Raw genomic sequence first — 72,089 nt, forward strand, 5'->3', positions numbered from 1 at the left:
ATCTAAATCTACCCATGCTATGATGTATCTGGTGAGTATACATTGTCTATTTGAGCACTTGACACATCTCAAGAGGAGGACTTTAACCAGAAACAATACAAAACACCCTTAAGACACCATGTTATCTAAATCCACCCATACAATGATTTATCTTGTCAGTATACATTGTCTATTTGACCACTTGACCCATCTCAACAGGAGGACCTTAACCAGAAACAATACAAACACCCTTAAGACACCCTGTAATCTTAATCTATCCATGCTACGATGTATCTGGTCAGTATCCATTGTCCATTTCACCACTCAACCCATCTCAAGGGGTGGACTTTCACCAGAAACAAGAGAAGCCACCCTTAAGACACCCTGTAATCTAAATCCACCCATACCATGATGTATCTGGTCAGTAAACATGGTCAATTTCACAACTTGACCCATCTCAAGAGGAGGACTTTAACCAGAAAATAGAGAAACCACCCTGAAGACATCCTGTTATCCAAATCTACCCATGCCATGATCTAACTGGTCAGTATACATAGTCTTTTAGACCATTTAACCCATCTCAAGAACAGTACCTTAACAAGAAATGACACAAAACACCCTGAAGACACCATGTAATCTAAATCTATCCATGCTATGATGTATCTGGTCAGTATACATTGTCTATTTGAGCACTTGACCCATCTCAAGGGGTGGACTTTAACCAGAAACAAGAGAAGCCACCCTGAAGACACCCTGTAATCTAAATCCACCCATACAATGATTTATCTTGTCAGTATGCACAGTCTATTTGACCACTTGACCCATCTCAAGAGGAGGACTTTAACCAGAAGCAACCAAAGACACCATGTAATCTAAATCTACCCATGTCCAGATGTATCTGGTCAGTATACATTGTCCATTTCACCACTTGACCCATCTCAAGAGGAGGACTTTAACCAGAAAATAGAGAAACCACCCTGAAGACATCCTGTAATCTAAATCTACCCATGCCATGATCTAACTGGTCAGTATACATAGTCTTTTTGACCATTTGACCCATCTCAAGAACAGTACCTTAAACAGAAATAACACAAAACACCCCGAAGACACCATGTAATCTAAATCTATCCATGCTATGATGTATCTGATCAGTATACATTGTCTATTTGACCACTTGACCCATCTCAAGGGGTGGACCTTAACCAGAAACAAGAGAAGCCACCCTGAAGACACCCTGTAATCTAAATCCTCCCATACAATGATTTATCTTGTCAGTATGCACAGTCTATTTGACCACTTGACCCATCTCAAGAGGAGGACCTTAACCAGAAACAATACAAAACACCCTTAAGAAACCCTGTAATCTTAATCTACCCATGCTATGATGTGTCTGGTCAGTTTACATTGTCCATTTCACCACTTGACCCATCTCAAGAGGAGGACCTTAACCAGAAAATAGAGAAACCACCCTTAAGACACCCTGTAATCTAAATCTACCCATGCTATGATGTATCTGATCAGTATACATAGTTTATTTCACCACTTCACTCATTTCAAGAGGAGGACTTTAACCAGAAACAATAGAAACCACATTGAAGACACCATGTAATCTAAATCTAATCAAGACATGATGTATCTGGTCAGCATACATGGTCCATTTCACCACTTGACCCATCTCAAGAGGAGGACTTTAACCAGAAACAAGAGAAACCACCCTTAAGACACCATGTAATCTAAACCTACCCATGCCATGATGTAACTGGTCAGTATACATGGTCTATTTGACCACTTGACCCATCTCAAGAAGAGTACCTTAACCAGAAATAACACAAAACACCCTGAAGACACCATGTAATCTAAATCCACCCATGCTATGATGTATCTGGTCAGTATACATTGTCTATTTCACTTGACCCATCTCAAGGGGTGGACTTTCACCAGAAACAATACAAAACACCCTTAAGACACCCTGTAATCTAAATCTACCCATGCTATGATGTATCTGGTCAGTAATCATTGTCCATTTCACTTGACCCATCTCAAGGGGTGGACTTTAACTAGAAACAATACAAAACACCCTGAAGACACCATGTAATCTAAATCTACCCATGCAATGATGTATCTGGTCAGCATACATGGTTTATTTGACCACTTGACTCATCTCAAGGGGTGGACTTTAACCAGAAACAAGAGAAACCACCCTGAAGACACCCTGCAATCTAAATCTACCCATGCTATGATGTATCTGGTCAGCACACATGGTCTATTTGACCACTTGACCCATCTCAAGGGGTGGACTTTAACCAGAAACAAGAGAAACCACCCTGAAGACACCATGTAATCTAAATCTACCAATGCTATGATGTATCTGGTCAGCATACAGGGTCTATTTGACCACTTGACTCATCTCAAGGGGTGGACTTTAACCAGAAACAAGAGAAACCACCCTGAAGACACCCTGCAATCTAAATCTACCCATGCTATGATGTATCTGGTCAGCATGCATGGTCTATTTGACCATTTGACCCATCTCAAAAGGAGGTCTTTCACCAGAAACAATACAATCCACCCTTAAGACACCCTGTGATCTAAATCTACCCATGCAATGATGTATCTGGTCAGCACACATGGTCTATTTGACCACTTGACCCATCTCAAGGGGTGGACTTTAACCAGAAACAAGAGAAACCACCCTGAAGACACCATGTAATCTAAATCTACCAATGCTATGATGTATCTGGTCAGTATACAGGGTCTATTTGACCACTTGACCCATCTCAAGGGGTGGACTTTAACCAGAAACAAGAGAAACCACCCTGAAGACACCATGTAATCTAAATCTACCAATGCTATGATGTATCTGGTCAGCATACAGGGTCTATTTGACCACTTGACACATCTCAAGGGGTGGACTTTAACCAGAAACAATAGATTCCACCCTGAAAACACCCTGAAGACACCCTGCAATCTAAATATAAGAAGGCTATAATGTATCAGGTCAGCATACATGGTCTATTTGACCACTTGACCCATCTCAAGGGATGGACTTTAACCAGAAACAATACAAAACAACCTTAAGACACCCTGTAATCTAAATCTACCTGTAACGGTTCAGAGGGTGGGTATTATTAGTTTTAATTATTTAACTAATCAAGAACAATTTCACAATTAAGAAATACACAATAACATTTATTACATTACAAGAATATAATTATTCTTTTCAGTATTTCATTCTGTTAAGAAAAAGAAAACATGAAATATAAAATACTTGAATGTCAACTCACATCTCTCGGATGGAATCAGCAATCTCTCTCTCGCCTGAGATTTTTTACAACTCATCAAAACTGTCAACAAAGCGACGTCATACCGGAAGTAGTCTCTCACACGAGGATACGGTCGGTGGAACGTGGGGAAATTGCACTCCACCAGTGACAGAAGTTATTTTACTTCGTGTCACGGCTATGTAGTAATATACAATGCATTTAGATGGACAAGATGCAATTTTGTAGCCATACAAGGCAGATTTAAGCCATTATGCTACAAGAAGTAGGTTCGTGGAACAGACTCACGAATATAGGTGACGTCACACGAACTATCACGTTGCCAAATCAAAACAGGTGATTTACAACGTGTTCACATTTTGTTTTTGCACATTTAACAAACAGTCAGTAAGATCAGTGGTGATATACGTTAATTCATGTAGCAATAACGTAGATCCTTATGGCTGGATGCTGTATGGCATACAACATGTACAATATGATTCATCTCACTGTATACTGACCGAAATATACAAGAGGCTTGTACATTACAATTTTCCCCGTTTTAAAATGTAACTCGACTGCGAGTTAAAGAACAATCTAATAATAGTGGATATATGTCTAATACAATTGATATTCCACAACAATATATTATCCCGAAATATTGTTCTAATACCTTTCCTATTGGACATAGTGAAACATAAATGTTAGCATATACCTGTTACATACCAGTATACTTACTTATTCACTTACATTTTCATAAGAACATCCATGAACAAGAAAGAAATGAGTAAAGCTCACATACCCCCCGTTATCCCCGCTGGTCAACAAAAAATAGTAAATAGTTTGTTAATTAATGAAATATTACATATTTCTAACTGATTTTAACTTCAATGTTTTAAAAACTAAGATTGAGTTCCAGGGCCAATTGACAGGGCCTCCCTGCCAGAATTGATGAAGATGTCCAAAGCTGGTCGTGATAGCGGGATGTCAGCTGCAGTAGGCCATGAGGGCGTTGCTTTGGCCAGACATCGTTGCAGATGCTCGACTTCCTGCCTGAGCATCTGAATATCCAGTTGGGCCCTGTCATGGGCCACCTCCGTGGACTGGTCCACCATCTGGTCGGATCTCGGCTCTGTGGCCGGAACCGCCTCTCCAGTGCTGAACTTATGCTCAGCTTTGGGTATATAGTCTCCAGGTTTGCAGGTACCTGGGTAACCTGTGGTCGTATCTTCTTCCCAGTTGCTTTCTTCGTTGCGCTCTTCTTTGCTCAGCTTTGGGTATATGATATCCAGGTTTCACGGTTGCAGGTACCTGGGTAACCTGTGATCGTATCTTCTTCCCAGTTACGTTCTTCGTTGCGCTCTTCTTTGCTCAGCTTTGGGTATATGATATCCAGGTTTCACGGTTGCAGGTATCTGGGTAACCTGTGATCGTATCTTCTTCCCAGTTACGTTCTTCGTTGCGCTCTTCTTTGCTCAGCTTTGGGTATATGATATCCAGGTTTCACGGTTGCAGGTATCTGGGTAACCTGTGGTCGTATCTTCTTCCCAGTTACGTTCTTCGTTGCGCTCTTCTTTGCTCAGCTTTGGGTATATGATATCCAGGTTTCACGGTTGCAGGTATCTGGGTAACCTGTGATCGTATCTTCTTCCCAGTTACGTTCTTCGTTGCGCTCTTCTTTGCTCAGCTTTGGGTATATGATATCCAGGTTTCACAGTTGCAGGTACCTGGGTAACCTGTGATCGTATCTTCTTCCCAGTTGCTTTCTTCGTTGCGCTCTTCTTTGCTCAGCTTTGGGTATATAGTCTCCAGGTTTCACGGTTGCAGGTATCTGGGTAACCTGTGATTGTATCTTCTTCCCAGTTGCTTTCTTCGTTGCGCTCTTCTTTGCTGAGTTAGTTGGAAAGACAAGACTGCCTGGGTCAACAAAGCGTCGATTCACCATCACCTTAGTCTTTGCTCTTCTGCAGACCTGCATGGAAGTGGCCGGATTCCATTTACGTCCGGCGTGCACCACACCATAGTGACGGGTCAGGTCAGCGAACCTGTTATAAACTGATCGGCACTCCCTTATGGGGCAGAAGAATGTAGTCAGGTGCTGAGTATGGCGCATCATCCAGTGCCTGTCAAAAGCCTGTACATTTACAAAGATCTCCTTGTCAGGGCATGCCGGGCACTCCATTCCGTTATTCCATTATGAATGTTTACATTTCGATATAATTGGCATAGGTGTAAATCAGAGATCTCCATTTCCTATGTTATTACAACAATAACATGTCATATAAGTCTCGTTAATACTAACAATTAATCCAACATCTACCATTAGGTAAAATAAGACATTATGTCTCATGCGTTCTAAATGGTCATTCTCGGGAATATCTACCGGAAAGCATCCAACACGCCCAAATTTTAAATCCAGATAGCATCCAGGATAAATAATCAATAAGAACCAATTAACAGAACATACAATATCTCATCAATGTTTACACCTTGACATAGGCTATTGTAACTGCATTTGAATTGTTTTATTTGGTTGTTTTTTTATTTTTACACGACTTAATTCTCATCTCTGAATGTTTCAGGATGGCTGACTGGGAGGTATTCACTCAATCTTTATACTCAGGAGTCCACCATGTTGGTGGGTCATTACCCTCCTACGGTAACAACCGGTCAACATGAACAACCCTGGAGGATCTATTTGGACCATTTTGAATACGATATGTGATGTCATCAATCTGCTTAGTGACAACCCAACCTTTACACCCCTTCGAAATGAATTTGTAGCTCAGTTTTGAGCCTTTGTGGGGGTTAAACAACCATACTGGCTGTCCGACCTTAAGTCGTGATTCCTTGCTTCCCAGGTCATATCGTTTCTTACGCCTGAGAATGTCTGAGATTTCTCCGAGCAGACTCAAAAGCATGTTCAAAATGTTGTTTGACCTCGTCGACATGGTCATCTCTCGTCACAGGATTCTCGTTAGGATTTCCTGTGACCAGGTGGTAAGGCATTCGCACTTGCCTACCGAGCACCAACCTGTTTGGTGTATAACCTATCGACTCATGCTTTGATCTTCGATAAGCAGCCATTACGAAGGGGAGATGTTTGTCCCAGGACCTTGGTCTCCCTTCAGTATAAATGCTAAGCATGGCTGCTAATGTTTGGTTAAACCGCTCGACCTGGCCATTGGCCTGTGGTCGGAGAGAAGTTGTCCTAGTTTTAACAACTCCTAGCATTTTACATAGTTCCTGGAACAGGTTAGCCTCATACTGTCTACCTTCATCACTATGTATAAGAGCTGGGGTACCATAGCGACAGACCCACTCCTAGACAATATTCTTTGCCACTGTTTTTGCCTCGATATTTGAAATCACATAGGCTTCAGTCCACTTAGTGAACGAATCAGTGACAACAAGTATGTATTTGTTGCCACTGGCGGTATGGTCCAATGGGCCCATGATGTCGGTGGTGAGTCTCTCCATGGGTGAACGAATCAGTGACAACAAGTATGTACTTGTTGCCACAGGAGGGACGGTCCAGTGGGCCCATGATGTCGGTGGTGAGTCTCTCCATGGGTGAACGAATCAGTGACAACAAGTATGTACTTGTTGCCACAGGAGATACGGTCCAGTGGGCCCATGATGTCGGTGGTGAGTCTCTCCATGGGTGAACGAATCAGTGACAACAAGTATGTACTTGTTGCCACAGGAGGGACGGTCCAGTGGGCCCATGATGTCGGTGGTGAGTCTCTCCATGGGTGAACGAATCAGTGACAACAAGTATGTACTTGTTGCCACTGGAGATACGGTCCAGTGGGCCCATGATGTCGGTGGTGAGTCTCTCCATGGGTGAGCCTGTTGTATACTCTTTCATGGGTGCTTTCTGTTTTCTAGGACTCTTCCTGGCAACACACCTGTCACAACTGATGCAGTGCCGACGCACATCAGTTTTCATACCAATCCAGAAGTAAGACTGTTCCAAGCTTGGCAAAAGCCATGGAAACCCCAAGATGGCCTCCCAAAGGTGAGTCATGACACGCTTTGAGGATAATTCGCCGCTTGATGGATGGTACAACTATCTGCCAATGCCAATCCTTTCCATCCTGACTCTCCCATCTTCTGTGGAAGACAGCGAGCCATCTGGTTGACAGGCCTCTTAATTCTTTTTGCCCAGACCACTGCAGAGTTGTCAGTTCTGATGGTGACAGGCCTACCAAAGACATATGGATGCCAATGGCGACATGCAGTTACTACTGCCATTAATCCTCGACGGGTGACACAGTAATTCTTTTCTGCCGGCGTGAGACTTTTGCTGTAGTAGCCAAGAACGACTTCTCTGCCAACTTGATTTTGTGACAGGACTGCACCTATACCTTCACCAGATGCATCTGTGTCAACAGTGATCTCGCCTTTACGCCTTGGAAATCCAAGAACTGGTGCTGAGGTAAGTGCTTCCTTCAGGCTGATGAAAGCTTGATCAGTCTCCTCAGTCCAAAGAAAATCAACCAATGGACTGGTAAGTTTGGTCAGTGGCCTGGCAATTTTAGAGAAATCTTTTATGAATTTTCGGTACTAGTTTCGGTACTAGTAATATCTCCTTTTGAGACTTTGGGGTAGGCCAACATGTTGCTGCCTCTATTTTCTCTGGCTTGGTGTGAACACCATCAGCCGAAATAACATGGCCTAAGTAATCGACTCTCTCTTTAAAAAGGTGACATTTTTTAGGCTTTAATTTCAGGCCAGCTGAGGTCAGACGGTCGACAACTGATTGAAGCCGGAACATTGTTTCTTTGAAAGTTGTTCCGAAGACAATGATGTCATCCAGGAAACATAGACACTCATTGCACTGGAGACCTCTAAGCACCATTTCCACAAGTCTCTCGAACACACTTGGGGCGTTACATAATCCGAAGGGCATGACATTCCACTCAAACAGTCCGTAACGCGTGACTAAGGCTGTTTTCTCTCGATCACGAGGATCCATTTCTACCTGCCAGTATCCTGCTTGCAAATCCATTGTGCAGAACATTTTGACACCACCCAGACTGTCAATACAGTCTGCAATGTGAGGTAGGGGGTAGGAATCTTTCTGAGAAACCTCATTTATGAGCCTAAAATCACAACAATATCTCCAACGTCCGTCCTTGCATTGCACAAGGCCTGTCGGGGAAGCCCAAGGACTATTCAAGGGACTGATTTCACCTTGCTCATTCCAGCCACTTCTTTCTCCTCCGCCTCTTGCTTCGCCAGCGTCTGACGACGTGGAGCCTGTTTAATAGGTCTCGCATCACCAGTATTGATGCGGTGTTTAACAAGGTTAGTTCCACCAAGATCATCATCATCTTTTGCGAATGTATCTCTGTATGAGTACAGGAGATCTCTCAGCTCATCCTGCTGCTCAGAGATGAGGTTTGTTTTACTGCGATCAAATAAATCTGTTAAATGATCAGGCACCTTCGAGTTTTTAACACTAACTCGTGATACTTTCTTTATTTGCCCATCTGGTACTACATTGACACACTGACACTGACCAATAATTCTTCCCTTGGCTAAAGTGTATTTGGTATCAGGAACATTGAGAACCTTAACTGTAGCTGCCTGATTACTATTTGTGACGACTGAATTGCCCATGATTATACCATGTGTGAATAAAATCTCCCTGCAGGGTTCTATCAGGATCGAGGACCGTTCCCTATGAAGTTGAGGCAAGCTCACTTGGATAAAAGATACAGACTGGGGCGGCAAAGAGACATCATCTGCAACGATGACAGTGGTTTCAGCCCTCACAGTTGATAACCACCTGCCCATCAACCGGATCCTTGACCCAGGGATGTCGATCAGACCCTCCAGTCTAACCTGTATATCTATACCCAGAATGCCATCACAGTCATGGGAATTATCAACCTCTGCAACCAGGAATTCCTCCACAGTGGGGTTCATGTCATCACTTATGTTAACAGGTGCTTTGAATATTCCATGTGCTTGGAATAAGCTCCCATTAACAGCCTCCAGAACCATGTCAATGGAGTTGACAGCTACTGAAGATGGCAAGCGCTTGCTTGCTCCTGGGGAAAGGAAGGTCACCTGACTACCTGTGTCAACAAGCAAAGTGAAGTAAATGTTGCCAACCTTGACATTCACTAATTGGCCCTTATCTAACTTTAAAACAAGCCTGGAAATTTGGGTCAGATGGATTAAGGGAGGAGTCAGGGGTTATCTCCCCTTGACCAGAAACCAGACAAATCTCTCCTCCATCTGACCACTTTGCTTTATTAGCTCTCACTTCCTTAGGATTTGTGGTTTCTATTTGAGAACTCTCCACCGAAGCCCGACCTTAGTCCAGGTCGGTTTTGTACCGTTTCCCTGGCAACTATTTCGAAGCCCAATGACCATTCTCACTGCATGTGAAACAGGCAGTGTTTCCTCTCCTAGAAGCACTAGGGGATCGCGAATAACTACGCCCATTGGAATACCCTATTTTGAGAGGATTGAGGTCGCCCCTCATTCTTCTGAAATGTGTTGCTCTTATTGTTCTCTACTGACTTGATAGATGAATTATTTTCCATTTTATCATTTTTTTGTCACAAAAATTTTATCTTATTAAATCTTATCAATTTGGAATATTTGTGAAATATTATTCTTACTTTATTTATATATGAGATCCACAACGGATCCAATCGCTGCCATCATAAAACTGTAACATCCAGTATTCTAAATCTACCCATGCTATGATGTATCTGATCAGTATACATAGTCTATTTTAACCAGAAACAATACAAAACACCCTTAAGACACCCTGTAATCTAAATCTGCCCATGCTATGATGTATCTGGTCAGTATACATAGTTTATTTCACCACTTGACCCATCTCAAGGGGTGGACCTTAAAGGGGCACTGATCTAAAGCAATTCCCCGGGACTGGTGGTTGCTTTTGTTATTGTTTTTTCCCCCGTGAGTACCCAACGCAAGTGAGCATGACAAGAGACTGGGCTACCGTCTGCAAGGACAACTGAATAAACTTGGAGCCAACAATTGTTTTACTCATTTTTCAACACTGATTGGTGAAAGTGAAAGCATTTTCGGATTTCGGATTGCGTCGATAATACGATTACTACTCCCTTGTTGTCATCCACGATTTCTCGTATACCTCACACTTGTGTGTATTTGTCGTCAATCACAGTGGATATGTCAAAAGTGAGTGTTTACAGGTCTAGGTTTACTAAAACAAAGGGTATACACTCATATCATGGCGTGAAGTGCTGATGTAAAAACAACGTACTTTGTTCAAAGGGTTGGTTAACCGATAATACGTTGATTGATTGCTCATTGTTATCTAACTCAATGGACTTTTTTAGGAACTGTGGACTTTATGAAAATAGTTGTCACGTGGGCTTTCTCAGCCGACCTTTGAGACATGACACCTATGTGAAACACCTGAAACAATCTAAGTGATCAGTTGAGAAACAAACACCGGTCCTACTAAATAACGCCCGGGGGTGTCCGGAAATGTCCGGGAGCGTCCGGGAAATGCCAGGGAGCATCTGGGAGAATGATACTAAATAATACAGTGTATTCTATATAATTGTGTTCTTGTATTAATTATACAAAATAACATATAGCTGGAAAAAATGACATACATTCCGGATGTCTGATGAAACCTCCCGGACGTTCCCACCAGGTGCTCCCCGACGTTGCCCGGACGCTATAGTACCGAACGTTTTACACTCAGTCAACCATCTGGGGCCACGAATGAACTTTTGAAAACGTCCTTGTTTCAGTATTAGTGATGGAATAGTATACAGAATATGACATTTTGTGTTTACACTGTACTACACCAAATTGGTGCCCGTATAATATAATTCATTTATGAAGTAATAACATATAAGAGACAATGGTGAGTAATTTAATCGCCAATTAACTATGTTGTAACTAACTAGGCTTATGTTTGCTTCACATTCAGCGTGTTTATTCCACAATCACTTATACACACCGTCTCCAACAGTTGTTAATACAACTGTAACAAGAGCAAAAGTGAGCGTGGCTCACTAATACCCCCGACCCGCCTAGTGTGTCAGTAGTCACAAATTAAATAGCTAGGATAGGGTTAGGCAGGGTTCCCCCTAGACTCCAATATCTGAGTCACCTTGACTCAGCCTATGAATTTTTGGGAGTCAAAAATATTTTTTGAGAGTCAAATGTTTTATTGTATGATTAATGAAATTTAAAGTGTTCACTGTTAATGTTACACTTAAAAGTTAAGTATCTTTTAAATATTTTATGTTTTTAGTTTAAGTTAACAAGTGCTAATTAATGTTCTCAGCTGATTGTACTGCAGAGAAATAAAGGATATATGAATGAAAAACAAAGTTTGTTGGTTTTATCTTTTCACAATCTTTAATTACTTAACAGCTCATGAAACAATTTACAGTGACACTAATACAGGATGAATAAATAACATCAGTCTCAACTGTGAGACATAATTTTTAATCATGGATGGATATTAAAATACATTTCATGTCAGATTATAATCTAATACCACTAGCTCATTTACATCTTTTATCTAGTTATCTTGTATTATCTATCAACTGTGAAGTTGAACTGAAGACTTGTGAACACTCGTAATATTTTTTGGTTGAATACAGTTTATTAGCAACAACAAACACGCCCAAAGCTTTACATTTCGTATATACCATATTTATTTGTGTATAATACACACTTGTGTATAATACACACCCCTAATTATGGGCTATTAAATCCTGAAAAAAATATCTCTCATGTGTAATACGCACAGACTTTTCTTCAGTCTTATTTCAGGCTGTCATGATCCGTCATCGGAAATAGCATAACCAATCCGAATTGAATTACGCAAGTTAATCCTGTTGTTACACTATCTGGTAATAAAAATGTGTTCTCTGTATATCTGACCTTATGTTTGTCATCTATTTTATCAATTTTATTTAAAATTTCATTCAATAATGTTTACCTAAATTTCGGCAAAAACATGTGTCCCTCCGATACTTACAACTTCTGTTTACCCCGTTCCATAGGTTCTGCTTAACCACATACTGTAACCATGCCAAATCACATTATTCACCGCAACAATGATAATATTTTCTTCTGTTTCATTTTTTACGAGTCTACAATATGCCGAAACATGAAAAGCCTTTGTTTACATCACGTGCTGTCATCGAAGCCACATGGAGTGTGAGAGTTACCTTCACTTTGATGCATAAATATATTTTGAAACAACGATTAATTAAAAACTAGACGTAAATTTTAAGATGTTTGCATATATTGTCTTCAGAAAATGTTTATAAATTAAGTTCAGGTGAGTAGTTGTAATATTTTCATTCCAAAGCTGGTAAACAACAACACAGATATTTTGAAATTGCGTCAGTCATGACGCAGTCATTCATTTCTGGACGTATTTTTCCTTAATTGAGAGTCATATACGCAAGAATTCTGCGTCAGGGGAAACCCTGGTTTGGGGTTGAAAAATTCATAATAAAATGGAAAAATTAATAAAAACAATTTTTTTTCTTTTGACTGCTCCCCTCCATATGACACAGATTATATGTACTAAGTTTGAGATGAATCCACTGAATAGTTTAAGAGAAATTGGGCGGACAAAGTTTTTGAACGGACGTTAGGGTTTAAAAAATTCATAAAAAAATGGAAAATAAATAAAAACATTTTTTTTCTTTTGACTGCACTCCTGCATATGACACAGATTATATGTACTAAGTTTGAGATGAATCCACTGAAAAGTTTAAGAGAAATCGCGCGGACAAAGTTTTCAGATAGACGTTAGGGTTTGAAAAATTCATAAAAAAATGGAAAATTAATAAAAACATTTTTTTTCTCTTGACTGCACCCCTCCATATGACACAGATTATATGTACTAAGTTTGAGATGAATCCACTGAATAGTTTAAGAGAAACCGCACGGACAAAGTCTTCAGATGGACATTAGGGTTTGAAAAATTCATAAAAAAATGGAAAATTAATAAAAACAATTTTTTTCTTTAGACTGCACCCCTCCATATGACACAGATTATATGTACTAAGTTTGAGATGAATCCACTGAATAGTTTAAGAGAAATCGCGCGGACAAAGTTTTTGGACGGACGGATGGACGGACGGAAACTTGGTATAACTATATACCCCCGACATTTTGTCTGGGGTATAAAAACAGCAGGAATTTATTTCAGCTTCACCGGTTATCACATGTAAGGTCACATGTGCTATATATGCAAATGCTTACCGGTACTTCCAGCTCTCTACTCACGGATGTTGATGGTTTTACCGTGTCAAGCTGGTTTGACAATCTGCATCGAGGCGAGGGTCATTTCAACTTTATTTGCAGAAGTTATTAAATTTTATTCAAGGAAAACAGATTCAAATCCTGTTTATGTATGGAAATAGTTATTAGAACAGTTATTTAGGACTAAATGCGAAGTTTTATTGTCAAATGCTGGGCTGGCTATCGGACGCCGGTTGACATTGCCAGTGGAAGCTGAAAGTGAAACAACTGGAAAAAAATGTGAGATCTTCGACTCCGTGTATAAGACAACCCCCCTTCTTAACCCCCTCATTTTAGGTACGAAAAACTCACCTTATACACAGCGATATACGGTAACACGTAGCCAAACCCTCCATCCCCCTTCACCACCATGTAGCCAAACCCTCCCCCACCTCTCACCACCATGTAGCCAAACCCTCCACCCCCCTTCACCACCATGTAGCCAAACCCTCCACCCCCCTTCACCACCATGTAGCCAAACCCTCCTACCCCTCACCACCATGTAGCCATACCCTCCACCCCCCTCAACACCATGTAGCCAAACCCTCCACCCCCCTTCACCACCATGTAGCCATACCCTCCACCCCCCTTCACCACCATGTAGCCAAACCCTCCACCCCCCTTCACCACCATGTAGCCATACAGTCCCTCCCCCCTCAACACCATGTAGCCAAACCCTCCTACCCCCCTCAAAACCATGTAGCCAAACCCTCCTACCCCTCACCACAATGTATGTGTGTGTGTGTCCCCACCCGTCATCACCATGTAGCCAAACCCTCCAACCACCATGTAGCCAAACCCTCCCCCCCCCCCCCCCCCCATCATGTAGCCATACAGTCCCTCCCCTCTCACCACCATGTAGCCATACCCTCCCCCCTCACCACCATGTAGCCATACAGTCCCTCCCCTCTCACCACCATGTAGCCATACCCTCCTACCCCTCACCATAATATGTGTGTGTGTGTGTGTGTGTGTGTGTGTGTGTGTGTGTGCGTGTGCGTGTGCGTGTGCGTGTGAGCAAGCGTATGGTTCATACATTTGAGTTGAGTCTTCAATGACATCATTCCTTCCAAAACTCACAGACAGCCAAAGAACATCCGGGCTATATAAGGAGCAACAGCCACTCTGTATAACGTTGTTGTTGTTTTGTTGTTTAACGCCGCACTTGCAATATTCCTGCTATATGTTAGCGGTATTTAAATAATCGACAATCCAGTGATTGACATCATGAACATCGATCCACGCAATTGGGATCGATGACATGCATCAACCAAGTCAGCGAGCCTGAATACCCGATCCCATTAGTGGTCTTTTACGAAAGCATAGTCGCCTTTTACGGCAAGCATGGGTTGCTGAAGACCTATTCTACCCCGGATCTTCACGGGTCCACTGTGTATAACGAACACTTGACAAATCAAATGGTCATGCATACTTACCTTACCCAGAGGGCTCAAAGCAACTCTCAAGTGCTACAGCAGCAACTGCTCCATATGTGCCTGGTACTCTGTTTTGTGCTGTGGTGATGTAACCAACAGCTGGTCTTAGTGGTGGCTGTCTGGCTCTTGGGTTTCCATTATGTGTGTTTTGCAGTGATATGAAGGACTCTCTCCCAGGACTGGGCTAAAACAAAATAAAATGGCATAGTATATATGCTTACAGAGGTGACTGGTCTTGTACACCCAAGGATACATGATCCCAAGTGACCTCTATAGTAAATAAAGATGTTGCTATCCATAAAATGTGTCTACATTGTCAGTAATGTCTATCAAACAAATCTAATCTTTCAGTTAAGCTATCTGTCACTTTAAAACAACTGGCACAGATTGGACAGCCCATTAAAACAGGGCACTAAATTCCGGGTCATAGCAAAACTTAATGGGGTGGGGAAACTGTGGTCAGAGGCCACTTTTAACCACAGGGTCACTTGTGCCCCTCTAATGTTTTGGGTAAAAGTGATTATGAAACAACCATGTCTTTTTAAAGACTGCTCTTTAAGTGGAAGATTGACCTTGGTCTGATATCTATTTCTGATGATTAGTCAACATTTTAGGGGGTTTTAACGCATGCACATGGGGGTCCCAGGCTGGTGAGATGTGGACCACTTCACTTGATTTTCCAGAAGTCACTGCATTGGCTCAGAAGACTTAAGCCAGCTACAGATGGGATTTCAATGTTAGATAGAAGAAATCAAGTAATGATATTCAAGCTATGTCAGTATTTCTTACTGGAATAGAAATGTTACTTATATATATATATATATACAAAGAAATCTCAATTTTGATTGAGTCAAACAGAAATGTAAAATATATAGAGGATTAACGACTCTGCTCAGTTGTTACCGAAATATCTACACACGAGTGATTAATCTGTCATCATTAGAACGAGTTCTAATGGGGGCAGATTAATCACGAGTGTTTAGATGTTTCGGTAACAACCGAACACAGTGGTTAATTCTTTTTTTCCCATAACAATACGCCATAAAAAGTCGAGCTGGTAGTTGAAGATTTAGAAACGACTCAGGATTCCCTACAGCCTCGATTTTCGAATATGCTCAGTGTGACAACTGCACCATAAACAGGTAAAAAGGATCTAGCGAAGACAACCCACACGAGTTTTCCATGACAGCAGCGTTAGAAATTGGCACTAGTCCTGGAGTCCTTACCAAACTGACCAATAGTAAAGGTATCCCAAGGACTAGTAGAAATTGGCCCATTTTAAGGGTGTTGCTATATGTTATCATTATAAGGACTAGTGGACAAAAACTGTTAGTTTCTAACCCTGGACAGGCAAGCCACTTGTTAGCATTCATGTTATGTTTTTGGTTAACGATTAAAAGTTGATGGGAGTAACGTTTTGAAAATTAGTAATGTGAATTGATATTTGTTAATGGTTTTGGATTACTCGGCCCATAACTTTATTTGCATTCGTCTCGCCGTGATTATCATTCTCAATGCGCAACACTAAATAGGCCCACCTTTTTAGTGTATGTAAATACGTTCTTCGTTTATTTGTCCGCAAGAAACAAATGTTGTAAACCCAATTAAGAGGGAATTAAATATTGTCTTAAATATTGTGAAATATTGTTAACGAAAAACAAGGGTCCAAGGAACTGTCAGCAGGATTGATCAGGCAAGATTCTATAAATACCAACTCAGGCAACTGATCAGCTGATTACTGCTAGGTAAATCTTCTCAAGTCCATCAATGGATTGTAATATTTATGAACGAATTTTCCTCTTTAAAACTAATTTCACAGTGAATAATTTATTATGTAAAATGATGATTATTTCATGTCATCTCTGTTTTTGTTTTTGTTTTGTTCCTGAACATGTTGAGCACATGTGTTTTTATTATATAATAAAAATAATTTTTTTCAGTGGACAATTTTTCTTTTGAACATAATATTTAACATCATGACACCAAAAATGTTACTAAATGAGTCATCTAATTTCCCCATATTGGTGAATGACAAGAAACAATGTGAATTAGACAAGCACAATAAATACATAGGATATATGTAAACAATAAATTATCATTTCAATAGTTCTACATATATCTTCATTTTGATACCCTTGTAATGTTACATTGTTATTTTACAGCAACAGTTACCTCCAAACTTTATTCTTTTCTTATTTTATCAGATTAGAAGTTAAGACTTACTGATAATAGGTAATTTAACACTGACTTGTTCTTCTTTTTATCTTCATGAAAACAAGACTCATAATAAATTTGTATTTTAGTGACCTGTTCATATATTATTTTTTTGTAAAAAGTATTAAAATTAAAATTAGACATTGCTAATGTAAAGAAATTAGGTTTATGGTAAAATGTTATAAGAGGACCTCTTGTTGGTCATTTCTTCATCACCCATAAATTTGAGTTTTTCTTTACTTACCATGTTCTGAAAATTTACACATTACACATTAGAATAATTTAAGGTCTCTGATTAAAAAAGCGACACAGCATTCCACTCTCAGGCAGCCAATTAGATTATTTGAAAAAAAAGAACACTGTAAACCTTGTAATCGGAGAATAATAAATAAGAATACATTTCTTATTTTGTCATATGTCCAGTTTATCATCCCAAGAAATGCTAAATAATTATCATTAAAATTAAGCTAGCTATGCATATTGGGGCTCTTTATCTGCTATGATAATATAACATTGGCATTATTAAAGAAGTAAACTGACTGGTGGGGGCTTCACCAGTAGATATATAGCTATGGGTAGCAATAGTAATAGTAACTAGTTTCGCGCGGCTTGCGCTCATCAGACTGATTGCTGAGGGGCGTGTGCGTCCTTAAATACCTGAATAAACCCAGCGAAGTCGTTTATTCCATGATGTGTAAGCCTGTCATTGGTTGTTTTATGACGGCTAAGTGGTGTGTTATAGTGACACGCTGTTAGTGGATGTTTTTGGTCGCTGGTGTTATTGCCGGGTAAATGAAGGTGGCCTGAGTCGGTCGCCGGTGGCGGTCGTAAGTGGTCGCCAGTTTGAGAAGAAGTGACCGGCCTATTTGGTTGTGAGGGTACTTAGTAGAACACTGATTTGTTCTAAGCGACACAGTTATATATTAGCAAAGCTATTAAGAGGCAAGGATATGAGATTGTGTCCTTGGTGAACATAATGAATGTAAATTGTTCGACATAGTATGTAAATGTATCATACTGGTGATAAGGAAAAACGAAACATTTGAATAAAAGGTGAAAATAAACATGTTTTGTGTTTTATTATTTGACAACGAAGAAGAAGTTGCAAATAATGAGTCCCGAGTTGGGGAAGAAGGACATCGGTGGGGCACACTTGGATAAGCCTCAAACATGTTGTTGAGTGTGCTGGTCACTGGTAGCTGGAACAGACAGTGTCAGTAACATGCTGGTGTTAATAATGTCCGTATGGGTGGCTCAGGGTTGGGGTTCCCTGAATTCTTCAAGAAAGATTATTAAAGGAGTGTTTGTTTTTTCAGTAAATAATACTGGTGAATGGTAAATAATATATCTTTGGTTTAAAGAATATACTTGAATATACTTAATCAAAGATAATTCTACATGTCTTTAATACTCTGTATTGTCTGTTAATTCTGAAAATAATTAACTGTGATATTGAGTTTCTACCTAAAACTAATAATATGAAATTAATTTAAGATTATTTCATCCTATCTAAATTACAAAATATATATTAAGATGCATAAATGTAAATCATTGTTGAAAAAAAAAGAATAATGTTTTTGAAAAAAATACCCAATATGGTTGATTGGTGCCTACCATGTTTATCTTCATAATTTTGTCTGCTCCCTATAAGAAATCAAAGTAGTAAAGTAAAAATATAAATACATATATTACTTTCTGGAATTTATTTAGATTTAGGTATGACTTAATACATTCAAGTTTAAATGGGGTAATGTTGTTTTCTATAATGAGTTTCTTAATTGTCCTGAAATAGTATGTTTAAATAATTGAAGTCTTCATGTTTAAAAAAAAACCAAATAATTATAGCTAGGCCAAAATACATTAACTCTTTCAACACCAGTCAACCAGAAGTGTTTACTGCTGGGACACCGAGTTCCCAGAGACTCTTGTGTGATAGATGAAGCCAACATTTATCAAAGAAAATATCTACTTGTAAAATATATTTGCTACTACATGTTATACACCATTTGAAAGGTCTGATCCTATGGTTTATAAATATGAAAGTTATGTTTTTCACATTATTTAAAATAATGCATTTAGAACTTATTTAAGTTTGTTGTAAATAAAAAATGTAAGCTAACACGTTGTTAACGTCCAGATTAGGGACCAAGGAAGCGAAAACTTGACTATTTTCGGCAAATATAAGATTTAATAAAATCCACTTACCTATTTCTGTTTTATTTTCATTGTTTACGTGATTGAAATTCATTTTAAAAAGAATTATAAACAGTATCTATATCATCACCCATTTCCCGATAACAGCGGCTGTCCGCTCAGTAACATGAAGAAATACCCCCGTTTTCGAGGCTTCGTATGAAAAGCACGTTCGTCGAAGAATGGCATGTGACACATCGCTGGAAAGCTTATTCCTTCATCTACATGCTCGTAACATCGCCTGTTTTTTTTCGTAGTTATAACAAGCGATTTCATTGGATTAAAATTGGTTTCTAATGACGCTTTCTTGCTGAAATCTGCAACAAGTTTCGTGATTGGTCTATTTTGAGCACGTGACCTAAGGCAGCCAATCAAATTACAGCTGTGATACCACGCTCGTGTTTGATAAATTTCACAAGTTGGCGAAAGATTTTTGTTAAATCGTGTTATTCTGAACGTTTTAAGCAGGAAATCACGATATATATTAAAAATATGGAACTTCGTGAATGTATCGTGCTAGGTTACGAGCTGTGACAAAGATTTTTCATGCATATATTTTTGCATTAAACATCGTGTCCGAGCCGAGAATTCGAGGCGACGAAAGCCGAGATGTCATTTGACTTACATTACACGCGATCGCACGAAAAGATGGAAATAATAACTTAGATGTAAGTTTGATTACTTTTAGATATATTTTTGTTGATTTCATTTATTACTTTGTATAATATATTTAAAGATTTGTTTAAAACGTCTTTATTTTGCTCTTTGACATGTTCGATGTGGACCCGTTGTCGAAATGTGTGTCCGAGAATTTTATTTTCAATAACATCGCGGGAAATAGTGAATAATTTTTTAATTTATCGATAAAAAATGATAAATTGAAATGGAATACGTATTTCAGACATTGTGAAATGTGATAGATTTAATAAATGAATGATATCACAGGTAGGTCCATAAAAATATATTCTGTTTTGGCGTGACTACGGCTTGGCCGGATAACCGGCCTGCGGTGTCTGGGGACTCGATGCTTCTTGGCCGGATAACCGGCCTGCGGTGTTGAAAGAGTTAATTATATTGATCTGGATAAACTCCACCTGTTGAAAGGGGAAACAACTGCTGTGGTTGCAAAACATCTTGGTCGTGAGGTGTACAGTCCGTCCGGCAAAGATTGATCGTTTCCTGCATTAACATTGAGTACTGCTTGAGATCCAAATTATTTGAGTGTTTATTTCCTTATAATATGAAATTTAAGTCTCGATTATTTACATATAACTATGAAATATGTTTTTGATCGATCAGAATTATTTGAGTGTTTATTTTCTTAAAATATGAAATTTAAGTCTCTATTATTTACATATAACTATGAAATATGTTTTTGATCATTCGGAATTATTTGAGTGTTTATTTCCTTATAATATGAAATTTAAGTCTCGATTATTTACATATAACTATGAAATATGTTTTTGATCGATCAGAATTATTTGAGTGTTTATTTTCTTAAAATATGAAATTTAAGTCTCTATTATTTACATATAACTATGAAATATGTTTTTGATCATTCGGAATTATTTGAGTGTTTATTTCCTTATAATATGAAATTTAAGTCTCTATTATTTACATATAACTATGAAATATGTTTTTGATCATTCAGAATTATTTGAGTGTTTATTTTCTTAAAATATGAAATTTAAGTCTCTATTATTTACATATAACTATGAAATATGTTTTTGATCGATCAGAATTATTTGAGTGTTTATTTTCTTAAAATATGAAATTTAAGTCTCTATTATTTACATATAACTATGAAATATGTTTTTGATCATTCGGAATTATTTGAGTGTTTATTTTCTTAAAATATGAAATTTAAGTCTCTATTATTTACATATAACTATGAAATATGTTTTTGATCGATCGGCTGTAGATCAACACTTCGTTATAACTTGACATTTATTATGTGGTTGATAGTTTGGTTTTTTTTAAATACCAAAAACAATATGGTTTGTTTCACTATTTCATCAGTATTTTTACATGAATTAATTAACTGTTTCATTAGCTTTGTTATTAGCCTTGAAAACGCCCAGTAAAGAATGTACCGGAGTGGCTCACCTGTCCCGTAATATCGATGCAGTATCTCGCTTGGTTACCGTCTCCCCATTCTGCAACTGAATCTCATACATTGGGAAGCCGAAATTCTCTGATATATTTCCACATATCACACCCCTTCTTCCCCCACAAATTTTCTCTCAGTCACCAACTTTCGGAGATGGAAACATTGTCACTACGGTAATGTTTTGCCAGCTGGGGATTTCCTGTACTAGACGACCTCGGGTATCCCCGATCCGAAAAAAGAGCCGTCAATTATTTTTAGCCAGCCAATCAAAACGCAATGACACAGCTCTCCACTCTCAGCCAGCCAATCAGATTGGGTGAACAAAAATAAACCACTGCGAATAAAGCACTGCTGGTGATGGAAGTGATGATGGTGATGCATACCAGAGTAGATACACTAAACCAGTCTATGCCTGGGAGGCCCAATGTGTTTCTACACATCATTTAAGAGTTCATTTCCAAGGCCTTGCTATCTCTGAAAAGACTTTTTTAAAGAGTTTCAAAGTGCCAACAAGACAAAGATTCTTTAAGGGCATAACATAGAAATTGTTTTGTTACTGTACGGGTATGAACAGCTTTGAGACCCATTGTGTGTCTATATATTCCTCAGCCCTGTAGTTTCTGGGAAAAAGTTTACTTAATTGAAATTGGTAAAAGTTTAATATTTTACTGATTTCCATATCAGTCAAGTTATATCTTAAAATTGGCCTCCAAGTGAGTGGAATTGTATGATTACACATAAGAGCACATAATAAGTTCCAAGGACTGGTCATGGTTTCTGAGAATGGAATTCTTCAAGATTTTCAATGTACCAAGGGTATTGTTTGTACCAAATATTTATGAAATGACTATTCTTTTCATTCTACTAGCAGACACAGATCGGAATCACATTGTGTTTCTTCACATCATATCAAGTAGTACTACATCTGTGTCATCATGGCGCCAGGCGTCATCTGTCTTAGTCCTTCTGATTTTCTGGCTTACACTCTGCAGCAGTAATAGTTTACACTTGTGGACTGTAGGCCTGTCCTACCCGACTCCCATAGATCTACACCTGTATTATTGATATTTATTAAACAATTAACAAAATATTTATTTTGTTTTACCTTCTGAAGAGTGACTGGCATTTCTGGCTTTGTGGCATGTTAGCCCAAATGACCTGAAATGTGAATAAGTGATCAGAGAGGCCTTTGTAGCAAACTAGAAACCTTGAAAACAGAACAAACATACTAGTAAAGTCCTAGATATATTTTATATTTGTATACTTATCCTATATTACTCCTTAATGCATATTACTGCTTGTTCTTGACAGAGAAAGGAGCTGTGTGAAGATCTTTGCTTGTTCAAACTATCTAGGAGGTCAAAGATCTGAGGACATCCCATTACGGGTCACGTCAGAACGACCTTTCGCGAATTTTGACCGACCAATCAAATGACTGACAAGAAATCAACAATAGCCAATCAGAAGGCAGCTTTCTCGAGCTTTACGACACTAGTTTCAAACTGGCGACTACGCTTCGAAACATATTTTGACGTATTCTCGATTAAAAAAATTAAAGCTCATAAGAAAAACATTCTGCAATGGATTATAGATGGCCTAGCTTGTAATGAATATAATCATAAAACCCGGAACTGTCGCTCGGAATACCAGTCTATTGGGTGTCAGTGGACATGGGTAGTCCAGTCTATAGGGTGTCAGTGGACATGGGTAGACCAGTCTATAGGGTGTCAGTGGACATGGGTAGTCCAGTCTGTAGGGTGTCAGTGGACATGGGTAGTCCAGTCTGTAGGGTATCAGTGGACATGAGTTGTCCAGTCTGTAGGGTGTCAGTGGACATGGGTAGACCAGTCTATAGGGTGTCAGTGGACATGGGTAGTCCAGTCTGTAGGGTGTCAGTGGACATGGGTATTCCAGTCTGTAGGGTGTCAGTGGACATGGGTAGTCCAGTCTCTAGGGTGTCAGTGGACATGGGTAGTCCAGTCTATAGGGTGTCAGTGGACATGGGTAGACCAGTCTGTAGGGTGTCAGTGGACATGGGCAGTCCAGTCTATAGGGTGTCAGTGGACATGGGTAGACCAGTCTATAGGGTGTCAGTGGACATGGGTAGACCAGTCTATAGGGTGTCAGTGGACATGGGTAGTCCAGTCTATAGGGTGTCAGTGGACATGGGTAGTCCAGTCTATAGGGTGTCAGTGGACATGGGTAGTCCAGTCTGTAGAGAGTCTGTGGACATGGGTAGTCCAGTCTGTAGGGTGTCTGTGGACATGGGTAGTCCAGTCTGTAGAGAGTCTGTGGACATGGGTAGTCCAGTCTGTAGGGTGTCTGTGGACATGGGTAGTCCAGTCTGTAGGGTGTCAGTGGACATGGGTAGTCCAGTCTGTAAGGTGTCAGTGGACATGGGTAGTCCAGTCTATAGGGTGTCAGCGGACATAAGTAGTCCAGTCTGTAGGGTGTCAGTGGACATGGGCAGTCCAGTCTATAGGGTGTCAGTGGACATGGGTAGTCCAGACTGTAGGGTGTCAGTGGACATGGGTAGTCCAGTCTGTAGGGTGTCAGTGGACATGTGCAGTCCAGTCTATAGGGTGTCTGGGGACATGGGTAGTCCAGACTGTAGGGTGTCTGGGGACATGGGTAGTCCAGTCTGTAGGGTGTCTGTGGACATGGGTAGTCCAGTCTGTAGAGTGTCTGTGGACATGGGTAGTCCAGTCTGTAGGGTGTCTGGGGACATTGGTGTTTCAGTCTTTAGGCCTTCTGGGGACATAGGTTTCCCATCGCACTTGTCAATTTCTACAGACCAATGTTTATTTCCTCGGAATATTTAGGCATAGGATTAATTCATCACTCACAATTGCATGTATTTGCGAAAACAGAAGTTGCTCCTTCTCTGGTCACCAAGTCGAGGTTGGATGGCACTGGGCTGTCGATGCCTGACTGTGAAGCCATCTCTACCACTGTGCACCTGCTGCGTCCTACTGCGTCCAGCAAGCAAGATCTGAAACAGTTCCATCCCTAGTTTTCAAAGGGGATCTTTCTGATGACGACTGGTCATAACATGATCCCCTACTTTTGTTTAGGAGTATGAGTGCTCTTGGCATGAAATTCAGAAAACACCTAGACAAGCTTATAACATTAAATGCATATTATTCTTATTTTATGTACATTACTCAAATCAGGGGGTTTCATTCATCACCACATGTTGCAAAATGATCATTTCAGTAAAATGAGTGAGTGAGTGAGTGAGTATGGTTTTATGCCGCTTTTAGCAATATTCCAGCAATATCACGGCTGGGGACACCAGAAATGGGCTTAACACATTGTACCCATGTCAGGATTCAAACCCGGGCTTCAGCTTGACGAGCGAACCCTTTTGGCACGAGGCTACCTGACTGGTTAATTTCAGTAAAGAGATTCTTAAATTGGACATGGAGTGTCCCAGTCTATTGGGTGTCTGGGGACATGGGTGTTCCAGTCTGTAGAGTGTCTGGGGACATGGGTAGTCCAGTCTGTAGGGTGTCAGTGGAGATGGGTAGTCCAGTCTGTAGGGTCTCTGTGGACATGGGCAGTCCAGTCTGTAGGGTGTCTGTGGACATTGGTAGTCCAGTCTGTAGGGTGTCAGTGGACATGGGTAGTCCAGTCTGTAGGGTGTTAGTGGACATGGGTTGTCCAGTCTGTAGGGTGTCAGTGGACATGGGTTGTCCAGTCTGTAGGGTGTCAGTGGACATGGGCAGTCCAGTCTATAGGGTGTCAGTGGACATGGGTAGTCCAGTCTGTAGGGTGTCAGTGGACATGGGTTGTCCAGTCTTTAGGGTGTCAGTGGACATGGGCAGTCCAGTCTATAGGGTGTCAGTGGACATGTGTAGTCCAGTCTGTAGGGTGTCAGTGGACATGGGCAGTCCAGTCTGTAGGGTGTCACTGAACATGGACAGTCCAGTCTGTAGGGTGTCAGTGGACATGGGTAGTCAAGTCTGTAGGGTGTTAGTGGACATGGGCAGTCCAGTCTGTAGGGTATCTGTGGACATTGGTAGTCCAGTCTGTAGGGTGTCAGTGGACATGGGTAGTCCAGTCTGTAGGGTGTTAGTGGACATGGGTTGTCCAGTCTGTAGGGTGTCAGTGGACATGGGTTGTCCAGTCTGTAGGGTGTCAGTGGACATGGGCAGTCCAGTCTATAGGGTGTCAGTGGACATGGGTAGTCCAGTCTGTAGGGTGTCAGTGGACATGGGTTGTCCAGTCTTTAGGGTGTCAGTGGACATGGGCAGTCCAGTCTATAGGGTGTCAGTGGACATGTGTAGTCCAGTCTGTAGGGTGTCAGTGGACATGGGCAGTCCAGTCTGTAGGGTGTCACTGAACATGGACAGTCCAGTCTGTAGGGTGTCAGTGGACATGGGTAGTCAAGTCTGTAGGGTGTCAGTGGACATGGCTGTTCTAGTCTATTGGGTGTCAGGGGTCATGGGTAGTCCAGTCTGTAGGGTGTCAGTCGACATGGACAGTCCAGTCTATAGGGTGTCAGTGGACATGGGTAGTCCAGTCTATAGGGTGTCAGTGGACATGGGTAGTCCAGTCTGTAGGATGTCAGTGGACATGTGTAGTCCAGTCTGTAGAGTGTCAGTGGACATGGGTTGTCCAGTCTATAGGGTGTCAGTGGACATGGGCAGTCCAGTCTATGGGGTGTCTGTGGACATGGGCAGTCCAGTCTATAGGGTGTCAGTGGACATGGGTTGTCCAGTCTATTGGGTGTCAGTGGACATTGGCAGTTAAGTCTATAGGGTGTCAGTGGACATGGACAGTCCAGTCTGTAGGGTGTATGGGGACATGGGTAGTCCAGTCTGTAGAGTGTCAGTGGACATGGGTAGTCCAGTCTATAGGGTGTCTGTGGACATGGGTGTCCCAGTCTATTGGGTGTCAGTGGACATGTGTAGTCCAATGTGTAGGGTGTCAGTGGACATGGGTAGTCCAGTCTCTAGCTTGTCACTGGACATGGGTAGTCCAGTCTAAAGGGTGTCAGTGGACATGGGTAGTCCAGTCTGTAGGGTGTCTGTGGACATGGGTAGTCCTGTCTATAGGGTGTCAGTGGACATGGGTAGTCCAGTCTGTAGGGTGTCTGTGGACATGGGTAGTCCAGTCTATAGGGTGTCAGTGGACATGGGTAGTCCAGTCTGTAGGGTGTCTGTGGACATGGGTAGTCCAGTCTGTAGGGTATCAGTGGACATGGGTAGTCCAGTCTGTAGGGTGTCAGTGGACATGGGTATTCCAGTCTGTAGGGTGTCAGTGGACATGGGTAGTCCAGTCTCTAGGGTGTCAGTGGACATGGGTATTCCAGTCTATAGGGTGTCAGTGGACATGGGTAGACCAGTCTGTAGGGTGTCAGTGGACATGGGCAGTCCAGTCTATAGGGTGTCAGTGGACATGGGTAGACCAGTCTATAGGGTGTCAGTGGACATGGGTAGACCAGTCTATAGGGTGTCAGTGGACATGGGTAGTCCAGTCTGTAGAGTGTCAGTGGACATGGGTAGTCCAGTCTGTTGGGTGTCAGTGGACATGGGCAGTGCAGTCTATAGGGTGTCAGTGGACATGGGTAGTCCAGTCTATAGTGTCAGTGGACATGGGTAGTCCAGTCTGTAGGGTGTCTGTGGACATGGGTATTCAAGTATATAGGGTGTCAGTGGACATGGGTAGTCCAGTCTGTAGGGTGTCAGTGGACATGGGTAGTCCAGTCTGTAGGGTGTCAGTGGACATGGGTAGTCCAGTCTGTAGGGTGTCAGTGGACATGGGTAGTCCAGTCTGTAGGGTGTCTGTGGACATGGGTAGTCCAGTCTATAGTGTGTCAGTGGACATGGGTAGTCCAGTCTATTGGGTGTCTGTGGACATGGGTAGTCCAGTCTGTAGGGTGTCAGTTGAAATTGGCAGTCCAGTCTGTAGAGTGTCAGTGGACATGGGTAGTCCAGTCTGTAGAGTGTCAGTGGACATGGGTAGTCCAGTCTGTAGAGTGTCTGTGGACATGGGCAGTCCAGTCTGTAGGGTATCAGTGGACATGGGTAGTCCAGACTGTAGGGTGTCAGTGGACATGGGTAGTCCAGTTTGTAGGGTGTCAGTGGACATGGGTAGTCCAGTCTCTAGCTTGTCACTGGACATGGGTAGTCCAGTCTATAGGGTGTCAGTGGACATGGGTAGTCCAGTCTGTAGGGTGTCTGTGGACATGGGTAGTCCTGTCTATAGGGTGTCAGTGGACATGGGTAGTCCAGTCTGTAGGGTGTCTGTGGACATGGGTAGTCCAGTCTATAGGGTGTCAGTGGACATGGGTAGTCCAGTCTGTAGGGTGTCTGTGGACATGGGTAGTCCAGTCTGTAGGGTATCAGTGGACATGGGTAGTCCAGTCTGTAGGGTGTCAGTGGACATGGGTATTCCAGTCTGTAGGGTGTCAGTGGACATGGGTAGTCCAGTCTCTAGGGTGTCAGTGGACATGGGTATTCCAGTCTATAGGGTGTCAGTGGACATGGGTAGACCAGTCTGTAGGGTGTCAGTGGACATGGGCAGTCCAGTCTATAGGGTGTCAGTGGACATGGGTAGACCAGTCTATAGGGTGTCAGTGGACATGGGTAGACCAGTCTATAGGGTGTCAGTGGACATGGGTAGTCCAGTCTGTAGAGTGTCAGTGGACATGGGTAGTCCAGTCTGTTGGGTGTCAGTGGACATGGGCAGTCCAGTCTGTAGGGTGTCTGTGGACATGGGTAGTCCAGTCTGTAGGGTGTCAGTGGACATGGGTAGTCCAGTCTGTAGGGTGTCAGTGGACATGGGTAGTCCAGTCTATAGGGTGTCAGTGGACATGGGTAGTCCAGTCTATAGGGTGTCAGTGGACATGGGTAGTCCAGTCTATAGTGTCAGTGGACATGGGTACTCCAGTCTGTAGGGTGTCTGTGGACATGGGTATTCAAGTATATAGGGTGTCAGTGGACATGGGCAGTCCAGTCTGTAGGGTGTCAGTGGACATGGGTAGTCCAGTCTATAGGGTGTCAGTGGACATGGGTAGTCCAGTCTGTAGGGTGTCTGTGGACATGGGTAGTCCAGTCTATAGTGTGTCAGTGGACATAGGTAGTCCAGTCTGTAGGGTGTCTGTGGACATGGGTAGTCCAGTCTGTAGGGTGTCTGTGGACATGGGTAGTCCAGTCTGTAGGGTGTCAGTGGACATGGGTAGTCGTCTGTAGAGCATCTATGGACATGGGCAGTCCAGTCTGTAGAGTGTCAGTGGACATGGGTAGTCCAGTCTTTAGAGTGTCAGTGGACATGGGTAGTCCAGTCTATTGGGTGTCTGTGGACATGGGTAGTCCAGTCTGTAGGGTGTCAGTTGAAATTGGCAGTCCAGTCTGTAGAGTGTCAGTGGACATGGGTAGTCCAGTCTGTAGAGTGTCAGTGGACATGGGTAGTCCAGTCTGTAGAGTGTCTGTGGACATGGGCAGTCCAGTCTGTAGGGTATCAGTGGACATGGGTAGTCCAGACTGTAGAGTGTCAGTGGACATGGGTAGTCCAGTCTGTAGGGTGTCAGTGGACATGAGTAGTCCAGTCTCTAGAGTGTTTGTGGACATAGTCCAGTCTGTAGGGTGTCTGTGGACATGGGTAGTCCAGTCTGTAGGGTGTCAGTGGACATGGGTAGTCCAGTCTGTAAGGTGTCAGTGGACATGGGTAGTCCAGTCTGTAGAGTGTCAGTGGACATGGGTAGTCCAGTCTGTAGAGTGTCTGTGGACATGGGTAGTCCAGTCTGTAGGGTATCAGTGGACATGGGTAGTCCAGACTGTAGGGTGTCAGTGGACATGGGTAGTCCAGTCTGTAGGGTGTCAGTGGACATGAGTAGTCCAGTCTGTAGAGTGTTTGTGGACATAGTCCAGTCTGCAGGGTGTCTGTGGACATGGGTAGTCCAGTCTGTAGGGTGTCTGTGGACATGGGTAGTCCAGTCTGTAGGGTGTCTGTGGACATGGGTAGTCCAGTCTGTAGAGAGTCTGTGGACATGGGTAGTCCAGTCTGTAGGGTGTCTGTGGACATGGGTAGTCCAGTCTGTAGGGTGTCAGTGGACATGGGTAGTCCAGTCTGTAAGGTGTCAGTGGACATGGGTAGTCCAGTCTATAGGGTGTCAGCGGACATAGGTAGTCCAGTCTATAGGGTGTCAGCGGACATAAGTAGTCCAGTCTGTAGGGTGTCAGTGGACATGGGCAGTCCAGTCTATAGGGTGTCAGTGGACATGGGTAGTCCAGACTGTAGGGTGTCAGTGGACATGGGGTAATCCAGTCTGTAGGGTGTCAGTGGACATGGGTAGTCCAGTCTGTAGGGTTTCAGTGGACATGGGTAGTCCAGTCTATAGGGTGTCAGTGGACATGTGCAGTCCAGTCTATAGGGTGTCTGGGGACATGGGTAGTCCAGACTGTAGGGTGTCTGGGGACATGGGTAGTCCAGTCTGTAGAGTGTCTGTGGACATGGGTAGTCCAGTCTGTAGGGTGTCTGGGGACATTGGTGTTTCAGTCTTTAGGCCTTCTGGGGACATAGGTTTCCCATCGCACTTGTCAATTTCTACAGAACAATGTTTATTTCCTCGGAATATTTAGGCATAGGATTAATTCATCACTCACAATTGCATGTATTTGCGAAAACAGAAGTTGCTCCTTCTCTGGTCACCAAGTCGAGGTTGGATGGCACTGGGCTGTCGATGCCTGACTGTGAAGCCATCTCTACCACTGTGCACCTGCTGCGTCCTACTGCGTCCAGCAAGCAAGATCTGAAACAGTTCCATCCCTAGTTTTCAAAGGGGATCTCTCTCATGACGACTGGTCATAACATGATCCCCTACTTTTGTTTAGGAGTATGAGTGCTCTTGGCATGAAATTCAGAAAACACCTAGACAAGCTTATAACATTAAATGCATATTATTCTTATTTTATGTACATTACTCAAATCAGGGGGTTTCATTCATCACCACATGTTGCAAAATGATCATTTCAGTAAAATGAGTGAGTGAGTGAGTGAGTATGGTTTTATGCCGCTTTTAGCAATATTCCAGCAATATCACGGCTGGGGACACCAGAAATGGGCTTAACACATTGTACCCATGTCAGGATTCAAACCCGGGCTTCAGCTTGACGAGCGAACCCTTTTAGCACGAGGCTACCTGACTGGTTAATTTCAGTAAAGAGATTCTTAAATTGGACATGGAGTGTCCCAGTCTATTGGGTGTCTGGGGACATGGGTGTTCCAGTCTGTAGAGTGTCTGGGGACATGGGTAGTCCAGTCTGTAGGGTGTCAGTGGAGATGGGTAGTCCAGTCTGTAGGGTCTCTGTGGACATGGGTAGTCCAGTCTATAGGGTGTCAGTGGACATGGGCAGTCCAGTCTGTAGAGTGTCTATGGACATGGGTAGTCCAGTCTTCAGAGTGTCAGTGGACATTGGCAGTCCAGTCTTTAGAGGGTCTATGGACTTGGGTAGTCCAGTCTGTAGAGTGTCATTAGATATGGGTAGTCCAGTCTGTAGAGTGTCATTAGATATGGACAGTCCAGTCTGTAGAGTGTCTATGGACATGGAAGTCCAGTCTTTAGAGTGTCTGGGGACATGGGTAGTCCAGTCTATAGGGTGTCAGTGGACATGGGTAGTCCTGTCAGTAGGGTGTCAGTGGACATGGGTAGTCCAGTCTGTAGGGTGTCAGTGGACATGGGCAGTCCAGTCTGTAGGGTGTCTGTGGACATTGGTAGTCCAGTCTGTAGGGTGTCAGTGGACATGGGTAGTCCAGTCTGTAGAGTGTCAGTGGACATGGGTAGTCCAGTCTGTAGGGTGTCAGTGGACATGGGTAGTCCTGTCAGTAGGGTGTCAGTGGACATGGGTAGTCCAGTCTGTAGGGTGTCAGTGGACATGGGCAGTCCAGTCTGTAGGGTGTTAGTGGACATGGGTTGTCCAGTCTGTAGGGTGTCAGTGGACATGGGTTGTCCAGTCTGTAGGGTGTCAGTGGACATGGGTTGTCCAGTCTTTAGGGTGTCAGTGGACATGGGCAGTCCAGTCTATAGGGTGTCAGTGGACATGTGTAGTCCAGTCTATAGGGTGTCAGTGGACATGGGTAGACCAGTCTATAGGGTGTCAGTGGACATGGGTAGTCCAGTCTGTAGAGTGTCAGTGGACATGGGTAGTCCAGTCTGTTGGGTGTCAGTGGACATGGGCAGTCCAGTCTGTAGGGTGTCTGTGGACATGGGTAGTCCAGTCTGTAGGGTGTCAGTGGACATGGGTAGTCCAGTCTGTAGGGTGTCAGTGGACATGGGTAGTCCAGTCTATAGGGTGTCAGTGGACATGGGTAGTCCAGTCTATAGGGTGTCAGTGGACATGGGTAGTCCAGTCTATAGTGTCAGTGGACATGGGTAGTCCAGTCTGTAGGGTGTCTGTGGACATGGGTATTCAAGTATATAGGGTGTCAGTGGACATGGGCAGTCCAGTCTGTAGGGTGTCAGTGGACATGGGTAGTCCAGTCTATAGGGTGTCAGTGGACATGGGTAGTCCAGTCTGTAGGGTGTCTGTGGACATGGGTAGTCCAGTCTATAGTGTGTCAGTGGACATAGGTAGTCCAGTCTGTAGGGTGTCTGTGGACATGGGTAGTCCAGTCTGTAGGGTGTCTGTGGACATGGGTAGTCCAGTCTGTAGGGTGTCTGTGGACATGGGTAGTCCAGTCTGTAGGGTGTCAGTGGACATGGGTAGTCGTCTGTAGAGCATCTATGGACATGGGCAGTCCAGTCTGTAGAGTGTCAGTGGACATGGGTAGTCCAGTCTTTAGAGTGTCAGTGGACATGGGTAGTCCAGTCTATTGGGTGTCTGTGGACATGGGTAGTCCAGTCTGTAGGGTGTCAGTTGAAATTGGCAGTCCAGTCTGTAGAGTGTCAGTGGACATGGGTAGTCCAGTCTGTAGAGTGTCAGTGGACATGGGTAGTCCAGTCTGTAGAGTGTCTGTGGACATGGGCAGTCCAGTCTGTAGGGTATCAGTGGACATGGGTAGTCCAGACTGTAGAGTGTCAGTGGACATGGGTAGTCCAGTCTGTAGGGTGTCAGTGGACATGAGTAGTCCAGTCTCTAGAGTGTTTGTGGACATAGTCCAGTCTGTAGGGTGTCTGTGGACATGGGTAGTCCAGTCTGTAGGGTGTCAGTGGACATGGGTAGTCCAGTCTGTAAGGTGTCAGTGGACATGGGTAGTCCAGTCTGTAGAGTGTCAGTGGACATGGGTAGTCCAGTCTGTAGAGTGTCTGTGGACATGGGTAGTCCAGTCTGTAGGGTATCAGTGGACATGGGTAGTCCAGACTGTAGGGTGTCAGTGGACATGGGTAGTCCAGTCTGTAGGGTGTCAGTGGACATGAGTAGTCCAGTCTGTAGAGTGTTTGTGGACATAGTCCAGTCTGCAGGGTGTCTGTGGACATGGGTAGTCCAGTCTGTAGGGTGTCTGTGGACATGGGTAGTCCAGTCTGTAGGGTGTCTGTGGACATGGGTAGTCCAGTCTGTAGAGAGTCTGTGGACATGGGTAGTCCAGTCTGTAGGGTGTCTGTGGACATGGGTAGTCCAGTCTGTAGGGTGTCAGTGGACATGGGTAGTCCAGTCTGTAAGGTGTCAGTGGACATGGGTAGTCCAGTCTATAGGGTGTCAGCGGACATAGGTAGTCCAGTCTATAGGGTGTCAGCGGACATAAGTAGTCCAGTCTGTAGGGTGTCAGTGGACATGGGCAGTCCAGTCTATAGGGTGTCAGTGGACATGGGTAGTCCAGACTGTAGGGTGTCAGTGGACATGGGGTAATCCAGTCTGTAGGGTGTCAGTGGACATGGGTAGTCCAGTCTGTAGGGTTTCAGTGGACATGGGTAGTCCAGTCTATAGGGTGTCAGTGGACATGTGCAGTCCAGTCTATAGGGTGTCTGGGGACATGGGTAGTCCAGACTGTAGGGTGTCTGGGGACATGGGTAGTCCAGTCTGTAGAGTGTCTGTGGACATGGGTAGTCCAGTCTGTAGGGTGTCTGGGGACATTGGTGTTTCAGTCTTTAGGCCTTCTGGGGACATAGGTTTCCCATCGCACTTGTCAATTTCTACAGACCAATGTTTATTTCCTCGGAATATTTAGGCATAGGATTAATTCATCACTCACAATTGCATGTATTTGCGAAAACAGAAGTTGCTCCTTCTCTGGTCACCAAGTCGAGGTTGGATGGCACTGGGCTGTCGATGCCTGACTGTGAAGCCATCTCTACCACTGTGCACCTGCTGCGTCCTACTGCGTCCAGCAAGCAAGATCTGAAACAGTTCCATCCCTAGTTTTCAAAGGGGATCTCTCTCATGACGACTGGTCATAACATGATCCCCTACTTTTGTTTAGGAGTATGAGTGCTCTTGGCATGAAATTCAGAAAACACCTAGACAAGCTTATAACATTAAATGCATATTATTCTTATTTTATGTACATTACTCAAATCAGGGGGTTTCATTCATCACCACATGTTGCAAAATGATCATTTCAGTAAAATGAGTGAGTGAGTGAGTGAGTATGGTTTTATGCCGCTTTTAGCAATATTCCAGCAATATCACGGCTGGGGACACCAGAAATGGGCTTAACACATTGTACCCATGTCAGGATTCAAACCCGGGCTTCAGCTTGACGAGCGAACCCTTTTGGCACGAGGCTACCTGACTGGTTAATTTCAGTAAAGAGATTCTTAAATTGGACATGGAGTGTCCCAGTCTATTGGGTGTCTGGGGACATGGGTGTTCCAGTCTGTAGAGTGTCTGGGGACATGGGTAGTCCAGTCTGTAGGGTGTCAGTGGAGATGGGTAGTCCAGTCTGTAGGGTCTCTGTGGACATGGGTAGTCCAGTCTATAGGGTGTCAGTGGACATGGGCAGTCCAGTCTGTAGAGTGTCTATGGACATGGGTAGTCCAGTCTTCAGAGTGTCAGTGGACATTGGCAGTCCAGTCTTTAGAGGGTCTATGGACTTGGGTAGTCCAGTCTGTAGAGTGTCATTAGATATGGGTAGTCCAGTCTGTAGAGTGTCATTAGATATGGGCAGTCCAGTCTGTAGAGTGTCTATGGACATGGAAGTCCAGTCTTTAGAGTGTCTGGGGACATGGGCAGTCCAGTCTATAGGGTGTCAGTGGACATGGGTAGTCCAGTCTGTAGGGTGTCAGTGGACATGGGTAGTCCTGTCAGTAGGGTGTCAGTGGACATGGGTAGTCCAGTCTGTAGGGTGTCAGTGGACATGGGCAGTCCAGTCTGTAGGGTGTCTGTGGACATGGGTAGTCCAGTCTGTAGGGTGTCAGTGGACATGGGTAGTACAGTCTGTAGGGTGTCAGTGGACATGGGTAGTCCAGTCTGTAGGGTGTCAGTGGACATGGGTTGTCCAGTCTGTAGAGTGTCAGTGGACATGGGTAGTCCAGTCTGTAGGGTGTCAGTGGACATGGGCAGTCCAGTCTATAGGGTGTCAGTGGACATGGGTAGTCCAGTCTGTAGGGTGTCAGTGGACATGGCTAGTCCAGTCTATAGGGTGTCTGTGGACATGGGCAGTCCAGTCTGTAGGGTGTCAGTGGACATGTGTAGTCCAGTCTGTAGGGTGTCAGTGGACATGGGCAGTCCAGTCTGTAGGGTGTCAGTGGACATGGGTAGTCCAGTCTGTAGGGTGTCTGTGGACATGGGTAGTCCAGTCTGTAGGGTGTCTGTGGACATGGGCAGTCCAGTCTGTAGGGTGTCAGTGGACATGTGTAGTCCAGTCTGTAGGGTGTCAGTGGACATGGGCAGTCCAGTCTGTAGGGTGTCAGTGGACATGGGCAGTCCAGTCTGTAGGGTGTCAGTGGACATGGGTAGTCCAGTCTGTAGGGTGTCTGTGGACATGGGTAGTCCAGTCTGTAGGGTGTCTGTGGACATGGGCAGTCCAGTCTGTAGGGTGTCAGTGGACATGTGTAGTCCAGTCTGTAGGGTGTCAGTGGACATGGGCAGTCCAGTCTGTAGGGTGTCAGTGAACATGGGTAGTCAAGTCTGTAGGGTGTCAGTGGACATGGCTGTTCTAGTCTATTGGGTGTCAGGGGTCATGGGTAGTCCAGTCTGTAGAGTGTCAGTGGACATGGGTTGTCCAGTCTATAGGGTGTCAGTGGACATGGGCAGTCCAGTCTATGGGGTGTCTGTGGACATGGGCAGTCCAGTCTATAGGGTGTCAGTGGACATGGGTTGTCCAGTCTATTGGGTGTCAGTGGACATTGGCAGTTAAGTCTATAGGGTGTCAGTGGACATGGACAGTCCAGTCTGTAGGGTGTATGGGGACATGGGTAGTCCAGTCTGTAGAGTGTCAGTGGACATGGGTAGTCCAGTCTATAGGGTGTCTGTGGACATGGGTGTCCCAGTCTATTGGGTGTCAGTGGACATGTGTAGTCCAATGTGTAGGGTGTCAGTGGACATGGGTAGTCCAGTCTATGGGGCGTCAGTGGACATGGTCAGTCCAGTCTGTAGGATGTCTATTGACATTGTCAGTCCTGTCTGTAGGATGTCTATGGACATTGGCAGTCCAGTCTGTAGAGAGTCTGTGGACATAGGTAGTCCAGACTGCAGGGTGTCAGTGGACATGGGTAGTCAAGTCTATAGGTTGTCAGTGGACATGAGTAGTCCACTTTATAGGGTGTCTGTGGACATGGGTATTCCAGTCTATAGGGTGTCTGTGGACATGGGTAGTCCAGTCTGTAGGGTGTCTGGGGACATTGGTGTTTCAGTCTTTAGGCCTTCTGGGGACAAAAGTTTTCCTAAGCACTTGTCAATTTCTACAGACCAATGTTTATTTCCTCGGAATATTTAGGCATAGGATTAATTCATCACTCACAATTGCATGTATTTGCGAAAACAGAAGCTGCTCCTTCTCCGGTTACCAAGTCGAGGTTGGATGGCACTGGGCTGTCGATGCCTGACTGTGAAGCCATCTCTACCACTGTGCACCTGCTGCGTCCTACTGCGTCCAGCAAGCAAAATCTGAAACAGTTCCATCCCTAGTTTTCAAAGGGGATCTCTCTCATGACGACTGGTCATAACATGATCCCCTACTTTTGTTTAGGAGTATGAGTGCTCTTGGCATGTAATTCAGAAAACACCTAGACAAGCTTATAACATTAAATGCATATTATTCTTATTTTATGTACATTACTCAAATCAGGGGGTTTCATTCATCACCACATGTTGCAAAATGATCATTTCAGTAAAATGAGTGAGTGGGTGAGTGAGTATGGTTTTATGCCACTTTAAGCAATATTCCAGCAATATCGCAGCTGGGGACACCAGAAATTGTAGAATTTTCCTATTCGGAATATTCTATAAGTAATACTTTACCACTGTTATACCGAGGCCCCACAACTGCTCTTATAGCGAAATCTTCCACAGAGATCTCAATTACCTCATGCAGCACGTGCGTAGCCACCTAGCTGCCATGTGACACCCTTCACTCTTGTCTCTTGCGAGAGCAAGTGCTCGGGGGACGGACGGGCAGGCAGCAGCCTAGTGGTAACGTATTACTTATAGAATATTCCGAACAGGAAAATTCTACAAATTACATTAAGTAATACGTTACCACTGTTATACCGAGGCTGACTACCACAGTAGGCGGTGGGGAGCACCTACAACCTGAACCTGACTGCTCGTGTTCCTTCCGGTATTTCATCCGCCGCAGCGGATGAGAACACAGTATCCGTGTGAGCTAAAGCTTAGATCAGGTTAAACAGTCGAAAAGAGGGAAATTAATTTCATTCGGACCGTATAACCCGAGAACAAGCCTACTTAAAGGTGTGTAACAGGCGCGTGACCTAAATTCAATATTGGAAAGCATGCATTACAAGGTTGCAATACACGACAGACAATTAAGTGAATAATTGTCAAATCCAAATAAAGAAACACACAGAAAGCCGCACTCACCTGTGGATGAGCACGCTGGCTTGCGGGAACCCCACTCCAATACCCACGGCTGTGGGAACGTTGGAGTAGACCCAGATTGACCACCGTGCAAGGTCTAAAGCCTGAGGAGTTCGGAATTGCGCTGGGCACACCCCTTAGATGACCCCTTGTGCCGCGATCAGCGGCCCAAGACGGTGCACACCCTCCACGTCTTCATCAGAGACCTGTCTGAGGTAATGATTGGCAAAAACCGAGTCAGAACGCCAGTAACAACCCCGCAATATTCTGTGAACAGATATATTGGAGTGTAGGGCAAATGTTGCCGCAAGCGCCCTAATCTCGTGCGGGTTTGGCCCCGCTACCGGTAACCCCCGAGACCGGTACGCCAGATTGATGACAGAACGAAGCCATAACACAATCGAGTTGCGAGTTATGTCAACCATGCGTGCGATTAGGGTTACACGATATGAACAGACGGTCACGCCCTTGTCTGCGTTCATTCGAAGCCTTAAGATAATACTAAAGGGCCCTAACCGGACACAGCGATCTGTCCTCGGTATCAGCAGGAGGTAAGATTTCTTGGAGGGATCTTACAGTGATTTCTCTCTCGGTTTGGCCAAATTTCTGATTCTTAGCGACGAAGCCCATGAGCAAGCCCAGGCAGACCGCTACTTCGTCGCCCCTATCGAATCGTACTTTGGTGACATCGATTGCGTGTATTTCCGACACTCGTGCCGCCGTGGCAAAGGAGAGAAGAAATGCTGTTTTCCAAGTCACATGCCGGAACGAAGCACTACCCAAGGGTTCATACGGAGCCTCCGTAAGTGATTGTAACACTAAGGAGAGATCCCAGGCCGGTGCCCGAAGGCGGCCCTTTTTAAGATCTTGCTGTTTGAAACCCTTGATAATACCCCGAATCACCAGCTATTTTGAGAGACTGGTACTCATTGCAACGTCCCGTACCGTAGCAACGGACGAGACATAGTTGGCAATGGAACCCCCGAAGAGTTTCCGGGTCTCTCCTAAGTGAGACATGAAACGAGCAATATCCTGCACAGATACCTTATCTGGCAAATGAATGTGATGTTTACAACACCACTTTGTGAAAATAGCCCAACGTGCATTATACACCTTCTGGGTAGAATCACGATGCATACTAACGCCCGACGAGAAAAAACCTTTACTCCTCAGACGCTCGGTGACAACATCCACGCGTGCAGATTGAACTGCCCTGCGTTTGGATGAAGCTGACGGGTGTGAGGGTGGATCAGCAGATCCAGTCTCACAGGCAGTGGAAGTGGCGACTGCGTGGCCTGGGCCAGCAAGTCGGGGGTACCACGATCTGTTCGGCCACATGGGCGCGATCAGTAACATTCAACAACGAACTCCTCGGACCATCCTTTGAATGAGTGGTATTAACGCTGTCGGCGGGTAAGCATAAGCGTCCATGCCCATCCAGTCTAACACGAGAGCATCGTGATTGATGGCCCTCGGGTCCGGGACTGGTGATACAACAGGAGTTGATTGTTGAACCTGGTTGCGAACAGGTCGACCATCGGACGACCCAAACGTTCGCACAGCCACTGAAACACCACTGGGTTTAGCATCCACTCCGTGGGGCTGGGATCCCGAGGCCTCAATAGAGCGTCGGCCAGTACGTTCCACACACCTGGGATGTGACAGGCGCGTACCTGTCACGGGACACTGTCCACCAGAGCGTAAAACTCGCACGTGAGATCGAGTAGCGAGTGACTGTGGGTTCCCCCCAGTTTGTTCACATAGGACACTACCATCGTGTTGTCGGTCACCAGCATGAGCCGGGCGTCGACGAGACGATGCTTCCAGTGATTGACTGCGTTTATCACTGCCTTGAACTCGAGGCAATTGATGTAAAGACCTTGTTCGTCTAAGCACCACAGCCCCGAGCTCCCCTCCCCCTCTAGATGGGCGCCCCAGCACACTAGAGAGGCGTCTGTATACAGGTTCAACGTGACGCGGAAGGGCCGCATAGAGACACCTGATAAGACGTTGCAAGGGACCGTCCACCACTCCAGATGCGGTCGGAGCCGATCCGGGAGGGCGACGGTCGTACTGTTCTCCTGTGCTAACAACTGGATTAGAAACCGTTGCAGCGGGCGGAGTTGGAGAAGACCCCGATCGGTGCAGTCCTGGGCTGTCCCAAAAGTGAACAGTCTGTTGCACCGCTAAGGCTTTGGCAATCATCGCCTGAATCTTGTGCCACCGGTCTGGGGGGACAAAGAGGCGATGGGTCACCGTGGCGAACCGACCTCCGATGAACTGCAAGTTCTGTGAGGGGGTTAACTCGCTCTTGGGGAGATTGATAATCCACCGGTTAACTGGGTGAACAGCCAGGGAGCGGACGAAAGACCGAATGGGAGTACAACCCACTCGTAGTGCCTGCCTTGAAAGACAAACCTGAGATACTTGTGATGATCCGAGTGAATCGGAACATGCAGATAAGCATCCTTCAGGTCGATCGAAGGGAGCCAGTCGGCCGGCATGATCAGAGCTTTCAGGTCCGCCAAGGTCAACATTCTGCACTTGAGTTCGGCACTGTCTTTCTTGGGAACAAGAAATATCCTGGAGTAAAACCCCAGTGTTATTTCTGGTAGGACTAACTCCCGTACCGCCCTCTTCTCCACCAAACTGCCGATGGCATCGGCGAGGATGGGAAGATCGGCTTCCGAATAGAAACCTTCCAACGGAGCTACGGTGAGCGGCGGATCCACTTTGAGATTTAGCCGATAGCCGTACCGAATCGTGTTGACCACCCACGGGTCGTCTAACACTTGTTCCCAATTCTCCCAGTAAGTCTGGAGTCTGGCTCCGACAGGGGAAGGGAAGGGAGGCCTGACAGGCTGCGTCAGACGCAACTGTCCAGGGCTGAATGACTCGGGTTCGCCTACGGTCCAACCGTCTATGGATATCTTTGGATAGGTCTTGCGAAGGCAAGCGAAGAGACAAGAGTGAAGGGTGTCACATGGCAGCTAGGTGGCTACGCACGAGCTGCATGAGGTAATTGAGATCTCTGTGGAAGATTTCGCTATAAGAGCAGTTGTGGGGGACAACAGCCTCGGTATAACAGTGGTAACGTATTACTTAATGTAATTGGGCTTCACACATTGTACCCATGTCAGCATTCAAACACGGGTCTTCGGCTTGACGAGCTTGTCAGAGAGTGTCTGGAGACATGGGTAGTCCAGTCTATAGGGTTTCAGTGGACATGGGTAGTCAAGTCTATAGGTTGTCAGTGGACATGGGTAGTCCACTTTATAGGGTGTCTGTCGACATGGGTATTCAAGAATATAGGGTGTCTAAGGACATAGGTAGTCCAGTATGTAGGGTGTCTGTGGACATGGGTAGTCCAGTCTGTAGAGTGTCTGTGGACATGGGTAGTCCAGTCTGTAGGGTGTCAGTGGACATGGCTAGTCCAGTCTGTAGGGTGTCAGTGGACATGGCTAGTCCAGTCTGTAGGGTTTCAGTGGACATGGGTAGTCCAGTCTGTAGGATGTCAGTGGACATGGGTAGTCCAGTCTGTAGGGTGTCTGTGGACATGGGTAGTCCAGTCTGTAGGATGTCAGTGGACATGGGTAGTCCAGTCTGTAGGGTATCAGTGGACATGGGTAGTCCAGTCTGTAGGATGTCAGTGGACATGGCTGTCCCAGTCTGTAGGGTGTCTGTGGACATGGGTAGTCCAGTCTGTAGCATGTCAGTCGACATGGGTAGTCAAGTCTGTAGGGTGTCAGTGGACATGGGTAGTCCAGTCTGTAGGATGTCAGTGGACATGGCTGTCCCAGTCTCTAGGGTGTCTGTGGACATGGATAGTCCAGTCTGTAGAGTGTATGTGGACATGGGTAGTCCAGTCTATAGGGTTTCAGTGGACATGGGTAGTCAAGTCTATAGGTTGTCAGTGGACATGGGTAGTCCACTTTAAAGGGTGTCTGTCGAATGGGTATTCAAGAATATAGGGTGTCTAAGGACATAGGTAGTCCAGTATGAAGGGTGTCTGTGGACATGGGTAGTCCAGTCTGTAGAGTGTGTGTGGACATGGGTAGTCCAGTCTGTAGGGTGTCAGTGGACATGGCTAGTCCAGTCTGTAGGGTGTCAGTGGACATGGCTAGTCCAGTCTGTAGGGTTTCAGTGGACATGGGTAGTCCAGTCTGTAGGATGTCAGTGGACATGGGTAGTCCAGTCTGTAGGGTGTCAGTGGACATGGGTAGTCCAGTCTGTAGGGTGTCTGTGGACATGGGTAGTCCAGTCTGTAGAGTGTCTGTGGACATGGGTAGTCCAGTCTGTAGGGTGTCTGTGGACATGGGTAGTCCAGTCTGTAGGGTGTCAGTGGACATGGGTAGTCCAGTCTGTAGGGTGTCAGTGGACATGGCTAGTCCAGTCTGTAGGGTGTCAGTGGACATGGCTAGTCCAGTCTGTAGGGTTTCAGTGGACATGGGTAGTCCAGTCTGTAGGATGTCAGTGGACATGGGTAGTCCAGTCTGTAGGGTGTCAGTGGACATGGGTAGTCCAGTCTGTAGGGTGTCTGTGGACATGGGTAGTCCAGTCTGTAGAGTGTCTGTGGACATGGGTAGTCCAGTCTGTAGGGTGTCTGTGGACATGGGTAGTCCAGTCTGTAGGGTGTCAGTGGACATGGGTAGTCCAGTCTGTAGGGTGTCAGAGGACATGGGTAGTCCAGTCTGTAGGGTGTCTGTGGACATGGGTAGTCCAGTCTGTAGGGTGTCAGTGGACATGGGTAGTCCACTCTGTAGGGTGTCAGTGGACATGGGTAGTCCAGTCTGTAGGGTGTCTGTGGACATGGGTAGTCCAGTCTGTAGAGTGTCTGTGGACATGGATAGTCCAGTCTGTAGAGTGTCTGTGGACATGGGTAGTCCAGTCTGTAGGGTGTCAGTGGACATGGGTAGTCCAGTCTGTAGGGTGTCAGAGGACATGGGTAGTCCAGTCTGTAGGGTGTCTGTGGACATGGGTAGTCCAGTCTGTAGGGTGTCAGTGGACATGGGTAGTCCAGTCTGTAGGGTGTCAGTGGACATGGGTAGTCCAGTATGTAGGGTGTCAGTGGACATGGGTAGTCCAGTCTGTAGGATGTCAGTGGACATGGATGTCCCAGTCTCTAGGGTGTCTGTGGACATGGGTAGTCCAGTCTGTAGGGTGTCAGTGGACATGGGTAGTCCAGTCTGTAGGGTGTCAGTGGACATGGGCTGTCCAGTCTATAGGGTGTCAGTGGACATGGGTAGTCCAGTCTATAGGGTGTCTGTGGACATGGGTAGTCCAGTCTGTAGGGTGTCAGTGGACATGGGTAGTCCAGTCTGTAGGGTGTCAGTAGACATGGGTAGTCCAGTCTGTAGGGTGTCTGTGGACATGGGCAGTCCAGTCTGTAGGGTGTCAGTGGACATGGGTAGTCCAGTCTAAAGGGTGTCTGTGGACATGGGTAGTCCAGTCTGTAGGGTGTCTGTGGACATGGGTAGTCCAATCTGTAAGGTGTCGGTGGACATGGGTAGTCCAATCTGTAGAGTGTCAGAGGACATGGGTAGTCCAGTCTGTAGAGTGTCAGTGGACATGGGTAGTCCAGTCTATAGGGTGTTTGGGGACATGGGTAGTCTAGTCTGTAGGGTGTCAGTGGACATGGGTAGTCCAGTCTATAGGGTGTCTGTGGACATGGGTAGTCCAGTCTATAGGGTGTCAGTGGACATGGGTAGTCCAGTCTGTAGAGTGTCAGTGGACATGGGTAGTCCAGTCTATAGGGTGTCTGTGGACATGGGTAGTCCAGTCTGTAGGGTGTCAGTGGACATGGGTAGTCCAGTCTGTAGAGTGTCAGTGGACATGGGCAGTCCAGTCTATAGGGTGTCTGTGGACATGGGTAGTCCAGTCTGTAGGGTGTCAGTGGACATGGGTAGTCCAGTCTGTAGAGTGTCAGTGGACATGGGCAGTCCAGTCTATAGGGTGTCTGTGGACATGGGCAGTTCCAGTCTATAGGGTGTCAGAGGACATGGGTAGTCCAGTCTGTAGGGTGTCTGTGGACATGGGTAGTCCAGTCTGTAGGGTGTCAGTGGACATGGGTAGTCCAGTCTGTAGGGTGTCAGTGGACATTGGACAGTCCAGTCTGTAGGGTGTCTGTGGACATGGGTAGTCCAGTCTGTAGGGTGTCAGTGGACATGGGTAGTCCAGTCTGTAGGGTGTCAGTGGACATTGGACAGTCCAGTCTGTAGGGTGTCAGTGGACATGGGTAGTCCAGTCTGTAGGGTGTCAGTGGACATGGGTATTCAAGTATATAGGTTGTCAGTGGACATGAGTAGTCCACTTTATAGGGTGTCTGTCGACATGGGTATTCAAGAATATAGGGTGTCAGTGGACATAGGTAGTCCAGTATGTAGGGTGTCTGTGGACATGGGTAGTCCGGTCTGTAGAGTGTCTGTGGACATGGGTAGTCCAGTCTGTAGGGTGTCAGTGGACATGGGTAGTCCAGTCTGTAGGGTGTCAGTGGACATGTGAAGTCCAGTCTGTAGGGTGTCTGTGGACATGGGTAGTCCAGTCTGTAGGGTGTCAGTGGACATGTGAAGTCCAGTCTGTAGGGTGTCTGTGGACATGGGTAGTCCAGTCTATAGGGTTTCAGTGGACATGGGTAGTCAAGTCTATAGGGTGTCAGTGGACATGGGTAGTCCAGTCTGTAGGGTGTCAGTGGACATGGGTAGTCCAGTCTGTAGGGTGTCTGGGGACATTGGTGTTTCAGTCTTTAGGCCTTCTGGGGACATAGGTTTTCCTAAGCACTTGTCAATTTCTACAGACCAATGTTTATTTCCTCGGAATATTTAGGCATAGGATTAATTCATCACTCACAATTGCATGTATTTGTGAAAACAGAAGCTGCTCCTTCTCCGGTTACCAAGTCGAGGTTGGATGGCACTGGGCTGTCGATGCCTGACTGTGAAGCCATCTCTACCACTGTGCACCTGCTGCGTCCTACTGCGTCCAGCAAGCAAGATCTGAAACAGTTCCATCCCTAGTTTTCAAAGGGGATCTTTCTGATGACGACTGGTCATAACATGATCCCCTACTTTTGTTTAGGAGTATGAGTGCTCTTGGCATGAAATTCAGAAAACACCTAGACAAGCTTATAACATTAAATGCATATTATTCTTATTTTATGTACATTACTCAAATCAGGGGGTTTTATTCATCACCACATACTGCAAAATGATCATTTCAGTAAAATGAGTGAGTGGGTGAGTGAGTATGGTTTTATGCTGCTTTTAGCAATATTCAAGCAATATCGCGGCTGGGGACACCAGAAATGGGCTTCACACATTGTACCCATGTCGGAAACCGAAACCGGGTCTTTTCGGCTTGACGAGCAAACGCTTTTAGCACTAGGCTACCTGACTGGCTAATTTCAGTAAAGCGATTCTTCCATTGGACATGGGTGTCCCAGTAAATTGGGTGTCTGAGGACATGGGTAGTCCAGTCTGTAGGGTGTCAGGGGACATGGGTAGTCCAGTCTATAGGGTGTCAGGGGACATGGGTGTTCCAGTCTGTAGGGTGTCAGTGGACATGGGTAGTCCAATCTGTAAGGTGTCAGTGGACATGGGCAGTCCGGCCTATAGGGTGTCAGTGGACATGGGTAGTCCAGTATGTAGGGTGTCTGTGGACATGGGTAGTCCAGTCTGTAGAGTGTCAGTGGACATGGGTGTTCCAGTCTGTAGGGCATCAGTGGACATGGGTAGTCCAGTCTGTAGAGTGTCAGTGGACATGGATAGTCCAGTCTGTAGGGTGTCAGTGGACATGGGCAGTCCAGTCTGTAGAGTGTCTATGGACATGGGTAGTCCGGTCTGTAGAGTGTCTATGGACATGGGTGTTCCAGTCTGTAGGGTGTCAGTGGACATGGGTAGTCCAGTCTATAAGGTGTCTGTGGACATGGGTAGTCCAGTCTGTAGAGTGTCAATGGACATGGGTAGTCCAGTCTGTAGAGTGTCTGGGGACATGGGTAGTCCAGTCTGTAGAGTGTCAGTGGACATGGGCAGTCCAGTCTGTAGGGTGTCTGGGGACATTGGTAGTCCAGTCTATAGGGTGTCAGTGGACATGGGTAGTCCAGTCTATAGGGTGTCAGTGGACATGGGTAGTCCATTCTGTAGGGTGTCAGTGGACATGGGCAGTCCAGTCTGTAGAGTGTCTATGGACATGGGTGTTCCAGTCTGTAGGGTGTCAGTGGACATGGGTAGTCCAGTCTATAAGGTGTCTGTGGACATGGGTAGTCCAGTCTGTAGAGTGTCAATGGACATGGGTAGTCCAGTCTGTAGAGAGTCAGTGGACATGGGTAGTCCAGTCTGTAGGGTGTCTGTGGACATGGGTAGTCCGGTCTGTAGAGTGTCTATGGACATGGGTGTTCCAGTCTGTAGGGTGTCAGTGGACATGGGTAGTCCAGTCTATAAGGTGTCTGTGGACATGGGTAGTCCAGTCTGTAGAGTGTCAATGGACATGGGTAGTCCAGTCTGTAGAGTGTCTATGGACATGGGTAGTCCAGTCTGTAGGGTGTCTGTGGACATGGGCAGTCCAGTCTGTAGGGTGTCAGTGGACATGGGTGTTCCAGTCTGTAGGGTGTCTGGGGATATGGGTCTGTAGTGTCTGGGGACATGGGTAGTCCAGTCTGTAGGGTGTCAGTGGACATGTTTAGTCCAGTCTGTAGGGTGTCTGGGGACATGGGTAGTCCAGTCTGTAGGGTGTCAGTGGACATGGCTAGTCCAGTCTGTAGAGTGTCTGGGGACATGGGTAGTCCAGTCTGTAGGGTGTCAGTGGACATGTTTAGTCCAGTCTGTAGAGTGTCTGGGGACATGGGTTGTCCAGTCTGTAGGATGTCTGTGGACAAAGGTTTCCCAGCCAACCAACATACCAAGACATTTTTTTACTTTCAGTCAGGTTAGCTGAACATGCTGAGATTTGTTATGCTGTTATTACATAAGCTTTCAAAAGAGAATTGACTTTCTCATGTTCAAAACATATTAAAAAAACACATGCGATAAAGGTCCTATCATTTAAACATGAAATTGGGGCGGTCATTTAGCCTTGTGGTTAAAGCATTTGCTCGTCACGCCAAAGATGCGGGTTCGAACCCCCAATGTGTGAAGCCCATTTCAAGGGCCACACTACCTGGAACAAAGGTCTCACCTTGAATCTGAAGAGCCAGAAAGTGCCTCTACACCCCAGATACCCAGGACTGTCATGGATGAGTGCTGAAGACTTCTCACTTGTCACTAGTTACCAAGTCGAGGTTGGATGACACTGGGCTGTCGATGCCTGACTGTGAAGCCACCCGTGTGTGTCTTACTGTGGCCAGAAAGCAAGATCTGAAACAAGAGTCAAGCAAATATGAAAGATGGCCGAAGCATGGAATTCAGCCCTTTGACTGTATGGTTCAACATCCACTGACTGCGACGACCTTTAGCTGCAAATACTCAAGCATGCCGAGAGCATGCCGGAAAAAAACACTAAAAGGTGTCATTCATGTGTCATTCATGTTTCATCACGTTCATATCACTTGAAATAAACAACGGCCACGCTCCCTACAACAAAGGCTATGCTCCCTGGAACAAAAGCCACGCTCCCTGGAACAAAGGCCACGCTCCCTGGAACAAAAGACACGCTCCCTGGAACAAAGGACACGCTCCCTGGAACAAAAGACACGCTTCCTGGAACAAAGGCCACGCTCCCTGGAACAAAGGCCACGCTCCCTGGAACAAAAGACACGCTCCCTGGAACAAAAGACACGCTCCCTGGAACAAAAGACACGCTTCCTGGAAGAAAGGCCACGCTCCCTGGAACAAAGGCCACGCTCCCTGGAACAAAGGCCACGCTCCCTGGAACAAAGGCCACACTCACTGAAACAAAAGACACGCTCCCTGGAACAAAGGCCACGCTCCCTGGAACAAAGGCAACACTCCCTGGAACAAAAGACACACTCCCTGGAACAAAGGCCACGCTCCCTGGAACAAAAGACACGCTCCCTGGAACAAAGGCCACGCTCCCTGAAACAAAGGCCACACTCCCTGGAACAAAAGACACGCTCCCTGGAACAAAGGCCACACTCCCTGGAACAAAGGCCACGCTCCCTGGAACAAAGGCCACGCTTCCTGGAACAAAAGACACGCTCACTGAAACAAAAGACACGCTTCCTGGAAAAAAGGCCACGCTCCCTGGAACAAAGGCCACGATCCCTGGAACAAAGGCAACGCTCCCTTGAACAAAGGCCATGCTCCTTGGAACAAAGACCACGCTCCTTGCAACAAAGGCCATCTGTCCTGGAAAAAAAGGCCATGCTCCCTTGAACAAAGGCCACGCTCCCTGGAACAAAGGCCAGGTTCCCTGCAACAAAGGTCATCAACCCTGCAACAAAGGCCACTCTCCCCGGAACAAAGGCCACGCTCGCTACAACAAAGGCAACACTCCCCTGGAACAAAGGCAACACTCTCTGGAACAAAGGCCATCCACCCTGGAACAGAGGCCATGCTCCCTGGAACAAAGGCCATCCACCATGGAACAAATCCATCCATCCTGGAACAAAGGCCACAATCCCTGGAACAAAGGCCACGCTCCCTGGAACAAAAGACACGCTTCCTGGAACAAAAGACACGCTCCCTGGAACAAAGGCCACGCTTCCTGGAACAAAAGACACGCTCCCTGGAACAAAGGCCACGCTTCCTGGAACAAAGGCCACGCTTCCTGGAACAAAAGTCAAGATCCCTAGAACAAAGGCCACGCTTCTTAGAACAAAAGACACGCTCCCTGGAACAAAAGACACGCTCCCTGGAACAAAGGCCACGCTCCCTGGAACAAAGGCCACGCTTCCTGGAACAAAGGGCACACTCCCTGGAACAAAAGACACGCTTCCTGGAACAAAAGACACGCTCACTGAAACAAAAGACACGCTTCCTGGAAAAAAGGCCACGCTCCCTGGAACAAAGACCACGATCCCTGGAACAAAGGCAACGCTCCCTTGAACAAAGGCCATGCTCCTTGGAACAAAGACCACGCTCCTTGCAACAAAGGCCATCTGTCCTGGAAAAAAAGGCCATGCTCCCTTGAACAAAGGCCACGCTCCCTGGAACAAAGGCCAGGTTCCCTGCAACAAAGGTCATCAACCCTGCAACAAAGGCCACTCTACCCGGAACAAAGGCCACGCTCGCTACAACAAAGGCAACACTCCCCTGGAACAAAGGCAACACTCTCTGGAACAAAGGCCATCCACCCTGGAACAGAGGCCATGCTCCCTGGAACAAAGGCCATCCACCATGGAACAAATCCATCCATCCTGGAACAAAGGCTATCCACCCTGCAACAAAGGTCATCCACAATGGAACAAATCCATCCATCCTGGAACAGAGGCCATGCTCCCTGCAACAAAGGCCATCCACAATGGAACAAAGGCCACACTCCCTGGAACAAAGGCAGTCGAGTCTGTAGGGTGTCTGTGGACATGGGCAGTCCAGTCTGTAGAGTGTCTGTGGACATGGGTAGTCCAGTCTGTAGGGTGTCAGTGGACATGGGTAGTCCAGCCTATAGGGTGTCAGTGGACATGGGCAGTCCAGTCTGTAGGGTGTCTGTGGACATGGGTAGTCCAGTCAGTAGGGTGTCTGTGGACATGGGTAGTCCAGTCTGTAGGGTGTCAGTGGACATGGGTAGTCCAGTATGTAGAGTGTTTTTGGACATAGGTAGTCCAGTATGTAGAGTGTTTTTGGACATAGGTAGTCTAGTCTGTAGAGCGTCAGTGGACATGGGTAGTCCAGTCTATAGGGTGTCTGTGGACATGGGTAGTCCAGTCTATAGGGTGTCTGTGGACATGGGTAGTCCAGTCTGTAGGGTGTCTGTGGACATGGGTAGTCCAGTCTGTAGGGTGTCAGTGGAAATGGGTAGTCCAGTCTGTAGGGTGTCAGTGGACATGGGTAGTCCAGTCTGTAGGGTGTCTGTGGACATGGGTAGTCCAGACTGTAGGGTGTCAGTGGACATGGGTAGTTCAGTCTGTAGGGTGTCAGTGGACATGGGTAGTCCAGTCTGTAGAGTGTCAGTGGACATGGGTAGTCCAGTCTGTAGGGTGTCTGTGGACAAGGGTAGTCCAGACTGTAGAGCGTCAGTGGACATGGGTAGTCCAGTCTGTAGGGTGTCAATGGACATGGGTAGTCCAGTCTGTAGGGTGTCAGTGGACATGGGTAGTCCAGTCTGTAGAGTGTCTGTGGACATGGGTAGTCCAGTCTTTAGGGTGTCTGTGGACATGGGTAGTCCAGTCTATAGGGTGTCTGTGGACAACGGTAGTCCAGTCTATAGGGTGTCTGTGGACATGGGCAGTCCAGTCTATAGGGTGTCTGTGGACATGGGTAGTCCAGTCTATAGGGTGTCAGTGGACATGGGCAGTCCAGTCTATAGGGTTTCTGTGGGCATTGGTAGTCCAGTCAGTAGGGTGTCTGTGGACATGGGTAGTCCAGTCTATAGGCTGTCAGTGGACATGGGTAGTCCAGTCTGTAGGGTGTCAGTGGACATGGGTAGTCCAGTCTGTAGAGTGTCTGTGGACATGGGTAGTCCAGTCTGTAGGGTGTCAGTAGACATGGGTAGTCCAGTCTGTAGGGTGTCTGTGGACATGGGTAGTCCAGTCTGTAGGGTGTCAGTAGACATGGGTAGTCCAGTCTCTAGAGTGTCAGTGGACATGGGTAGTCCAGTCTATAGGGTGTCAGTGGACATGGGCAGTCCAGTCTTTAGGGTGTCTGTGGACATGGGCAGTCCAGTATGTAGGGTGTCTGTGGACAGGGGTAGTCCAGTCTATAGGGTGTCAGTGGACATGGGCAGTCCAGTCTTTAGGGTGTCTGTGGACATGGGCAGTCCAGTATGTAGGGTGTCTGTGGACATGGGTAGTCCAGTCCGTAGGGTGTCAGTGGACATGGGTAGTCCAGTCTATAGGGTGTCTGTGGACATGGGTAGTCCAGTCTGTAGGGTGTCAGTGGACATGGGTAGTCCAGTCTATAGGGTGTCTGTGGACAGGGGTAGTCCAATCTATAGGGTGTCAGTGGACATGAGTAGTCATAATATCAATGAAGTAAACTTGTATATACCACAAGCCATCGTCTCCATGTTGTCACTTTCTACAAAGAACCATACCCCGACCACTTGCATATACAAGCAGGCAAACAATCATTAATCAAGGTCATATACCAACGTGTTGTTCATTTCAAGAAATAGAGTACTCACGAAAACAGGTGACAGCACGGTACGAATGACGAATGTCATCTGTCAGCATCATAAACCGTCGGGGCCAATGCTACACAAACAGCCAGTTTACACACTGAGGCCACTGGAGTCTATTCAGGACAGTCTCCAACAGTGGATATGGAAGCTACCGTCATTAGCACTGAATAAGTATATAGTATACCTCTCGCGCATGGCCACGCCCTTCGCGAAGACAACAGTGCCGACCTTTCAACTCTTACAAGACCCGTTCCTAAACATTAATATCAGTTCCGATCGTTAGTAAACGGTGGTACGTTACCTTAGGCAAACACTGAGTTGATTCTTCTGGCATGACACGAGTTGTTTGCTGTACAAAAGGGCGATCATCATTATCTAAATTCATTCGAAGACATATCGGGCCGCCATTTCTCATGAAAGTCCAAAGGTCAAGCCGGTGATTGACGACACCATTCGGCACTACCCGCCCCTTTCCGTAACGTTTTCGGTTTGTTCCGGAAAGACACACTGCCACGACATGCGGGAACCAGTCTACGCGAGCTCGGCGCTTTTCGCCTGTAGGTTTAGCACCAATGGAAAACATCGGTGCGAAACCGAATTTCTGCAAGTTTTGTAAAATCTTGTCCCGCTATTTAAATTGTGAATAACGACATTTTAGCATGTATACAAAAAGCCAAAATATTTTGTTTGTTTGTTAAAATTTTAAATACTTGACTGCCCGCCAGACTTCAGCCAAGGTATACCTTGATAATACACTGAAATCCAAATCAAGTCTAGAATGATTTGGTAAGTCTAGATTGCCTAAGCTGAAATAAGCATGTGTGTTCTGTGCTCCATCTGGATTTTACTTTCTATTTTGTAGATATATATGTTTGAATAACAGAACTTTATTTCTGGGTTATATGCCTGGTCTAGCTCCCCAAAGCAGAGGGCAAATATTTTGAATAATTAATTAGCACCTCTTTCTCTTAAATATCCCCCCTATAACAGAACATACCAAGTTTAAGCTGTACTGTTGCTGGATAGCCATACAAATGTTTTGTTGACAAATTCTCTATATGTCTTGTGTATACGTACAATCCATTAAATTCCTTATATATACACATTGTACCCATGTGGGGAATCGAACGCTTTAACCACTAGGCTACCCGACCGCACCCAAACTGACAAGAACAGATTGGGTATAAGTGGCGTCGCTGCCGGATCAGATAAGGTCAACGTGTCGGGTTTCTCTGACCGACTGTATACAGCCCGTCAGGCACTTTCGGTCGGAGTATCACAGCTCGGTCGTTTGACAAGCTATTCAAGAATTTGATTGTTTGTTTGTTATAAGATAGTTTAACGCACTCAGCAATATTCAAGATACACGATGGCGGTCTGTATATAATCGAATCTGAACATGACAATCCAGTGATTGATATCATGAGCATCGATCCACGCAATTTGATTGAGGACTTGCGGTGAGGTGACCATACAATCAAGTGATTGATTTTATATTCCTATAATTGATGTACCAAATTAAAACATTGTTTACGTTGTTTGTCGCCGCAGTATGTCGTCTATATCAGGCAGTCTTTGTACGAATACATTGACAAGGCCGTAGTTAACCTTTTTTTGACAGTGGGGGGCGAATATTTGTACAAGTATCTCTTGTCCCCAACTTGTATTTACATGATTCAAATAAAACTTCCCACCGACCCACCTCTCCCTATCACTGACCCACCTCTCCCTATCACTGACCCACCTCTCCCTATCATGACTCACCTCTCCCTATCACTGACCCACCTCTCCCTATCACTGACCCACCTCTCCCTATCATGACCCACCTCTCCCTATCACTGACCCACCTCTCCCTATCATGACCCACCTCTCCCTATCACTGACCCACCTCTCCCTATCATGACTCACCTCTCCCTATCACTGACCCACCTCTCCCTATCATGACCCACCTCTCCCTATCACTGACCCACCTCTCCCTATCATGACCCACCTCTCCCTATCATGACTCACCTCTCCCTATCACTGACCCACCTCTCCCTATCATGACCCACCTCTCCCTATCATGACCCACCTCTCCCTATCACTTACCCACCTCTCCCTATCATGACTCACCTCTCCCTATCATGACCCACCTCTCCCTATCACTGACCCACCTCTCCCTATCACTGACCCACCTCTCCCTATCATGACTCACCTCTCCCTATCACTGACCCACCTCTCCCTATCACTTACCCACCTCTCCCTATCATGACTCACCTCTCCCTATCATGACTCACCTCTCCCTATCATGACTCACCTCTCCCTATCACTGACCCACCTCTCCCTATCATGACTCACCTCTCCCTATCATGACTCACCTCTCCCTATCATGACTCACCTCTCCCTATCACTGACCCACCTCTCCCTATCACTGACCCACCTCTCCCTATCACTTACCCACCTCTCCCTATCATGACTCACCTCTCCCTATCATGACTCACCTCTCCCTATCATGACTCACCTCTCCCTATCACTGACCCACCTCTCCCTATCATGACTCACCTCTCCCTATCACTGACCCACCTCTCCCTATCATGACTCACCTCTCCCTATCACTGACCCACCTCTCCCTATCACTGACCCACCTCTCCCTATCATGACTCACCTCTCCCTATCACTGACCCACCTCTCCCTATCATGACTCACCTCTCCCTATCACTGACCCACCTCTCCCTATCACTGACCCACCTCTCCCTATCATGACTCACCTCTCCCTATCACTGACCCACCTCTCCCTATCACTGACCCACCTCTCCCTATCACTGACCCACCTCTCCCTATCATGACTCACCTCTCCCTATCACTGACCCACCTCTCCCTATCATGACCCACCTCTCCCTATCACTGACCCACCTCTCCCTATCACTGACCCACCTCTCCCTATCATGACTCACCTCTCCCTATCACTGACCCACCTCTCCCTATCACTGACCCACCTCTCCCTATCACTTACCCACCTCTCCCTATCATGACTCACCTCTCCCTATCACTGACCCACCTCTCCCTATCACTGACCCACCTCTCCCTATCATGACCCACCTCTCCCTATCACTTACCCACCTCTCCCTATCATGACTCACCTCTCCCTATCATGACTCACCTCTCCCTATCATGACTCACCTCTCCCTATCACTGACCCACCTCTCCCTATCACTGACCCACCTCTCCCTATCACTGACCCACCTCTCCCTATCATGACTCACCTCTCCCTATCACTGACCCACCTCTCCCTATCATGACTCACCTCTCCCTATCATGACTCACCTCTCCCTATCACTGACCCACCTCTCCCTATCATGACTCACCTCTCCCTATCATGACTCACCTCTCCCTATCACTTACCCACCTCTCCCTATCACTGACCCACCTCTCCCTATCACTGACCCACCTCTCCCTATCATGACTCACCTCTCCCTATCACTGACCCACCTCTCCCTATCATGACTCACCTCTCCCTATCATGACTCACCTCTCCCTATCACTTACCCACCTCTCCCTATCACTGACCCACCTCTCCCTATCACTGACCCACCTCTCCCTATCATGACTCACCTCTCCCTATCACTGACCCACCTCTCCCTATCACTGACCCACCTCTCCCTATCATGACTCACCTCTCCCTATCACTGACCCACCTCTCCCTATCACTGACCCACCTCTCCCTATCATGACTCACCTCTCCCTATCACTGACTCACCTCTCCCTATCACTGACCCACCTCTCCCTATCATGACTCACCTCTCCCTATCATGACTCACCTCTCCCTATCACTGACCCACCTCTCCCTATCACTGACCCACCTCTCCCTATCATGACTCACCTCTCCCTATCACTGACCCACCTCTCCCTATCATGACTCACCTCTCCCTATCATGACTCACCTCTCCCTATCACTGACCCACCTCTCCCTATCACTGACCCACCTCTCCCTATCACTTACCCACCTCTCCCTATCACTGACCCACCTCTCCCTATCATGACTCACCTCTCCCTATCACTGACCCACCTCTCCCTATCACTGACCCACCTCTCCCTATCATGACTCACCTCTCCCTATCACTGACCCACCTCTCCCTATCATGACTCACCTCTCCCTATCATGACTCACCTCTCCCTATCACTGACCCACCTCTCCCTATCACTGACCCACCTCTCCCTATCATGACTCACCTCTCCCTATCATGACTCACCTCTCCCTATCACTGACCCACCTCTCCCTATCACTGACCCACCTCTCCCTATCATGACTCACCTCTCCCTATCATGACCCACCTCTCCCTATCATGACTCACCTCTCCCTATCACCGACCCACCTCTCCCTATCACCGACCCACCTCTCCCTATCATGACCCATCTCTCCCTATCATGACTCACCTCTCCCTATCACTGACCCACCTCTCCCTATCACTGACCCACCTCTCCCTATCATGACTCACCTCTCCCTATCATGACTCACCTCTCCCTATCACTGACCCACCTCTCCCTATCATGACTCACCTCTCCCTATCACTGACCCACCTCTCCCTATCATGACCCACCTCTCCCTATCATGACTCACCTCTCCCTATCACTTACCCACCTCTCCCTATCATGACTCACCTCTCCCTATCATGACTCACCTCTCCCTATCACTGACCCACCTCTCCCTATCACTGACCCACCTCTCCCTATCACTTACCCACCTCTCCCTATCATGACTCACCTCTCCCTATCATGACTCACCTCTCCCTATCACTGACCCACCTCTCCCTATCACTGACCCACCTCTCCCTATCACTGACCCACCTCTCCCTATCATGACTCACCTCTCCCTATCATGACCCACCTCTCCCTATCACTGACCCACCTCTCCCTATCATGACCCACCTCTCCCTATCATGACTCACCTCTCCCTATCATGACTCACCTCTCCCTATCATGACCCACCTCTCCCTATCACTGACCCACCTCTCCCTATCACTGACCCACCTCTCCCTATCATGACTCACCTCTCCCTATCATGACTCACCTCTCCCTATCACTGACCCACCTCTCCCTATCATGACTCACCTCTCCCTATCATGACCCACCTCTCCCTATCATGACCCACCTCTCCCTATCACTGACCCACCTCTCCCTATCACTGACCCACCTCTCCCTATCATGACCCACCTCTCCCTATCATGACTCACCTCTCCCTATCACTGACCCACCTCTCCCTATCACTGACCCACCTCTCCCTATCATGACCCACCTCTCCCTATCACTGACCCACCTCTCCCTATCACTTACCCACCTCTCCCTATCATGACCCACCTCTCCCTATCACTGACCCACCTCTCCCTATCACTGACCCACCTCTCCCTATCACTGACCCACCTCTCCCTATCACTGACCCACCTCTCCCTATCACTTACCCACCTCTCCCTATCATGACTCACCTCTCCCTATCACTGACCCACCTCTCCCTATCACTGACCCACCTCTCCCTATCACTGACCCACCTCTCCCTATCATGACCCACCTCTCCCTATCACTGACCCACCTCTCCCTATCATGACTCACCTCTCCCTATCATGACCCACCTCTCCCTATCATGACCCACCTCTCCCTATCACTGACCCACCTCTCCCTATCATGACTCACCTCTCCCTATCATGACTCACCTCTCCCTATCACTGACCCACCTCTCCCTATCACTGACCCACCTCTCCCTATCACTGACCCACCTCTCCCTATCATGACCCACCTCTCCCTATCATGACTCACCTCTCCCTATCACTGACCCACCTCTCCCTATCATGACCCACCTCTCCCTATCATGACTCACCTCTCCCTATCACTGACCCACCTCTCCCTATCACTGACCCACCTCTCCCTATCACTGACCCACCTCTCCCTATCATGACTCACCTCTCCCTATCATGACCCACCTCTCCCTATCACTGACCCACCTCTCCCTATCACTGACCCACCTCTCCCTATCACTGACCCACCTCTCCCTATCACTGACCCACCTCTCCCTATCATGACTCACCTCTCCCTATCATGACCCACCTCTCCCTATCATGACCCACCTCTCCCTATCACTTACCCACCTCTCCCTATCATGACCCACCTCTCCCTATCATGACTCACCTCTCCCTATCATGACTCACCTCTCCCTATCATGACTCACCTCTCCCTATCACTGACCCACCTCTCCCTATCATGACTCACCTCTCCCTATCACTGACCCACCTCTCCCTATCATGACCCACCTCTCCCTATCACTTACCCACCTCTCCCTATCATGACTCACCTCTCCCTATCATGACTCACCTCTCCCTATCATGACCCACCTCTCCCTATCACTTACCCACCTCTCCCTATCATGACCCACCTCTCCCTATCATGACTCACCTCTCCCTATCATGACTCACCTCTCCCTATCATGACTCACCTCTCCCTATCATGACCCACCTCTCCCTATCACTTACCCACCTCTCCCTATCATGACTCACCTCTCCCTATCATGACTCACCTCTCCCTATCATGACTCACCTCTCCCTATCATGACCCACCTCTCCCTATCACTGACCCACCTCTCCCTATCACTGACCCACCTCTCCCTATCATGACCCACCTCTCCCTATCATGACTCACCTCTCCCTATCATGACTCACCTCTCCCTATCATGACTCACCTCTCCCTATCACCGACCCACCTCTCCCTATCATGACTCACCTCTCCCTATCACTGACCCACCTCTCCCTATCATGACCCACCTCTCCCTATCACTTACCCACCTCTCCCTATCATGACCCACCTCTCCCTATCACTGACCCACCTCTCCCTATCATGACCCACCTCTCCCTATCACTGACCCACCTCTCCCTATCATGACCCACCTCTCCCTATCATGACTCACCTCTCCCTATCATGACTCACCTCTCCCTATCATGACCCACCTCTCCCTATCATGACCCACCTCTCCCTATCATGACCCACCTCTCCCTATCACTGACCCACCTCTCCCTATCATGACTCACCTCTCCCTATCATGACTCACCTCTCCCTATCACTGACCCACCTCTCCCTATCACTTACCCACCTCTCTGGGTGCGGGTTTGAACCTGGACCAGATAAACCATCGTTTGGTTGTAGGTGCTTTCAAGATTCCCTGGTAGTATTATTCGTGTACTAGGACGTGCTGCAAGAAGCCTGCTGACAATACAAATAACCAAGTTGATTTTAATTACTTCACACAAAGCATTCTAACACCCACGCTACAGAGAGCCCTAGAAGTACATGGTCATCAGTCCTTGAAGATCACCCTACTGTTTAGGCAGTATGTAGTTCGATGACTACAATTACAGTGACCCGAGTCAGCCGAGGTTGCCACATTTCTGGCAGCTAACCAGTGTTACTCAAGGTGTAATATTTTCAAGTAAATTATCACGGAGCCAACATATGCCTAATGCAGCAGTCCAAGCTATAAAGATGTTATTGGGATTTTTACAAACATTTGAACATTTTAGCAACAGTGCTTATAAATCTTTCTTGAATTTGTTTGACACGCAAATATAGCTTCTTTTTATTCTTATGGTTCTAAAATATGGGGTTTTGCAGAGTCGAAAGACACTGGGTCCATACATTTATACGAATGTAAAAGATTTCTTGGTGTTAAACCTTGTATTTCTAACATAATGGTTTATGGCGAATGTGGTCGTATGCCCTTGTATATATCACTATATAAAAATCCTGAGAAAATCATTATTGGTTAAAATCATGAAAAATCCCAGAAAGTAGGTTACCAAAAGAATTGTTACAACATGTTTTTGTATGACAAAAATGGAGTTAAAAATTAGGCATACAGTGTTAAATGTCTGCTGTATAAATGTGGGTATGGTTACATCTGGGGCAACGGATGTTTCTTAGAAAATCATGCTGTGTTCATATAGACAATAAGACGGACGCTTTTTTTACATGTACTTTCAAACATGGACATCTACCGTAGATGTTTCTTGCAAATGCGAATTATTATAGATATTTTAAAATGCAAATATGCAAATTATTCAACTGTAAATATATGGAAATGCAGAAAATCTTTAGCACAAGGTAGATGCAGCTCACACAGGTTAATGGTTGAAGTTGGCAGGTACAACAAAATACAAAAATATTTAAAATTATGAAGACAATGTCGCCGAAAATGAATTTCTCTTTTCACTTGTAAATATGCTAATATAAGTAAAAATATATATTGAACAAAATACTATGTACAGCCAAATGAATACAATTATCTTTTCAATATCACATAATAGTCCTTTATATCATTCGATGAAACACTAATATTGCTGTCTGCCAAGCTGTGTCTATTTATAGACCGGCTACTCGGACCTCGCTGACAGTCGCAAGGTGTCAGATACGCACGTGCTTGTCTATTTCAGGGACATCAAATGTCACAAAATGAGAGCGAGCCGCTGCGCTTGTGTGGCAGCAGACTGACAGCCGAAATGTTCTGACTACGATTTCAATAAGAACACTACGGAAGCCTTTTAGGGACATTTGTTTTTTTAATTTTTTTCGATACTATCTTGAAATTTCAACTTCTGTATCTTGAAATTTCAACTTAATATCTTGAAATTTCAACTTAGTTTCTTGAAATTTCACCTTAGTATCTTGAAATTTCAAGATAGTATCGATTTTTTTTTAAAAACAAAACAAATGGCCCTAAAAGGCTTCCGTACAACACAACGAATGTCAAAGAAATGTTCCAACTCACAGGTAAAATATAGCAAAAAATATAAAAACAGCTCAAATCTGTTATGATGATTTTGCTGCTGTTGTGTGGATTTCAAACCTTATCAGTACTTTTGATTAACAAATGAAAAAAACAAAACCTCTCAGATATTTTTAAAAGTATCTGTAGCTCAAATTGTTAAAAATTGGTCATGTTGGCTTTGTAAATACTGCAGGTTCCTGTAGAGAAAACCTTAAACTTGATGTGGCCTTACACAACCTGTGTTTAGAATACGTTTACATAGATCAATTGGACTAAATATACCTGGGATTGAAAGAAGCATTGCTGCCAAATCTCTACTCTACCTTGTTATAGCTTGGGTCAGTGATGTGATTGATGTACAGTAGACATGGACAGTGAACTCTCCACAGTGCAGACCTCGTGTATCCGGAAAACCTGCTCCCCTGGCGATTCTGTTGAGAACATGTATATGTATATAAAGGACATTGTTCAATATCACTTCTCGTTAATCAGGACATTTTACCATCCGGACGATTGTAGTGTCATCGGAATAACGGGGCTTCCCAACATATGTTGACTTACAACCATATTATTCTTGCATTACTTCCTGTGTGTTGCGGAACAGAAACTACAGTTCATATTAACACGCGAACTGATTGATATTTCTGCAGGCATTAAAACACCTTGAGTACTCGATAAGGGCTATTTATTGCAGGTTTTCCAGGAAACGTAGGGCGGCGTCTCACATCAAAGGTGTCCTATATACACAGGTTGTATTGTTCACATACAACATTGTAATTTAATGAGTTTAAGAGATGAAGAAAATAAGATGACCAGTCAGTCAAAGCAAACCATCACCATGGAAACCAGGCCTTTCTCACCACCAAGCCAGATACGTGTAGTTTGTATTGGATTGAGGGGTGTTATATTTATGTATACATACACAGCCACCTTCTTGGCTCAATGTCAGAGTGACAGCAGGACATTAACAGATATTTTCTGTTATTTTCCACTTGCTTGTTATTGAGTCCCTTGTTAAACTTTGGTTTTGTATCTTTTCTTTTTCATAGCGAACTCTGGTTATTTCTTTATTATGCCATTGTAATTTTCAGTCATTTTCGAATTTTTCAAATTTGTTGCCAACCAGAAATGGGGTATTTTCGAAAGGACATTTAAATTGTCTAGACCATGCAAGGGTGGGTTGTAAACAATGGGTCAGATCAGGTGATTTTAACTTAAAAAACTGAAGATTTGTTTATCCAACCTATCATTCTTTGTATTTCTTTGGGAGAGGTTATTGAGGGGCTGGAAATTATCTTAGAGACTGAAACGTTGTTCAATATCTGTTTCAAAATACGTTTTTTATTCTCGGAAAAGTGGATCTGAACACTTCAATTGTTTTCTAAATCTTAAAATTTACTATTTTTATTCTATTATTTTTCTGAAACAAGATGTGTTTTGACGTTCAAAGGCCTCCCCCATTCAGGATTTTTAATAATTGGTTCGTCCCTTGTTACATAAATTGTTTTGGGGGGAGTTTTTCCCTTCATAAAAAAAAAAAAATTGTTATCTTAAAAGGGGTGATCGGTTTTCATTCTTGCCAAGGAAATTCACGTTTGATAAGCTATTTGTTTTCTTTCAAGACAAGGGGAACATTTTGTGCAATTTGTTTGTTATTTATTTTCACTACAATATGTTTTCAATTCATATTTCAAGTTTTCTTCTGGGACGTATGTGTGGCCCTGAAAAGGGCCGTTATGGGAACTGGGTCAGGTGCGTCTCATAAAAGCTTCCAGGCCGCGGCGGTAATCTCCGTAGTTCCATGTCAGCTCTCCGCCAGCACTGACGTCCGTGATGGTGCACATCGTGAATCTATAGCGCCGTGCCTCCACCCTCTGATCCTTAGCCCTCGGCCCCCCAATAATATCCCTCCGAATTTTGCAATTTGGAAATTTAAAGCAGTGGTTCATGGTCCCCCCCAAATTTTGATCAGGGTGTATCACATCACCCTGAGAATTCCGATGGCCGTCCAAAACCATTTCCTCATCACCATGAGCCCCAGCAAAGTAAATGAACCGAAAAGTCAAATTCTGCCTATCATACTCCCGCAACCTGCCTTCTACCTCCCCGCTAGGAATAAGCTGGCCAATGTACTCACACACATCCTCGCCCGCCCTGTAGTTACGAGCCGCAAAAACACCTTTCCCAATTTCAGTACTGACAGGGGCTACAAACGGCGGAGAATCTGCGACCCCCCTCCTTTCCCTCTCCTGCACTGACCTACGAGTCCTATATCCCCTTAACGAATAACCCAAAGGTTCTGCCAAAACATCCCGATCCCCAGCCCGTCCCCCCAAATTTCGACCTATCCTAACCTGCGAGATACGATACCCACGGCGTGGAGCTCCAACGTTGGCAAAGCCCGCGTTGATGGCGACCACCTTGAACTGGCTGGCGAAGGCGTGGGAACGGTCAGAGAGGTTCTGCAAGCTGACGTCAGTCGTCCAAGCACGGACTTTGGCTTTGTACTCCTCGAAGAGGTCTTGGGTAGGGATGACGTTACCCTGGCTGCTGGCGTACAGGCTTGCGAACCTCGACAGGAATGGACAGGGACAGAAGTTTTCCCGCGGCCGGATGGAGAGACCCCGACGAAGCTCCCTTGCTCGTGGCATTGTTTTAGCAGTTTGTCGATGACGTGAAAGAGCGGAATGAACCTCGGCCCGCCGACTCGAACTTATATAGTCGCGCGCAAACTGGGATGACTGACAGTGATTTGTGTCGGGTGCACATGACGTGGTGTCTTCTGATTGGCTTAAACATTCATCACATTCTAAAGAGAAAAGAGTGTCAGCGCCACGTTCGTGATTCCAGAAACAATGTTCCGAGAATTAGTGGAAATTTTATACTTTCTTTTGAAAGGAAATAATTTCGATTTAATTTACGTTTCCTGAGTGGTGTACTATGTAATACTAAAGGTAAATATATGTATACAGTCGCAACATAATTCTGTCCACAGTGTAAAACGACAGTGTTATCTACAGTAGCAGCACATCCGTGAAGATACCGGGGACAACTGGTCTAAAGCAACCATGCTTGTCATAAATGGCGACCTACGGGTCAGGCTAACTCATGCATGTCATCGTATCCCAATTACGAGGATCGGTGCTCATGTTGTCTATCACTGGAATGTCTGGTCCAGACTCGATTATCTACAGACCACCGTCATATAGCTGGAATGTTTCTGAGTACGGCGTAAAACAACAAACAAACAGTATCAACAAGGCAATCTGACAATAAAATAATCTTGACCATCCAGAAAAAACAGCGTTTGGATAGAAAGACATATATATATATATATATATATATATATATATACTATCTGACAGAATATATGTTTTAACAATATGGCCAATGAACGTTTAACAGCAGAGTTGATAGATTTTATGAGACTGATTATTAGCATCTTGTTTTTATGCCTATTGTTAAACGTCTGAATATACTTTTCTCAAAGATGTTCATACTTATCACATACTAATAAAACATGAAATTCATCCTCAATTTCTCCTAACTGGCTACCCGTGAAGACCGGGGTAGAATAGCTCTTAAGGAACCCATGCTTGCCGTAAAAGGCGACTGAAATGATCGGGTGGTCAGATATACTATCATGCCAGTTTTGACTATACATATCCTGTAATCTTTGTTTAAAAGAGTATAAGAACAAATGTGTATCCCCTACATCTTGGGAATAAACACAAAGGAATAGCCACATGGAAATAATAAATATCTGACATTGGAGACCCAATACGTTATGCCTTTGTCATCACGAGCTTTCAGTAGTTTATAACATTGGTGAGGATATCTTTGCGACTCTATACTCAGTAATTTTAACCAATATTTTGTCACTCGAAGTTGACTTTATACACGGATGGGATAACGTGTTTCACCTAAAATAGCTTTGTTGGAAGCATATTTTCCAACCATTAAAAAGTGCTTAAAGTAGGAAGCATGTACCTTTTCAATAGCGCCATTATATTGTGCGCCCCATATTTCTGCCCGATCGTGCCGTCACATAAAGTACAAGCTGTAGAAAAGGATACATGGATAATTTCCTTGACAATTTCTTTTAGATAGATACATGGATAATTTCCTTGACAATTTCTTTTAGATAGGTATAATTGCATTTGAGGATTGCGGCGCTAGGTGTTTGATAGTTTAGATGATATGGTCAAGCCTAAATATTTATAATAAGAAACAATTTTAAGGCGATAATACCATATGTCCGTTTTGAGGGAGACTGATAACTCAAACAAACCACCCCCACCCCTTCCCCACCACCCCACCCCATCCCCTCTCTCCCTGAAGTTTGTAAGGTGTCTTCAGAAAGGGGGGTTCAGGACACCCAACACCACACCCCCATCCCCCACCCCCTGAAGTGTGTAGGGTGTCTTCAGAAAGGGGGGTTCAGGACACCCAACCCCCACCCCCCACCTCCTGAAGTGTGTAGGGTGTCTTCAGAAAGGTGGGTTCAAGACACCACCACCCCACCCCAATCCCCCACCCCCTGAAGTGTGTAGGGTGTCTTCAGAAAGGTGGGTTCAAGACACCACCACCCCACCCCCATCCCCCACCCCCTGAAGTGTGTAGGGTGTCTTCAGAAAGGTGGGTTCAGGACACCCACACCCCACCCCCAACCCCCACCCCCTGAAGTGTGTAGGGTGTCTTCAGAAAGGTGGGTTCAGGACAACAACTCCCCACCCCCTTCCCCCACCCCCTGAAGTGTGTAGGGTATCTTCAGAAAGGTTGGTCCAGGACAACAACACCCCACCCCCATCCCCTCTCCCCCTGAAGTGTGTAGGGTATCTTCAGAAAGGTTGGTCCAGGACAACAACACCCCACCCCCATCCCCTCTCCCCCTGAAGTGTGTAGGGTGTCTTCAGAAAGGTTGGTCCAGGACAACAACACCCCACCCCCATCCCCTCTCCCCCTGAAGTGTGTAGGGTGTCTTCAGAAAGGTTGGTCCAGGACAACAACACCCCATCCCCATCCCCACCCCATCCCCACCCCCTGAAAGTGTGTAGGGTGTCTTCAGAAAGGTGGGTTCGGGACACCCACACCCCACCCCATTCCCCCACCCCCTGAAGTGTGTAGGGTGTCACCCTACCCGTGTATCCACCCCATCTGACCACATTAAACACTGCAAACTAAAACAATAAGAGAATGTTGTCCTTTAGGATATCACTATCTAGACTTGATGAGAAGTGTTGTTTTCTTTACAGAATGATATACAACTAGACTATTTGCATTAGACGGTTTGGTTTGGTTGTTGTTTTACGCCGCACACAGCATTATTCCAGCTATATGACGGCGGTCTGTAAACAATCGAGTCTGGACCAGAAAATCCAGTGATTGATATTATGAGCATCGATCTACGAAATTGGGATCAATGACATGAATCGACAAACCCGATCCCGCATTAGAAGGTACACACATTATTGTTAACATTACGTTTGTTGTTTAACGCCACACTCAGCAATATCCCAGCTGGTGGGTTATACTATGTTAATAATTGAGTCTGTAGGTCACCTCAAGCCACACCTCTAGGACTTATAATCCAACAGAACCCCAGAAGTCTTGGGACAGCATCAACACTAAGACGCCTGATTTGAAGTGTAAACTATTAGATATTTTCAGTTTTAATCTAGCACAAATTTCTGGGATTTACTACTGCTTGTTTTACATACAAGATAGGCATGGGCTGTTCACGTTGAATGTATAGATAATAAAGACCTGGTTTTAATTGACTGGAAATATAAAGACTTTTACTGGTAAAAATATTGCAAATTTGAACTCCCCCCACCCCAACCCAAGCTCTCCCCCACCCCAACCCAAGCTGCCAAACTGGATCTCTTTGATGACAGGAAATGGTTCAACGCATGGAAAGCAATACAGGTGTGAAACAGGTGATTGTTAGGCTTTAAAGTGTGTGGCGCGACCAGGCGCTCGTGGGTGCGTTTCGACGATGTAACCATTAAGAGATTCGCCACGCGCCTACGTGTGGTACCGCACGGAAAGAGATCCGACTGCGTTCGGGCGATTTGAATATTTCAAGGGTTAGCTTTGTCAGCTCAAGCCAAACCAGTGGTCGAGTGAGTGAGTGAGGGATTGGTTGGTTGGTTGGTTACCAACGTGGTCAGTGACGGTATATTTGTTCTTCAATACAGTTTTGTATGGCCAGACCAGTGGCAGAGTGAGTGAGTGAGTGAGTGAGTGAGTACCAAGGTGGTCAGTGACGGTATAGTTGTTCTTTAAAACAGTTTTGTAAGACCAAACCAGTGGCAGATAGATAGATTGAGTGAGTGAGTGAGTGAGTGAGTGAGTGAGTGAGTGAGTGAGTGAGTGAGTGAGTGAGTGAGTGAGTGAGTGAGTGAGTGAGTGAGTGAGTGAGTGAGTGGGTGGGTGAGTGGATGCGTTTCGACGATACAATCATTTAGAGATGACGTGTGGTACCGCATAATAGGGAGATTCGACTGTGTTCGGGCGATTGAATATTTTAGAATATTTGTCAGCTCAAGCCAAACGAGTGAGTGGGTGGGTGAGTGGATGCGTTTTGACGATGCAATCATTTAGAGATGTCGTGTGGTACCGCATGATAGGGAGATCCGACTGTGTTCGGCGATTGAATATTTTAGAATATTTGTCAGCTCAAGCCAAACGAGTGAGTGGGTGGGTGAGTGGATGCGTTTTGACGATGCAATCATTTAGAGATGTCGTGTGGTACCGCATGATAGGGAGATCCGACTGTGTTCGGCGATTGAATATTTTAGAATATTTGTCAGCTCAAGCCAAACCAGTGAGTGAGTGAGTGAGTGAGTGAGTGAGACTGAGTGAGTGAGTGAGTGGTTACCACGGTGGTCAGTGACGCTATAGTTGTTCTTTAAAACAGTTTTGTAAGACCAAACCAGTGGCAGAGTGAGTGAGTGAGTGAGTGGTTACCAAGGTGGTCAGTGACGCTATAGTTGTTCTTTAAAACAGTTTTGTAAGACCAAACCAGTGGCAGAGTGAGTGAGTGAGTGAGTGAGTGGTTACCAAGGTGGTCAGTGACGCTATAGTTGTTCTTTAAAACAGTTTTGTAAGACCAAACCAGTGGCAGAGTGAGTGAGTGAGTGAGTGGTTACCAAGGTGGTCAGTGACGCTATAGTTGTTCTTTAAAACAGTTTTGTAAGACCAAACCAGTGGCAGAGTGAGTGAGTGAGTGAGTGGTTACCAAGGTGGTCAGTGACGGTATAGTTGTTCTTTAAAACAGTTTTGTATGGCCAGACCAGTGGCAGAGTGAGTGAGTGAGTGAGTGAGTGAGTGGTTACCAAGGTGGTCAGTGACGCTATAGTTGTTCTTTAAAACAGTTTTGTAAGACCAAACCAGTGGCAGAGTGAGTGAGTGAGTGAGTGAGTGAGTGAGTGGTTACCATCCTGGTCAGTGACGCTATAGTTGTTCTTCAATACAGTTTTCTATGGCTAAACCAGTGGCAGATAGAGTGAGTGAGTGAGTGAGTGAGTGTTGTTTAAACCACACTCACGATCGTTATAGCTTTATACAGTCCACAATTTAGTAAAACCCCATTTACTGCGGGTATGCTTTCGGTTCGCTCTAAAACGTATGGCGATATGTTTGCGGAATATGATTTAGTTTATATTATTTTGGGGAACCATACTGAATAGGATCTTTCGTATATTACCATGTTCCACTCCAAATAAATAACCCACATCAAATTCTTCACTATGAATCGGAAATATCTTGAGTGTTTTGTTATTTTGTATAGGTATATAAATCTGGCTCCAGTGGGGTTGCGGCAGAACCCCCATTACCTATACTACTACTTGTCAAAAATTCACACGCCTTCATGTGCGGCAGTTCACATTCATGCACAAATGTCACTGTGTCTGTACGATATTTCTTTTCACAAATTATGTTATAATTAGATCGATCATTGCAATCAAGGATGTGTTTCTACACCACATTGTGGTCACAATAGTATATGTAATAAATCCATATTACAATAGTAAAAACAGTAACTTGAGAGGTTTCTGAAAGATTTCTGATTGTGAGCCTTGATACAGGATATGCAATCCATTTAGTTTTTGTTTTGTTTGTAACTGTAAACAATGTTCCGCCTTCTGACGTTCGTGGCCCAATTTAACGTGCGGTCTCCTCCAATCCCACGGGGGCACGGGTGGCCCAGTCGTCTAAGGTGCTGCGATTAACTGTGCAGAGTTGCGTCCCTTGGGCACGCCAGAAACCTATGATTGTGGGTTCGAATCCTGGTTCGCCCCGATTATGTTTCTTGGTTTGTTAGCACCATACCCGTGCTCGTTGGTTTCACTGAAGTGGTAAACATCTGAGACCTGCATCACTTCGGGCTTTCCTCCCACATTACCGTGATATAACTGGAATAGCGGCGATAAATACAACTCACTCACTCAATCAATCACTCAATCACTCACTCACTCCAATCCCACGATGTGAATGGAAATGCAAAACTTTATTCTCACTAATATATTGATATAACTGTGCTGAAGTGAATCCTTGTAATTCACAAATGAGTAAGGGGGACAGGGGTCATGTACCCTGATAGAAGTACATGGAATCAGACAATCGATGGACGGTGGTTATGCTTGTATAGTGACTTCGTTGATTGTATGTCATGTACCCTGATATAAGTACATGTAATCAGACAATCGATGGACGGTGGTTATGCTTGTATAGTGACTTCGTTGATTGTATGTCATGTACCCTGATAGAAGTACATGGAATCAGACAATCGATGGACGGTGGTTATGCTTGTATAGTGACTTCGTTGATTGTATGTCATGTACCCTGATATAAGTACATGGAATCAGACAATCGATGGACGGTGGTTATGCTTGTATAGTGACTTCGTTGATTGTATGTCATGTACCCTGATAAAAGTACATGTAATCAGACAATCGATGGACGGTGGTTATGCTTGTATAGTGACTTCGTTGATTGTATGTCATGTACCCTGATATAAGTACATGGAATCAGACAATCGATGGACGGTGGTTATGCTTGTATAGTGACTTCGTTGATTGTATGTCATGTACCCTGACATAAGTACATGGAATCAGACAATCGATGGACGGTGGTTATGCTTGTATAGTGACTTCGTTGATTGTATGTCATGTACCCTGATATAAGTACATGGAATCAGACAATCGATGGACGGTGGTTATGCTTGTATAGTGACTTCGTTGATTGTATGTCATGTACCCTGATATAAGTACATGGAATCAGACAATCGATGGACGGTGGTTATGCTTGTATAGTGACTTCGTTGATTGTATGTCATGTACCCTGACATAAGTACATGGAATCAGACAATCGATGGACGGTGGTTATGCTTGTATAGTGACTTCGTTGATTGTATGTCATGTACCCTGATAGAAGTACATGGAATCAGACAATCGATGGACGGTGGTTATGCTTGTATAGTGACTTCGTTGATTGTATGTCATGTACCCTGATATAAGTACATGGAATCAGACAATCGATGGACGGTGGTTATGCTTGTATAGTGACTTCGTTGATTGTATGTCATGTACCCTGATATAAGTACATGGAATCAGACAATCGATGGACGGTGGTTATGCTTGTATAGTGACTTCGTTGATTGTATGTCATGTACCCTGATATAAGTACATGTAATCAGACAATCGATGGACGGTGGTTATGCTTGTATAGTGTTTTCGTTGATTGTATGTCATGTACCCTGATATAAGTACATGTAATCAGACAAAATTACAGACAAACGAGTGCTTAAGTGTGAACAACGTCCCAACGCCGACATGTATGACTCCCAATCAACCAAAAAACGAACCTGACTACCCGAGGCTCTTAGCTCCGGTCAAGGGAATATTACCTTCATGCTCATCTTTGCTGTTACTGGTACTTGCAGTAAAATGTTGGTCCACGTGGACAGAGAGAAAAATAGTGATTGATATTACAAGCAAACATTCAGCACGTTGGAGGACGTCAAACCTCTGATCCATGAAGTCACCTACTACGGCAATTAAGCATGTGTTGATGGGGACCACTTTTACTGCCTCAGTGGCTTAGTGGATATAGTCGTCTACAGAATAGGCTTTACACACTGAACACATGATGGGAATCGAACCCGGGCCTTCGATATGACCAGCGAACGCTTTGACCACTACCCTAACCCATCTACCGCACTACCGCACACACCCACCCACCCCCCACCCCAACCCCACACACCCGTATCCGCCCATGTTGACCCACTGCATTGAGATTCTACTCACAAATGCGAAATGTTGTTTACTATCAGTAGTCATGAAGAAACCTGAAGATGCAATTAATTGTAGATTTTAAAACCTTATCCCACTTCCTGTCGTGGCGATGAGTGATAATATAGTAATAATACGGCATAGGTAGCCGGGAACCAGCTTAATACTCTGTGACGGTTCCGCGATTAGAATGCGCTGCGAATCATTTAGCGCGAATTTCAAGTAGAGCCGTAGCCAAGTCTATGTAAACATGGCCGGTCAGTACCTGCTGAGGTCCGTGCCAAAACTCAAATGTGCGCTCTTTCAACGAAAAGCTTCGACAGCTGGAAGGAAACTGAAACTGATCGAGAGGTATGAAACTCATTGTTTTAGTTATCAAGTATGCTTACATTCATAATCTGCGATATGCACCGCAATTTCTACTAGGCCCTTTTCTTGCCTGTCATTGACAGTGTCAAATAAGCACCATCTCTGTCACTGTCAGGCCTACTGTGACTAACAAAATCAACTTTTAATATATTTCAGTTGTTGCCTTCCCTTCCGTGAAACCATGACCTAATGTATAGTTACCTATAACCAAAGTAGTAACTGTGGCTCACGTTCTCAGATTATATAAATCCTAGATAAAAGGCGCAGTCTCCATTGCGTCGTCTGCTAAAACGGCACCTCAGCAATACGTCACCCATTTCTCTGGCGAAAACCGCACCGCATTTGGCGAAATCGGCTGCTATGTGACGGGCGAAAACATGTTAACATTGACCTCACTCCAGAGACGTCACCTGTTTTCGAACACACGATTGCTTTTGTTACTTACTTATATTGGAGATTTAACGTGCGCTTTCCGGTTTTCAAGCGTATGTCGCACACGGGTTTGCTTCTGTAGTTTAGCGTGGCTTATTATGAATATGATCAGCAGTGTTTTGACACGTAGTTCTCAACAAAATTGCGTACGACTTCCGCCCTTATCCTCCTGGATTTGTTTTAAAAATAATTAAAAGGATTGAGCGTCAATGCATTGGACATATTAGCATGGGTGTTTCGGGCGGAAGATTTTCCCATAATACTTGCAAGTCGGCATTTAAACACAGAAAGTTTATACAACTTTGAAACCTGTTGTATTCACAAAATATAGATGTCTGTCAAATTATAGTGTTATATTTTACTCTTCCTTTTCGTCATGATCTGGGCACCAGAATTCTGAATGACTTATGCTATATGTACAGTGCAGTGCTTACTGACATTTCTGTGTCCATGAAATGATTACTGAAACTTGGCGAGTCTGTGTCACATTAACAATTACCCTATTTTTATCTAGAATCTAGGTATTTTATAAAACAGATGTTTGCCTTCGTGTCAATGTCCTTGTCAACATGAAAATATTTTTTCCAAAAAAGAAATAGAAGGAGAGAAGGGGTGACAATATTCATGATGCATGTCATTTATGAGATATATTAGTCATAGTGATAATGCTATGAATTATTTTCCTATAATATTATGCACTAATGCAAATCTGAAATAGTAGTTGCACGAGTTAAAATGTATTTCATTTTCATTTCAGACTTGAATCTTATGACAGAAATGATGATTGTGTTGGACATCTGTCAGGATTTCAACAGCTGATGCCTTCCCATCGTCAACTGCTGCCTCTCATTTCCAAAGAAACCATTGAGGGTTACTTCATCTACCTTATGGCAGGAGACAACCAAGCTGCACATGATATCAAGGCCTCTGATAGAGAAAGGTTCTCTGATGTTTGAGGGGGACAGGGTGCTGACATGCAGTGTTCACATACGTGCATCTACTGATGTATACTGAAGTGGCATCGTCAGTGCATCTAGGAAAATCAAGGTAAAATATTTAGACACCATAAAATCCAAAGAAAAAATAAAACTTTTTAAAATTATAATGAAATTTGTACTCAAAGATGATGCTAATCCGAAATACATTTCTTGACACCAAACTGATCGAAAGTGAATTTATTAATGGGAAATTAAATTGCACATACATCACATTTTATGCATGACTTCTATGCTTGGGTTAATGGGGGTAGCCAAGTGGTCTAAGTGTTTACTCGTCTTGCCGAAGGGCCAGGTTCGATTCCCTAAAAGGGTTAATGTGTGAAGGCCATTTCTGGTGTCTCTAGCTGTGAAAGAGCTGGAATATTGCTAAAGGTGGTGCATAACCATACGTACTCACTCACTCTATCCTAGGTCACATACAATTACAAGCTGAAGGTAGAGAAGACTGGGGAGCCAGTCAACTCCCACTGCGAGGGTCCTGCAGGGAAAGGACCACATTCAACCTGTAAGTACATCGCTGCGGTGCTGTTGATGTAGGAGCATGTCATCTCAGCTGCCTGTGTGCAGGT

The 72,089-nt window shown here is 45.3% G+C and overlaps 2 protein-coding genes and 1 pseudogene across 2 annotated transcripts; all 3 read left to right on the forward strand.

Moving 5' to 3' along the window:
• Positions 1–46,988: 46,988 nt before the first annotated feature.
• Positions 46,989–47,651, forward strand: LOC139477933 (uncharacterized). Its single transcript, XM_071260384.1, has one exon. It carries the CDS (start codon positions 46,989–46,991, stop codon positions 47,649–47,651), a length of 663 nt encoding a protein of 220 aa, XP_071116485.1.
• Positions 47,652–47,914: 263 nt separating this feature from the next.
• On the forward strand, positions 47,915–48,493 carry LOC139477934 (microtubule-associated protein 1A-like). Its single transcript, XM_071260385.1, has one exon. The coding sequence runs from the start codon at positions 47,915–47,917 to the stop codon at positions 48,491–48,493; it is 579 nt and encodes a 192-aa protein (XP_071116486.1).
• Positions 48,494–69,971: 21,478 nt separating this feature from the next.
• LOC139477936 (uncharacterized) overlaps positions 69,972–72,089 on the forward strand; it is a 3,722-nt pseudogene continuing 1,604 nt past the window's right edge.

The sequence above is a fragment of the Haliotis cracherodii genome, unplaced genomic scaffold (assembly GCF_022045235.1).
Source record: "Haliotis cracherodii isolate W230 unplaced genomic scaffold, xgHalCrac1.p SCAF_38, whole genome shotgun sequence".
NCBI classification, from domain to species: Eukaryota; Metazoa; Mollusca; class Gastropoda; order Lepetellida; family Haliotidae; genus Haliotis; species Haliotis cracherodii.

Bases quoted from the DNA above. Each gene is read 5' to 3' on its own strand.
- LOC139477934 (XM_071260385.1), top strand. From the start codon at position 47,915: ATGCTCCCTGGAACAAAGGCCATCCACCATGGAACAAATCCATCCATC.
- LOC139477933 (XM_071260384.1), top strand. From the start codon at position 46,989: ATGCTCCCTGGAACAAAAGCCACGCTCCCTGGAACAAAGGCCACGCTC.